Here is a 60,948-nt window from a genome sequence, read left to right as displayed (position 1 = left end):
AATTGGTGGCTGACTAAATGCTTTTTTCCCCCACTGTATATGGCGTCGTGCGGGCGAGCGGTTTGCTGATGTCAACGTTGTGAACAGAGCGCCCCATGGTGGCGGTGGGGTTATGGTATGGGCAGGCATAAGCTACAGACAACAAACACAATTGCATTTTATCGATAGCAATTTGAATGCACAGAGATACCGTGACGAGATCCTGAGGCCCATTGTCATGCCATTCATCTGCCGCCATCACCCCATGTTTCAGTATGATAATGCACGGCCCCATGTCGCAAGCATCTGTACACAATTCCTGGGAGCTGAAAATGTCCCAGTCCTTCCATGGCCTGCATACTCACCAGACATGTCACCCATTGAGCATGTTTAGGATGCTCTGGATAGACATGTATGACAGCGTGTTGCAGTTCCCGCCAATATCCAGCAACTTCACACAGCCATTGAAGAGGAGTGGGACAACATTCCACACGCTGCATGAGGCAAATGGTCACACCAGATACTGACTGGTTTTCATGCCCCTACCAGTTTTTTTTTTTTTTTTTAAGTATCTGTGACCAATAGATGCATATCTGTATTCTCAGTCATGTGAAATCCATAGATTAGGGCCTAATGAATTTATTGCAATTCACTGATTTTATTATATGAACTGTAACTCAATAAAATCTTTGAAATTGTTGCATGTTGCATTTATATTTTTGTTCAGTATACATAGGAATTGCTGTGTGATTAAGCTATGAGTTGAGCCATTTGAATTACACAAGTGAATAGGGACTGTGTTCATCAAGAACACAAAAAAATGCTAATCTCAACTATAATGCAATGTTGTACTATAGTGATTACAATTGCTACAGCTATAGAGAAAATTATGGTAAAGTTTTACCAACATATCAAACAGACATTGATAGATCATAAGTAGAATTAACTTGTACTTATGTCCTCTACAAATAATTGTGTCTGTTTGTGGGCCGCCTGTCAGCTTGCATGATTCTTGCCATTCTCCTTCGACCTCTTTCAGCAACAAGCATTCTCGGTAAACCCTAGACACTGTCGTGCGTGCCAAGCTCGCTGTAGGAGCGATCCATTTTCGTGAAGGGGGGGTGAGCGTATATGGTGTATTAGTCTTGGGAAAATAAATGATGGAACCAATACTCATACATCAACAACTACTATGTTAAGATAAGATGACAATATAACGTTTATTCTCTATTCTATGACATTAACCAGGTAGAAGGAGAGGGAATTACATAGCAATTGGAGTTTAGATAGTTTCATCCAGATGGACACAATCTGAAAACATTTTCACTCACTTCATTGGAGTGTTGTGTACAACAACCACAGTTTTTTAAAGACCATTTCAAATAAATACAATTGACACCAGGAGGGAAGACCACTCGCACACATTTGCAACTTGATGGAAATATTTTGCACCTCCTTGTGTAGTTGCTTATTTGGTATGTCTAGCATCTATAAATGCTGTTAGGGGAGTTTCAACTGAAGACATCAACATACTTCAATTCTCCAGAAGCAAAGCTTAATTTAATGATTTCTCTAGAATTCCCCTGGTCATTTTCTTTAAAAAAATTTTTTTACCCGAGAGTCAAGTCGTTGTACACTACTGCTAAAACAATAAAAGGAGAATCCATTACTAAATACAAATCCTAACAAAAACATGGTAGTAAAAAATAGGATTACAAAATATGAGAAGTGGATGCTAGTTGGACATGATTATGGCGCATGGTTCATTCCCTAAAAACGAAGCACTTTTAACCATATGGATATAGATGCAAAGTTCGGTAATAGTCGAATTCAGTTTCAAAACAGATTCTGCCGGGAGAGATTCTGGTCCAAAATGCAGGCCTTTCAGGAGCATTGATAACATTGGTTATTCAAGTCTCTAGTGTAGTCAGTGTCGTCCATTCAAGTTTTAAAGATATTTGCGTACTTCATGCACACTTGCACATACAGGAAAAGGGTTTAAAATTGCAGGTGTGTCTACTTTGCATTGATACTGAGAATGGTCAAATCCAGATTCAGGGAAACAGTCCTTTACAAACAGTTCTCTTCATAGGCCCACAATTTTAGAATGAGTGTGTTTGTATGCATGTGTGTCAGTGAGTGTGCAAGTTTCATATTTAAGCCTGAGGTTGTGATCACATCAACAATTTTAGACATGTAGTGTGAGACAGTGCACTCCGAGTCTACGTATGTGCGTTTATCATTACGTTTGTGTGGCGTAATAGCACTATACAAGCTTCTCTCCGTGTCATCATGTTATCAGTACTCTCTCAGTATGGGCCTGTTGAAGGAGTCCCTGCTCTCTTGTGGTGGAGGTCCTGGTTCACTCCATGCCCTCTGGGTCAGCCTGGGCCATGTACGCGTCCAGCTCAGCGTCCAGGTTGCCCTTGGTCTTGGACATGTAGGCGTCAAGCTGGTTGTCCAGCTGCTCGCGGGTCATCCCTGGGCCACCCCCTCTACCCCGGCCTCCTCTTCCACCCCCACGACCGCGGCCAACACCCCTGCCGGCGAAGCCACCGCGCCCTAGCAGACCGCCTCGTCCTGCAGGGAGGGAGATGGTGGTCAACAACGCATTCACAAAAAGGTTGCTGCACAAGTGTTCATGTAAACAAGAAACTTGAGGTAGATTGTGACGTGTCAATATACAGATTAAATTAATCCCAACTCAAAATCCAGTTCCATACCCCTGGCTCCCACTCCTCTTCCAGCTCCTCTGCCGAAGGCACCTCCACGACCAGCAACCCCTCCTCTCTGACGCATCCCCCTACGGTGGGCCACCCGGCCTGGACCCCCTCTGCCACGCATCTGGCCCATGCCTGGGGCAAGGCGATTCCCTATCAGGACACAGGATGAAATAAAGGAGCAGTTAACTAGTGACTTAGTTGAAGGTTGATAGTTCAATTCCTAAATGTTAACTTATCACATTTCAGTTTAAGAACAAAGTTGTCAAGTGAATACAAAAACATTTTACAAGCCTATCACTCACCCACATCTCCGCCACCAACACACCTAACTATAGCAGCTAAAGTATTCAAATTCTATGAGGGGGGGGGAAAAATGTGGTTACACATCTGTACTCCATCTTGTTTTACGTTAGCCTTGACAGACAGGTTTGAGGTGTTTGCTGGGTGGCTTGCCCATGTATTCTCTCGAATCACATTCTAAACCTTGATAAATTAAAGCCAAGTGTAGACATCAGGATTATTTAAATTAATTTCATGTGAAGTATTACCGTAATAAATAAAAAAAACTGCAGTCTAAAATCCAATCCCCTCCACCAGGAGTGTGTAGAAATGGGTGTGCGGTGACAGTGCGTGGATAAGTAGGGACAGTGCAGCTGTTAGATCCGTCACCACATGTTCAGAAGCACAACAGTTGCCAAGATGCCGGGCCAATCAGGACAGCAGGGGGTTTATGGAGAGTGGAGTTACATGATGATTGACAGCCACATTCCCTCAGGTTGAGGGGATGGATACTAAACCAGGGGGTGAAGCCATACTCTGATTGACAGCTCCACCTGGACTGACAGCTGGGGTATTCAATTCAACTCAGCAGGGGTCATTTGCTCACCCCTTAAAATAACAAAGTTTGCCTTTCCCCATATGCAAAAAAGTATGAGGCCTACAAAAGCTGTGAAAAGTATATTCCAGCCACAGAGTAGAACATTTCAGACAAATCATAAAATCTTGCCGTATGTCTATTAACAATTTATGAAGCCAACATTGTCAGGACTAACATAGTAGCAAAATATCAATCCAAGTGGACTTTGCTGTGTGGTACCAAATGCTCACCTCTCAGAGCCATAGCTCCCCTCAGGGCTCCTCCTCTGCCGCGGCCTCGCAGACCTCCTCTGGTCATCCCCCGCATCCCTCCAACGGAAAATCCCCGGCCTCCAGTGGCCCCCCGCATTAAAGCCCCGATGGGCCGGCCCAGCCTGGCCTGGATGTTGCTCTTCCCCAGGCGCTGCTTCAGGCTCTGGCAGGGTTAGGTGGAAGGTTGATACCAAGTGGCATGAATAGGGAGGTGGTGAGGCACTTATGTGATCTGTATATTAACCTTTGCTCCATGGTCCCATCTCTTACTACGTCTCCGTCAAGCATTTCAAGTTCCTAATATCTAGTGATTTCAAGTGTATAGACTTTTTTCCCATTCCCCATCTTACACTTTTGTAGAACATGTCCTGTTTCCGGTGTCCCATTCCTCTCTCCTTCTCACCCATTTACAGGGCTTCTCCCCATTTGTCTCTTTCTCAATTAATCTTTCCTCGATTCCTCCTCAAAATGCATTGGAGAATAAGGTCAGAGGGAACGGACTTGGACCGTCTCCGCCAATACTGTTGATAAGTAAATTGAGGAATTGAAGAAAGACCAAATGACATGGAGCACCTTGTCTCACCTGCTTGTGGTGCAGAGCGGCCTGCACAGAGGGCCTGTTCTCCATCTGCTGGGCGAGGCGGCGGTTGCGGGCACTGGCCATGTGTTGCTGCTGCATGGTGGCTCGCACACTCACCGCTGTCGGCGCCTTGTTCTTCAGCATGGTAGTGAAGCTTTGGAGGGGAGGGGGAGCGGGACATAAGGGGGAAGAGGAGGGAAAGAGGATACGGAGGGGGAGGGAGGGTTCCAAATCAAGTCATTTCTCATACCAAGGACACAGCCACAGGAGCTGTGGTGTGTGTTATGAATGCCCCACTTGTTGGCACCTCACTCTCTTTGTTTCTCTCTCTCATTGTTAAGTATTTGACAACCCAAAATGTCTTTTGGAAGCAATTCAGCACATTTTATGTTAAGGTAAAACAAAGTAGAAAGATGGATAGAAAAGCAGTAGAAGAAACACTGGAACAGATGGAGAAAATGAGAGAAAGGAAAGTGGATGACAAGAGAGGAGAGTGACTGCCACTTACAGGCCTCCCGCCACCTTGTTTTGACGTCATCCGCCTGCGAAAAAGGCCTGCCGGAGGTTGGAGGCCCAGGACTGGAGGGGTATCTGGCAACCCAGCCACTTACAGCCCGGACCGTGCCTTGTGCTCACACCACACATGTGAGAATAGCAAGGGAAGGGGGGGGGGGGTCACGTCCGGGCTAGGACTGGGCACCTAGTCTTACAGAAAGACATCAGAGCACAGAGAACCGAAAATTAAAGTGATAGCAAAGAAGAGAGGAAGAGGAGACAAATGGCTAAACAAACAGTAATTTAGTTGAGAGAGAGTTATGTGTGTAGAGAGAGGGTGGGAGAGGAGCGGTTTGGTCTCTCCTCTCCCATTCGTACACTATATTTTGGGCTGTGTGACACACAGAGAGGAGGAGTGCCGGGGCATATCAGGAGTGCGGCCTGTGCCCATTCTAGGACAGTCGCCTTACCAAGCATCACCGTTACCCTCTCTCCTTGGGTCTAAGTGTGCGCTGCTCACACAAAAGGTTGGCCAGGAGCACAACGTTTGCACTCTGTTCGTCAAACTTTTTGTCAGCAAATGCTGAATACGGCATGCATTTTGAGTGAGCGGCGCACACGTCGGCCCCGAGCAGTCTAGCGTCCATGTCTGGGCAGGTCCCCAACAGTGGCCTTCCGTAGTAGAGCACACTAGGGCCGTCTGTACCACTGTTTCGCCCTTCGCCTCGCTTAGTGCTGTCAGGGTGCGTAGTGCGTCTCACCGCTCATTCAGGGACTGCTTGGTGGTGCTTTTCAACACAACTTTTTGGGAGGAGGGAGCACTCATTTTGACTTCACTGGAACTCCTTGGAACAAGCAACAGACAAGAGAGGGAGAGATAGGTCAAATTGGGAGGTGTAAGGGAAGGTTAGAAAAACTATTTCACGAGCAAGGAGATGGAAATACACCCGTGTTGGCCATTTCATCTGTGCGTAACTAACTACTTTTATAATAATACATTATATTTAGCTGGCAAAATGGCCAGCTTAGTTAGTAGATAGCTAGCGTTTGGCTAGTTGTGGTATACAACTAGTTAGTTAGCATTAGCAAACTATTGGATGCATAATTTGAAGAAAATACACAAATGGGCCACGCCACGGGCTCGAAATAAACCTATCGTGGACACTGCAGGCACAACATACACGTCAAGTTATTAAGAAAGCAAATTACACCCGATGAGTCGACTTCAATGCTTTTGAATGATAAACGAGAGACGGAACAACTACGAAAACTAACTAGTCACGGTAGTTAATTCACGTTATCTAGCTAAGTAGTCTGTGAGCAACAACAACAAAAAAGTAACCTGCAGTGTGAGCTAACGTTGGGCTGGCGTCCCTATCGAGCCTGAACATTATTAGTCAACGTAGATAACGTTAGCTAGCTAACTAGCTATAAACTATTTTAAAAGTAAACATTGTCTGAAACAAGTTCAGTAGACGATTATTGGTAGAAACTTACTTTGATCGTTGCTTGTTATGCCAATGCTCGTGTATCACTTGGCTGGCTAGCAAGCTAACTACTAGCTGCGCTAGTTATCTTCGTTAACTTGAGCGATGAACCAGTTACGAGTTAGCTAGCAGCTTAACTATTTGCAACCAACAGATCTGGATCCACTTCTTACTTTATATTTTCTTTCGGATACTATTAAAATACGAACTATACTAGCTAGCTATAATGATTAAAACAGTATTTGCTAAAAAAAAAAAATATATAAAAACTGAAGACAGTCTGTTATCCCTCTCTCTCCCTTCCTTACAAAATGGTTCTAACTGACGCAAAATGAGGGAAATGGAGAGGTTTTATTGCTACGTCACAGAGTTACTTCCTGGAGTGGTTTACGTTTGTTGTTGTTGTCACTTCTGTTTCAGGAAGAGAAATGGCTGCCCTAGCTGTGGTGGAGACACCGTCCGGGAAAGATGCAATTGCAGAAGGACTGCTTGACCTCTTGAAACCAGCTGTCCAGCAGCTTGATCTTCATGTACACTCAGTGAGGTGGGTAGCAAGATATGTGCTTCGACTTCAAATGTGCTTGCTAGATACTGCTCCCATTCACAGCTAGCTAGCTTGCTATCACATATGATGTGTTCAAGACAACTGAGAACTCCGAAAAAAAAAACATGACGTCAGTGATCTTTAGGGTTTAAAGTCCGTGTTCTAGAAAGAGGCCCGAGTTCCCAGTTGTTTTGAAAGCTAACCACATCGTCATGACAGTCCCTCCTCCCTCTTCGTCCTAGTAATGCCGCGTTCACATGCTAGTCGGAACAAGAAAGCTGGGAAATGTCCGACTTGCTAACTGGTTGAACGCAGCACGTGTAGAGAAATAGTAATGGCGTCTTTTTGTAGGCACTAACTCCGGCATGTTTTGTTGGACAAAGCCTATGGAGAAAATGAATGGCGTTTTTGGATAAACGCCGAAAATAAGGTCTGTGGTAAAACGGCTTACAAGATCTTATACGTTTGGTTCTATTAGTCTATTATAATCTTCAACAGCTAACGTCACTTTTTGTGAATTTAAAAATGTATGTTATAAAAAAAAAACACATTCAGCACATAAAGGCTTCATAATTCATAAAGGTCATGCTAACTGACTGCTATCTCATAGAACAAAATGCATTTATTCCAAAACCCTATTCTTTCCCCATTAATTGTTCCCATAGGGATGGCTGAATGAACCAGAGGTAACTCTTTCCAGGTTTTAGGACTACAAGCTAGCGAGCTCCATAACTACAACCAGTTAGCAAGTCTGAAATTTCAGAGTTTCCTAGTTCCGACTAGCACGTGAATGCAGCGTTGGTTATTAGGGACAGAGATTCCCTAAAAACATGCCACCTCGATACAGTTTCAAGTTTTATTAGTTGTATGTACATGGTATACACCGGCCAACAAAATGCTTATGTGACCCCTCTTTCTTCAGGCAGCATTGTTATGACTTTAACTAGGCAAGTACTGATAGAGAGAGAAGACCTGGGTTCTATCAGGGTGGGCATGTGTGTGTATGTGTGTATATATATATATATATATTAGTACCAGTCAAAAGTTTGGACACACCTACTCATTCAAGGGTTTTTCTTTATTTTTTACTATTTTCTACATTGTAGAATAATAGTGAAGACATCAAAACTATGAAATAACACATGGAATCATGTAGTAAACAAAAAAGTGTTAAACAAATCAAAATATATTTTATATTTGAGGTTCTTCAAAGTAGCCACCCTTTGCCTTGATGACAGCTTTGCACACTCTTGGCATTCTCTCAACCATCTTCATGAGGTAGTCACCTGGAATATGTTTCAATTAACAGGTGTGCCTTGTTAAAAGTTAATTTGTGGAATTTCTTTCCTTTTTAATGCGTTTGAGCCATTCAGTTGTGTTGTGACAAGGTAGGGGGGGTATACTCAGAACAGCGCCGGAAGAAGATGGCTGCCGTTTTACAGCCCTCTAACCAATTGTACTATTATGTGTGTTTTTCCGCGTTATTTGTAATTTATTTTGTACATAATGTTTCTGCCATCGTCTCTTATAACCAAAGAGAGCTTCTGGATATCAGGACAGCGATTACTCACCTCGCGTTGGACGAACACTTTTTCTTCAACGAGGCGTTCGCGAAGGATATTCTACAGACTCCCGACAAGGCCCAGATCCCCGTCATTCGCGTGAGGAAGAGACGGAGATATCGTGGACGTAGGTCGGGGTGCCTTGTAAGGATCCGACGGCGAACGAGTAAACTGCCTCTCCCATCAATCCTATTAGCCAACGTTCAAGCTTTGGAGAATAAAATGGACGATTTAAGATTACGGTTATCCTACCAACGGGACATTAAAAACTGTAATATCTTATGTTTCACGGAGTCGTGGCTGAACGAGCGACAATGATAACATTCAGCTAGCAGGCTATACGCTACATCGGCAGGACAGAACGGCAGACTCGGGTAAGACGAGGGGTGGCGGTCTCTGTATATTTGTAAACAACAGCTGGTGCACCAAATCAAATACTAAGGAAGTCTCAAGGTTTTGCTCGCCTGAGGTAGAGTATCTTATGATAAGCTGCAGACCACACTATTTACCAAGAGAGTTTTCATCTATATTTTTCATAGCTGTCTATTTACCACCACAAACCAATGCTGGCATTAAGATTGCACTGAATGAGTTGTACAAGGCCATTAATCAACAGGAAAACGCTCATCCAGATGCAGCGCTCCTAGTAGCAGGGGACTTTAATGCAGGGAAACTTAAATCCGTTCTACCTAATTTCTACCAGCATGTTAAATGTGCAACCAGAGGGGAAAAAACTCTAGACCACCTTTACTCCACACACAGAGACGCATACAAAGCTCTCCCTCGCCCTCCATTTGGCAAATCTGACCATAACTCTATCCTCCTGATTCCTGCTTATAAGCAAAAACTGAAGCAGGAAGCACCAGTGATTCGGCTAATAAAAAAGTGGTCAGATGACGCAGATGCTAAGCTACAGGACTGTTTTGCTAGCACAGACTGGAACATGTTCCGGGATTCTTCAGACAGCATTGAGGAGTACACCACATCAGTCACTGGCTTCATCAATAAGTGCATCGATGATGTCGTCCCCCACAGTGACCGTACGTACATACCCCAACCAGAAGCCATGGATTACAGGAAACATCCGCACTGAGCTAAAGGGTAGAGCTGCCGCTTTCAAGGAACGGGACTCTAACCCGGACGCTTATAAGAAATCCCGCTATGACCTCCGACGAACCATCAAACAGGCAAAGAGTCAATACAGGTCTAAGATTGAATCATACTACACTGGCTCTGACGCTCGTCGGATGTGGCAGGGCTTGAAAACTATTACAGACTACAAAGGGAAGCACAGCCGCGAGCTGCCCAGTGACACAAGCCTACCAGACGAGCTAAACCACTTCTATGCTCGCTCGAGGCAAGCAACACTGAAGCATGCATGAGAGCACCAGCTGTTCCGGACGACTATGTGATCACGCTCTCCGTAGCCGATGTGAGTAAGACTTTTAAGCAGGTCAACATTCACAAGGCCGCAGGGCCAGACGGATTACCAGGACGTGTACTCCGAGCATGTGCTGACCAACTGGCAAGTGTCTTCACTGACATTTTCAACATGTCCCTGACTGAGTCTGTAATACCAACATGTTTCAAGCAGACCACCATAGTCCCCGTGCCCAAGAACTCTAAGATAACCTGCCTAAATGACTACCGACCCGTGGCACTGACGTCTGTAGCCATGAAGTGCTTTGAAAGACTGGTCATGGCTCACATCAACAGCATAATCCCAGAAACCCTAGACCCACTCCAATTTGCATACCGCCCCAACAGATCCACAGATGATGCAATCTCTATCGCACTCCACACTGCCCTTTCCCACCTGGACAAGAGGAACACCTACGTGAGAATGCTATTCATTGACTACAGCTCAGCATTCAACACCATAGTGCCCTCAAAGCTCATCACTAAGCTAAGGATCCTGGGACTAAACACCTCCCTCTGCAACTGGATCCTGGACTTCCTGACGGGCCGCCCCCAGGTGGTAAGGGTAGGTAACAACACATCTGCCACACTGATCCTCAACACGGGGGCCCCTCAGGGGTGCGTGCTCAGTCCCCTCCTGTACTCTCTGTTCACCCATGACTGCATGGCCAGGCACGACTCCAACACCATCATTAAGTTTGCCGACGACACAACAGTGGTAGGCCTGATCACCGACAACGATGAGACAGCCTATAGGGAGGAGGTCAGAGATCTGGCCGTGTGGTGCCAGGACAACAACCTCTCCCTCAACGTGACCAAGACAAAGGAGATGATTGTGGACTACAGGAAAAAAAAGAGGACTGAGCACGCCCCCATTCTCATCGACGGGGCTGTAGTGGAACAGGTTGAGAGCTTCAAGTTCCTTGGTGTCCACATCACCAACTAACTATCATGGTCCAAACACACCAAGACAGTCGTGAAGAGGGCACGACAAAGCCTATTCCCCCTCAGGAGACTAAAAAGATTTGGCATGGGTCCTCAGATCCTCAAAAAATTCTACAGCTGCACCATCGAGAGCATCCTGACTGGTTGCATCACCGCCTGGTATGGCAACTGCTTGGCCTCTGACCGCAAGGCACTACAGAGGGTAGTGCGTACGGCCCAGTACATCACAGGGGCAAAGCTCCCTGCCATCCAGGACCTCTATACCAGGCGGTGTCAGAGGAAGGCCCTCAAAATTGTCAAAGACTCCAGTCACCCTAGTCATAGACTGTTCTCTCTGCTACCGCACGGCAAGCGGTACCGGAGTGCCAAGTCTAGGTCCAAAAGACTTCTCAACAGCTTCTACCCCCAAGCCATAAGACTCCTGAACAGCTAATCATGGCTACCCGGACTATTTGCACTGCCCCCCCACCCCATACTTTTTACGCTGCTGCTACTCTAAGTATTTATGCATAGTCACTTTAACTCTACCCACATGTACATATTACCTCAACTACCTCAACTAGCCGGTGCCCCCGCACATTGACTATGCAACGGTACCCCCCTGTATATATAGCCTCCCTACTGTCACTTTATTCTATTGTATATATAGCCTCCCTACTGTCACTTTATTTTTACTTCTGCTCTTTTTTTCTCAACACTTTTTTGTTGTTGTTTTATTCTTACTTTTTTTGTTTAAAATAAATGCACTGTTGGTTAAGGGCTGTAAGTAAGCATTTCACTGTAATGTCTGCACCTGTTGTATTCGGCGCATGTGACCAATAAAATTTGATTTGATTTGATTTTGATACAGAATATAGCCCTATTTGGTAAAAGACCAAGTCCATATTATGGCAAGAACAGCTCAAATAAGCAAAGAGAAACAACAGTCCATCATTACTTTAAGACATGAAGGTCAGTCAATACGGAAATTTCAAGGACTTTGAAAGTTTCTTCAAGTGCAGTCGCAAAAACCATCAAGCGCTATGATGAAACTGGCTCTCATGAGGACCACCACAGGTAAGGAAGACCCTGAGTTACCTCTGCTGCAGAGGATAAGTTCATTAGAGTTAACTGCACCTCAGATTGCAGCCCAAATAAATGTTCCACAGAGTTCAAGTAACAGACACATCTCAACATCAACTGTTCAGAGGAGACTGCGTGAATCAGGCCTTCATGGTCGAATTGCTGCAAAGAAACCACTACTAAAGGACACCAATAAGAAGAAGAGATTTTCTTGGGCCAAGAAACACGAGCAATGGACATTACACCGGTGGAAATCTGTCTTTTGGTCTGATGAGTCCAAATGTTAGATTTTTGGTTCCAACCGCCGTGTCTTTGTGAGACGCAGAGTAGGTGAACGGATGATCTCTGCATGTGTGGTTCCCACCGTGAAGTGTGGAGGAGGAGGTGTGATGGTGTGGGGGTGCTTTGCTGGTGACACTGTCTGTGATTTATTTAGAATTCAATGCACACTTAACCAGCATGGCAACCACAGCATTCTGCAGCGATATGCCATCCCATCTGGTTACAGGGATACGATATACCATAAGACTGTATATGTACCATGTATAGAATAATGCTGTGCCTCCACCTAATAAGCATAAAGATGTGAAAGGTTATAACTAGCTAATTAGGAAACTATATGATACACCCACACAGTGGCAAACACAATTACCTTTTTCCTCCACGTTAGTGGAAATTATTAAAACTAAAGATAATGGTCAAAAATAGATTAGAATGTAAAAGTAAACAAAATTAAGACACAGCAATTATCACAAAGAACAATGAGCCACGGAGTACCACAGAATAATACTGGACCTAATAAAAGCTAGTTCGAAACTAGTACCAGAATATATACCTAAAAGCCGGTAGATAGTAAAGTAAAAACAATACTAACGTTTTACAAACAATAAAAACCTTGGGGTGCCCCAAAAATAATATTAAGAAGTTCGGCCCTTGTCCTTGGACACGGAGAGGTTAAACATTTAAAATTACCACCCATCCAGTGAAGAGAGGGGAACCGGACAGAGGGAGCGTAGGTAGCCAGCATCCGTCAACGAGAGGGCCAAGCCCAGCACAGGATTTAACAGGTGAAAGAAACAACCAGGGAGCTCCATCGGTGCCGAGAGATAACTTGCACAACAACTGCAGGTAGCCGGTGATGATGTAGTGGTAGGATCTCTAGCTAGCTGCTTAGGTAGCTGTACCGGCTAGCTTGGCTAGCCAGCAGGTCGTTCGACTGTCCCTCGAGGATGATGACCAATCCGGTGAACCACAAAATTAAACAAGAATAGTGAGTGAAAAGGAGCTGGCTACACTCATACTGCCCCTGACTATTAAACAAAAATCTAATTGAACAATAAACTTGAGTGTCTCAACACTCTAGCGAAATCCGTCGTTGTTCCCCAAGATCACCTCAGTCCAACTCCCGCGTACCCACCCAATTGACTTCACGCCACACCATACGTGGACACGGACAGTTCTGTACGGAGACGCAGGCAGTTCCAGAACACGGACATGAGCATTGCCACACACATAATAAACTAAACCCAGTCTTTACAGGGGCTTACAGTTACTTGCAGGTTCCTTCTCGAAAATGCAACAACAATAAGAAATGATCAAAGATAAGAATACGAACACAAAGGAAATGGCTCAGTAGAATAGAAAAACATTTGAGCATATGTATAATACAGGAAGGCACAATTTATATTCCAAAATTTGGGGAAGTGGGGATTGGGGGACAAGTGTTTAAATTGTGCAGTATTTAGCAATTATAATTACATTTACATTTACGTCATTTAGCAGACGCTCTTATCCAGAGCGACTTACAGTTAGTGAATACATATATATATATATATATATATATATAAATTTCATACTGGCCCCCCGTGGGAATCAAACCCACAACCCTGGCGTTGCAAACGCCATGCTCTATCAACTGAGCTACATCCCTGCCGGCCATTCCCTCCCCTACCCTGGACGACGCTGGGCCAATTGTGCGCCGCCCATGAGTCTCCCGGTCGCGGCCGGCTGCGACAGAGCCTGGATTCGAACCAGGATCTCTAGTGGCACAGCTAGCACTGCGATGCAGTGCCTTAGACCACTGCGCCATAATAATAGTCTGTGTGTGTGTGTGTGTGTGTGTGTGTGTGTGTGCATGATAGAGTGCATGTGTGCTAACGTGCGGAGAATCAGAGCAGGTGGTCAGTCCAGTTCAAGTGTTCAGCAGTCTGATGGCTTGTAGATAGAAACTGTCTCTGAGCCTGTTGGTATCAGACCTCATGTTCCGATACCGTCCGCCCGACAGTAAGGGATTGAACAGCTCGTGGCTGGGGTGTGTGGGGTCCTTGATGATGCTGCAGGCCTTCCTCAGGCCCAGGAGGATGTCCTGGATGGGTGGGAGCACGGTCCCAGTGATGTACTGGGCCGTCTTCACCACCCACTGGAGGGCCTTGCGGTCGTGGAAGGAGCAATTCCTGTACCAGGCCGTGATACAACCGGTCAGGACGCTCTCGATGGTGCACTGGTAGTATTTGGAGAGGACCCGGGGTGGCATGCCGAAAATCTTCAGCCGCCTTAGGAAGTAGAGACGCCGTTGTGCCCTCTTGACAAGAGTGGTGATGTTGTTGGTCCATGTCAAGTCCTCGGTGATGTGGACGCAGAGGAACTGAAAACTACTGACTCTCTACTGCTGTCCCGTTGATGTGGATTGGGGCATGTTCCCTCCTCTTCTTCCTGAAGTCAACAATCAACTCCTTTGTTTTGCTGACGTTGAGGGAGAGGTTGTTGTCCTAGCACCAGAATGCCAGTTCACTTACCTCCTCCCAAAGGCTGACTCGTCCTACAACCGGCCTACAACCGTGGTGTCGTCAGCAGTCGTGGGTGAACATGGAGTACAGCAGAGGGCTGAGGAGACACCCCTGGGTGGCACCTGTGTTAAGAGTCAGTGTGGAGGAGGTGTTGTTGCCAATCCTCACAGCCTGTGGTCTGCCCATCAGGAAGTCCAGGATCCAGTTGCAGAGGGTGGTGTCCAGACCCAGGGCTCTGAGCTTGGTGTCGAGCTTGGAGGGAACAATAGTGTTGAATGCTGAACTGTAGTCACTGAACGGCATTCTCACATAGGTGTTCCTCTTGTCCAGATGTGATACGGCCGTGTGAATAGCGATGGAAATGGCATCTTCCGTGGATCTGTTGAAGCGGTAGGAAAATTGGAGTGGGTCCAGTGTGCCTGGCATGCTGGCCTTGATGTGGGCCATGACCAGCCTCTCGAAGCACTTCATGATGACCGTGGTGAGTGCGACAGGGCGATTTTCATGTAACCTTGTTTTTCTTGGGCACTGGGATGATGGTCTCCTTGAAGCAGGTGGGGACTACAGACAGGGACAGGTTGAAGATGTCTGAGAAGACTCTCGCCAGCTTTTCAGCACACACTCTGAGGAAGCGGCTGGGGATGCCATCTGGGCCGGCGATGCCATCTGGGCCAGCGGCTTTGTGAGTTTTCACTCTTTTGTGAGTTTTCTAGGAGAGCGAAAGCACCTGGTCCTCCGAAGCAGTGAGAGTCTTCCTGAATGGCTCGGTATTGTCTGCCTCAAAGCGAGTATAGAACGTGTTAAGCTCGTCTGGGAGGGAGGCTCCAGTGGGCACTACACAGCTGGATTTGCCTTTGTAGTCCGTGATAGTCTGTAATCCTTGCCACATGTGTTGCGAGTCTGAGTTGTCGAACATATATTGAAGTTTGAGTCTGTGTTGTCTTTTTGCGTCCCTAATGGATTTGCGGAGCTCGTACCTGCTTGCCTTGTACATGTTGTACACCATCGAGTCATCGGGGTTCGTTCTACTAACATTGAATGCTGCAGTACGGGCTCTCAGCATGGTACGGATATCTCCGTTCATCCAGGGTTTTTGGTTGGGGTATGTCCAGATTGTTATTGTGGGTACAACACCATCAACACATTTCCTAATGAAGCCTGTGACTGACGATGTATATTCCTCAACGTTGATGGATGAGTCCTGGGTGGATTATAATATAATAATAATATATTATTGATTAATCTTTGAACATATTCCAACCAGTATACTCAAAACAGTCCTGCAGCATTAAGTCTGCCTCCTGTGTCCAGTGCCTCACTATTCTCTGTGTTGATGGCTCAGCTAAGACTTAGCAGGTTAAGAGAACTTACGCAGCAGGTTAGGATAATTAACGTAGCAGGTTAGGAGAATTAGGCTAAGGTTAGGAAAAGGGTTAGGGTTAGAGAAAATGCTCTCCTAACCTGCCATGAAAAGTCACTTTTTTTAGGGAGGGACATTCTGAATGTCTCCTTTCCTCATTACTTTGTTACTTGCTGTAGCCCAAGTAGGCCTACGCTACAGATGTCAATATAGTCTGCTGTAACCACTCTCTGTCTGTCGTAGTAGTAATGATTGTTACTTTACGATTTTTCTCTATAAATAATGCTATTGTGTTTTCTTGTTATAGGGAAAGCCAGGTGGAACTACGAGAACACATAGACAATCTAGCCACAGGTAAAATTATTTACTTTTACATGCTTATTATGCCCTCCTGGGGGAACAGGGAAGTGGAGGCGTGCCAGGTTAAAGCACTTGACCCTGTGAAAGAAAGCCCATAGCCAAGCCCATGAAAACCACTGTATGAGACAGGCAGACGCTGCTGTGATGTGATCTGTACAACCACAGATTTAGAAGCTCACGTGTAAGGCTTCTACAAGGTCATGTGCTGCCTGGGGGTAATTCAATCGAAAGAGGTATATCCTTTCTTCAGAACCTGTGCTTTTCATGAGATCATAGTTTTGTTTTGCTTTTAATTATATACAGAATCAAACCTACAATTGAAGGCATGAGCGAGAGCTGAATACCTTACCAAAATGGCTGCTGTCTTTTATCCATTTTCTTTATGATTAGCCAAACCATCCTGTCGGTCATCCTCAGCTTATCCATTCATTTTTAGAGTTGTGCAGGATAAATGAACACCAGAAGGTGGTGCTAGACCTGGACCCCTATGTGAAAAAGCTGCTGAATGCGAGACGCAGGGTGGTGCTGGTCAACAACATACTACAGAATGCACAGGTCAGTGACTCAAAGCAAGAGCTTGGATGCTTTCTTTCTTCTTTGCCTGACCTATTTTGTGGGCCTTCTTTTACTCCTGTCCTTTTACCTAACAAATTCATTGTCTTAGTGTACAGTCGTGGTCAAAAGTTTTGAGAATGACACGGATACTAATTTTCAAGTCTGCAGCCTCAGTTTTGATGATGGCAATTTGCATATCCTCCAGAATGTCATGAAGAGTGATCAGATGAATTGCAATTAATTGTCCCTCTTTGCCATGAAAATGAACTTAATCCCCAAAAAACATTTCCACTGCATTTCAGCCCTGCCACAAAAGGACCAGCTGCCATCATGTCAGTGATTCTCTCGTTAACACAGGTGAGAGTTGATGAGGACAAGGCTGGAGATCACTCTGTCATGCTGATTGAGTTAGAATAACAGACTGGAAACTTTAAAAGGAGGGTGGTGCTTAAAATCATTGTTCTTCCTCTGTTAACCATGGTTACCTTCAAGGAAACACGTGCCGTCATCATTGCTTTGCACAAAAAGGGCTTCACAGGCAAGGATATTGTTGCTAGTAAGATTGCACCTAAATCAACCATTTATCGGATCATCAAGAACTTCAAGGAGAGAGGTTCAATTGTTGTGAAGAAGGCGTCAGGGCGCCCAAGAAAGTCCAGCAAGCGCCAGGACCGTCTCCTAAAGTTGATTCAGCTGCGGGATCGGGGCACCACCAGTGCAGAGCTTGCTCGGGAATGGCAGCAGGCAGGTGTGAGTGCATCTGCATGCACAGTGAGGCGAAGACTTTTGGAGGATGGCCTGGTGTCAAGAAGGGCAGCAAAGAAGCCACTTCTCTCCAGGAAAAACATCAGGGACAGACTGATATTCTGCAAAAGGTACAGGGATTGGACTGCTGAGGACTGGGGTAAAGTCATTTTCTCTGATGAATCCCCTTTCCGATTGTTTGGGGCATCCGGAAAACACCTTGTCCGGAGAAGACAAGGTGAGCGCTACCATCAGTCCTGTGTCATGCCAACAGTAAAGCATCCTGAGACCATTCATGTGTGGGGTTGCTTCTCAGCCAAGGGAGTGGGCTCACTCACAATTTTGCCTAAGAACACAGCCATGATTAAAGAATGGTACCAACACATCCTCCGAGAGCAACTTCTCCCAACCATCGAAGAACAGTTTGGTGACGGGACCAATGCCTTCTCTAGCATGATGGAGCACCTTGCCATAAGGCAAAAGTGATAACTAAGTGGCTCAGGGAACAAAACATCTACATTTTGGGTCCATGGCCAGGAAACTCCCCAGACCTTAATCCCATTGAGAACTTGTGGTCAATCCTCAAGAGGCGGGTGGACAAACAAAAACCCACAAATTCTGACAAACTCCAATCATTGATTATGCAAGAATGGGCTGCCATCAGTCAGGATGTGGCCCAGAAGTTAATTGACAGCATGCCAGGGCGGATTGCAGAGGTCTTGAAAAAGAAGGGTCAACACTGCAGATATTGACTCTTTGCATAAACTTAATGTAATTGTCAATAAAAGTCTTTGACACTTATGGAATGCTTGTAATTATACTTCAGTATACCATAGTAACATCTGACAAAAATATCTCATAACACTGAAGCAGCGAACTTTGTGAAGACCAATACTTATGTCATTCTCAACTTTTGACCACGACTGTATATCCCATGTATCTATCTATACATTAAATATGTGGATGAAATTTGTGTTTGTTCAATTCCAATGGGCATGGCAATTCTGCTTTGTCTGGGCATTTTTGAATTCATGCAGCTCTGCTAGCCACTCAGGTGGTATATTATTTCAAGCTACTGACTTTCAACATTCAATGCTCACTTGAATTTCACTCTTTCTCCCTCTCTCTAGGAACGGCTGCGACGGCTCAATCACAACGTCGCCAAGGAGACGGCGCGTCGAAAGACCATGCTGGAGACCTCTGGAGCGTTCACTCCTCGGTCGCCTAGTAAACCATGACCACTGCCCCACTCCTCAGCCTGGAACAAACTGCTTAAAAACAACACAGCTTGTCTGCCTGTGTCCACTGGGGTTGGGTGGTATCCAGATGTTCATACCTTCATACCGGGGTATACGGTATTACCGTCAGTGTGCACAAGGGGCGCTATTTCTTTTCAAAATGTAAAACATGTATATATATATATATTTTGGGGAGGTTGGGGTTCCAACAAATGCTAACAAATTACTAGTGAATTGCTAACAAGCGCAAGCGAACATAAACTAATTGCAAGGACAGACAACCATCTCAAAAGGCTACTCACAGTTTGCTGCACGTACAAAACTAATATTAGACAGCAGAGATCTTGATCCAGTAGGGATTGATTCTCTGCTGTTACCAAGAAGCTTGATCTAGCCATCTTATATTTATAAGCAGTGGCGTAGCAGATGGCATTGAAAATCATACCATCTGTATTTCAAATACAGTATATCGCCCAAGCCTACTCTCCACCCAGGTGGGATGTACCACTGCATCAGTGAGAGTGGGGGGAATTTTCCTTTCCATTCTCACAGTCTAAGGCTATACTCAGTTTACCTGCTGAAACCCCAACCTCACCTCTGCTTTGTGCTATTGTATCAACGTGTACATATCTTGTATAGTCATAAACTACTCATTTACAATAAGCCAAAGGCAATTAGAATCAGGGGTGCTTTGATTCAAAAACGGACACAACTTGATACAATTTTAAGATTGTGCAAGCTAAAATCAGAATTGCAAATATATGTATATATATTTTTGAATGCCATCTGAAGTCATGCTTTTCACCATTGCATATATGTACTGCTTTGCTATGGCCACAAGAGGGCATGGTTCATCCTTAACACATGACACTGTTTGACTAAGGCTTGCCAATCAAAACCTTGTCACACTATTTTCACATAGTTCATGAAAATTAATTAAACAATTCATATAATATGTAAAGACATTGCAACTCAAATAGGATTATGTGTAGAACCATGGGAGGCTGGTTATTTTACATTTTAGTCATTTAGCAGACGCTCTTATCCAGAGCGATTTACAGAGTTCATACATTAAAAAAAAAATCATACTGGTCCCCCGTGGGAAACAAACCCACAACCCTGGCGTTGCAAACGCCATGCTCTACCAACTGAGCTACACGGTTGTCTTCAATTTATGTAAGGAAATATGAGTTTACACGCTGGAGTGCTTTGGGCGTACAGATTTTTACAAACACCTCTCTTTCCAGAATATGTGTATGGATGCCTCTGCATTCCATTCACAGCTATGCCCACAGATATGTAGTTGAGGGAACCGGTTACTCTCTAGGGTGAGGTATTTTTGTCACTGTGGACTCAGTAACTAGACCCGGCAATACAATATAGTGCAGTAAAAAAGATGCAAGGAATTATCGGAAACAGAGCCGTCACTGTTTCACGCTTCTAGCAGCAGCTGATATGCACGGCTGCCTGATATGGTTTGTCAAACCTTTTTTCTAGATATCTAATCAAATAATATTGGTTGCGTACACATATTTTGCAGATGTTGTCGCAGCTGCAGCACAATGCTTATGTTTCTAGCTCCGACAGTGCAGTAATATTTAACAATACAAAACAACATGTTAATGACAACGTCTGTACTTAGTAGGTGCAATTGAATAAAACAGAAGCATCACCATTTTCCGGTCCTCTATATTATGAATTGTGCAAATACTCTGTTAGTGTATATATTTTAGTATAAGGAAACGGTCATAGTACTACTGTCATTATATGGTCGTATGATGTGTGTATAGACAATCAGAGCAAGTCCATAACATGATTTGAGTTCCAGCGGAGTGGTCTGACTACAATGAAATGTGTTATAGTAGCCAAATATTTACTTTGAAGTTTTACGAAAGCAGTTTTCATTGGTTCAAGATGACAGATCAGTAGCACAGTTTAAGATGAATGGTGGCAAGTCAGTATCCTTACTAGCAACTGTTTTCAAGCATTTTAACAGTAAACTTCAAGGACACCTTTAAAAAATGTGATTTTGAGGGATTGCTCTGTAATTCAAATTCTGCTCTGTAATTCTAATCACAATTCTCAACAAACAGCATCTTTCTCACAAACAAAGCCTGTGTGGTATATAAACCTTATGTTTATGTGGATATACTGAACTTAAATAATTGTAATGTGTTTTTATGCCAAGAGAGACAGCGTTGTAGGATACTCAGATCTGACCTACACTCACCAGCCAGTTTATTAGGTACACCACCCCATTCAGGTGAGTCATGTGGCCGTGGCTTGCTATATAAAGCAGGCAGACAGGCATCGAGGCATTCAGTTACTGTTAAATGTAATGTTAGAATGGGCAGAACGAGTGACCTAAGCGACTTGGACCGTGGTATGATCATCGTTGCCTTGCGTGCCGGATCCAGTATCTCAGAAATGGCTGCCCTCCTGGATTTTTCACGCATGACAGTGTCTACGGTTTACTGAGAATGAAGTGACACAAACAAATCTAAGACCGGGCTAGAATTGCTCCTCCTCTCTTTTTAAAAAGTCCTTCACCGGAATACCTTCTTCAGTATTGCCCTCCTGCATAATTGGATTAGAGGTAAAATGCAAGGTATGTCTGCCTCCTATGTCAATACTGAATGTTTTGTAACGAGAGAAGGTAGGTTGAAGGTGACCCCGTTGGGTTTGAGCTGGAGTAGGAGGGAATGCGAGAGAGGGATTTGAGAGCGGGGCAAAGGTCAATAGGGGAAGTCTTGAGGAAGAGGTATTTATAAAAATGGATTGGGTGAGGCTGAGTTTGAGTTTTATGGTGGCATCGTCTTAAGTTGGGGTAGTTAGAGAGAAAGAGATGGAGGTAAAGGCTGAGACAAAGTGAAGATCTTACACTGACTGTACGGCCCTTGGTGTGTGTTGCAGATCAGACCTGACTTTCTAGAATATCCCTGAAATTCCCTGAACATTGAGAGAATTTGTGCAGACAGGTATGTATGGCACTTTCAATGGAGAGTTAGTTTCACTGTCGTGTAGTTTTTTATGCTTATACCTCTTTTGTCTATTGTAACTTAGAGAAAAGCTGAAGGAGTGCTCGAATCTATGATCCTGCGGTGCAGGAGCAATCATTTAACAACCTGTACCACAAAGCCATGGGGCTCAGGTAGAGGTAGTAGCACTCACATATGCCACGCTAGTGCATTTGTTTATCACAAATGTCATACAAATGGTAAATTAAAATGGAATTGTACTGGCTCTTTGAGGGGACACGGTTGATTTAGAAAGTTAGGCAGAAAAAAGTTATCACACCCCTTCATATAGAGTTGTGTGACTGAGATTGTATCACAGTAGATCAAATGTATTACCGAAGACAGGTGTTTAAATTGAGTACTAATTGCCCTATTCATCACCATGGTAACTTGTCCTTGACCCTAGAGTTAACAAATTAGGGTCAATGTGGCGCAAAATAATAGCGACATAAGAAACAATACAATAGTCATCAAACTTGGGGCGTTGTGTAGACCTAGTTGTAGTAGCCTACAACACACACCACTAGTCATTAGTAGGACGGACAAAGTGGAGCCGGGGAGGGGTGAGTGGGTTGAGCAGAGGGGCGTGGTAATCTCGGCGGCGCCACTTTAAAAAAACAGTCGCGCTGATATGTCAATCTAGACGCGACCCAGACAGACCTCGGCCGGGGCCAAATCGTGAGAGCCGCATCACTATTGGCTGAGAGCCGCCATCCCTTTGAGACTGGAGACCCCATTGGCTGGGGCTCGGCGAGACACTCACGCGCACGATATCTACCCTCTTTTGTTATTGTACGGAACGCGAGGAGAGGCTTGGAGGGAGCTAGCAGGATGCACGAGCAGAGACAGAGAGGCTGATAGTCTGAAATCGACAGGGATAGAAATTGATAGCCCAGGAGGGGAGGAAAGGAATTCGGAATACTAGCTACCTCAGTGCAACACATTCACCACTACTTCTCTTCTAATCCCGCAATACTCTGGTTGATGTGTAAGTATAGTGAATTTATCAAATTATGCGGCTTCTTCTCGTCACGCGAGCTTGCCAATCACCAAACAGACCAAATAAGAGACGGAGGAGATTTCTGGACCCGGTCCAGACTGGCAAAATAGCTTGATTACTCGGTAGTTGTATCAACCATGCATATGTCTGGGGAGTGTCTGTCTGTCTTGGGTTTTATGATATGCTTGTCTTAGTTGCTTTTATTTCGAATGATTTGGTCCAGCAGTGATTTCACTGGCTGCATGATTGTCTAGTCTGCGCTGTCGATGTTTTTTCGGAAAGGTAGTTGATATGACATTTTGCCCTCTATCTTATCAACTTCTAATGTTCTACTGGATGTAGAACTGTAATGAGTTAAATTGTATTGCCTGCTTTCGAATGATTAGATTGATACAACGTTGCAAGCGTTTTATCATCTTAACCGGGATTTCTTAAAACGTTTAGAGGGTAGCCTAGACTTAGTGACGCGATATGACCAAATATGGTGTGGCAGTGTTTGAGTCTCCGCGGAAGACCCTCGTAAAGGGAATGTATGGCTTGAAAATGGGTCAGATTGAGTTATAATAATGCATTGTAAGGGTCGGCCAAGAAGGTTACAACAAAAATGTTGTGTTTTGGTTGTAGCCTATTTTTTTCTAATGTAAAGGTCCTTTCCGTTCCCTGAGATGAGCCTATAGTCAAGTGCAGGTGCACGAGACACTGACGTATACATTCACCTGCCAGTTTATTAGGTACACCCATCTAGTACCGGGTCGGACCCCCCTTTTCCTCCAGAACAACCTGAATTCTTTGGGGCCTGAATTCCACAAGGTGTTGCTAACATTCCACAGGGATGTTGGTCCATGCTGACGTGATGGCATCACACAGTTGCTGCAGATTGGACAGCGGTACATTCATGCTGCCAACAGCCCATTCCATCTCATTCCAAAGATGCACTATTGGGTTTGGTCAGCAACAATGTTCAGATGCGCTGTGGTGTTCAATCGTTGCTCAATAGGTATCAAGTGACCTAACGTGTCCCAGGAAAGATTCCACACACCAGTACACCACTGCCACCAGCCTGTACTGTTGTCCCCAGGCAGGATGGGTCCATGGACTCATGCTGCTTACGCCAAATCCTGATTCTGCCATCAGCATGACGCAACAGCAACTGGGATTCGTCAGACAAGGCAATGTTTTTCCACTTCTCAATTGTCCAGTGTTGGTGATCGCGTGCCCACTGGAGCCGCTTCTTCTTGTTTTTAGAGAATAGGAGTAGAACCTGGTGTGGTCGCTTACTGCAATAGCCCATCCGTGAATAGGATCGACGAGTTGTGAGTTCTGAGATGCCGTTCTGCACACCACTGTTGTACTGTGCCGTTATTGATCTGTTTGCGGCCCGCTTGTTAGCTTGCACGATTCTTGCCATTCTCCTTTGACCTCTCTCATCAACAAGCTGTTTTCACCCACAGGACTGCCGCTGCCTGGATGTTTTTAGTTTTTTTTCACCATTCTCTGTAAACCGTAGACACTGTCGTGCGTGAAAAGCCCAGGACGGCGGCCGTTTCTGAGATACTGGATCCGGTGCGCCTGGCACCGACAATCATACCACTTTCAAAGTTGCTTGTTTTGCCCATTCTAATGGTCAATCAAACAGTAACTGGATGCCTATCTGCCTGTGTTAGATAGCAAGCCACAGCCACGTGACTCACTGTCTGTAGGAGCAATCTATTAGGTGTACCTAATAGACTGACCAGTGAGTCTACATCTTCAATTGGCAAATATTATTTGCGCGGTACGGGCCTATATATTGTGAGCATTGTTGGATCGGTAATGTTATTGGCAGCATCAGCTGTTTTTATGAGGGAAATGGCAGAATGCTCACTACTTGCTACATAACAGCAGACTCTGTAGTGTAGCCATACTGTTATGTTATAATAGGTTCACTGCTAGGGTCTAAAGATACAATAGATCATGTGCACATTAAATGTAACCGCAGTGTGTTATACATTTATGCCTATAAGTGGACCTTAACCTTGTGCTCATGTTGTTATTACATTTTTAATAAAATATTACCTTCAAAATGGGGAAGCCCTGAGAGGGTACTGTAGGCCTACAGAAATAGTGGGCAGAACAGATTTGTAATCATTCATTCATTCATTGTTGAAGTTATATATCTGTTACTTGTGAGGTAAGCCCTAGTTTAGTACAAATCTATCATATACCCACAGAATGACATCTCTACTCCAGGCTATCATTATTTTCTCAGACTCCCCTTATTGTTGGTCACCTGTTGCATGGATTCACTTCTGAATAAAGCTTGGTTTATAGTGGTCTGTTGACAGGTTGATCAAGTCGTTAGAACTACTGTAAACCATCCTAGCTTTCTCATCAACTGAGACTTCTCCCCGTTGCACAGAGCCCCCAAATCCTCTCTTTCCATAATATCACTCCCCATCTCTATTGGAGCAATGACCTTACAGTAACACTGGCCTAGTCCAATATAACCCCCTAACCCCTGCCCCTAGATATTTATCAGATTGGTTCAGCATAAGAGGACAGACACACCAGGCTTTTTGATGGTGTCATGCACCATTCCCTATGACTGCTTTGAAAAAACGACTATCAAAGCAATGCTATCCTGCTCTAGATAAGCTTTAGACTACAACACCAACTCAGTAAGCCTGGCCTATTCAGTATATCCTGAATAACGAAGACACACATTGCTTGATATAAGTAGGACTGGCTGTTTTGTGATGTGACTCATGTTATGGTGACTGAGTTTGTCTTTTTATGGCTGTTATATGTTGAAGAAGCTGTGTCAATGAATTTCCTGAGAGTACACATACACACACACACACACTGGTAGCCTGAGACTTTCTCCCACAGCTTGAAGCCATGTTGTTGTGCGAGGATGTTTCCAAACGGACAGATATTAAGATAATGAGAGGAGGGAGAACATGGAGTCACTTCCAGTCAGCTTAGCCACGTAGATGCTAACAGGTTATGATAGCTCTGTCATGGCAGAATTATTTTAGCTCTTGCGCTTATTAACAGACAGACAAACAGAGCAAGGCTGCAGTTTTGCTATGGATTTCCTAACAGTGACATTTTGGGGTTATTGGCCTAACAGTTAAAAAATTAGCTTACATAAGATCAAATATTTATTTTTAGTGCAGATAGTACCACCCTGTTTCACTCAGTTTTGAAGCGTTCTTTTTTTCTCTTTCATTTTGTGCCTCCTGAACTCGACCCTGGTAGTGGAGGTATGTTGATTAGTGAGTATGGGGGGCTCAATTTAATCAAATTGACATTGCACTAGTAGCACACAAATATGGTTTCCCCTTTGTCAAATTAAACTGTAGGATGGTTAAGGGCAGGCTATTTTAAAGTACCAGGTAGATTCCCCTCACAGGCAGGTGCCGCTAGGCTAGGGTTGCCAAGTTGGATCAAGCTCATTCTAGGAGATTATAGTTGTTAGCACGTATGCTGTGCATAAGAGTGCATTATCCATGGCTCATAAGATAGTATAATTGTATAATGCATTATGAACAGTGTATTCTATAGGGAAATTTTTCACGTCTCAGTCAACGACATTACTATAATCTCCCAAAATAGCTTTATACCCCAAGATAAAGGCCAATTCCTGGAGACTCCGGTCGAGACCAGCCGGGAGGGTTGGCAATGGCAACCCGTGCAGGGGCAGCAGCTTGTAAGCAAAGATACTGCATCAGAATCAACATTGAAGAAGCTAATTTTATTGAATGCAGCCCTGGGACTCTTTCTAGAGAGATGGAGGGAAGCCAGTTGGAACGCTTAAATTAATTTGTTGATACTGAGTGTTATCAGCTGAGTAACAATGCCAGTAAAGAACGATGACACACACACACACACACACACACACACACACAAGTAAGTCGTAACAACTAAAAGCACAAGCCTTGATACACAACTTCACTCCCTTTTGTGTGTCTGTGTGCGCCAATGGTGTGCACTCATGTCTGTGCTCATGAATGCAGTATGTATGGGTTATGAAGTCCTTATGTAGGACACTATTTTGAATTGTATGCTATAACAGTATCACAATGTTGTCATAAACATAACATAACAACTGAATGTCAAATGACAACACAGTGTCATTTTGCATGCACCTGAACCTTTATGACAAGTGTTATGACATATGTCGAGGGTTATCATTATGCTAACCACTGACCTCTCCATTCCTCCCTCCCTCGGCAGCATCATGTCGGTGAACGCCCCCAGCAGCAATGACGCCTGCCTGAGCATCGTGCACAGCCTCATGTGCCACCGGCAGGGCGGCGAGAATGAGGGCTTCGCCAAGCGCGCCATCGAGAGCCTGGTGAAGAAGCTGAAGGAGAAGAAGGACGAGCTGGACTCACTCATCACCGCCATCACCACCAATGGAGTGCACCCCAGCAAGTGTGTCACCATCCAGAGGACCCTAGACGGACGCCTGCAAGTAGGTCATACAGTAGTAAAAAGAGATGGACATTATGAAAATATTGCCCCAAGTCTTTCTCTGTGATATAGGCCTGTACTGTGTACACATGCACTACTTACATGTCTCTCTGTGTGCTATAGATGACCCATCTGCAGGTGTCCATATACATGAATGAATACTCAATATATTGTGCAAAGTCTATAGTATAAATTATATATTGTGTATTCATTCATGTATATGGACACCTGCAGATGGGTCACCTATAGCACATAGAGAGACATGTAAGTAGGGCATGTACACAGTACAGGTCTATAGCCTAGCTAAAGCGGGTGTCAGGTAGCCTAGCGGTTAAGAGCATTGGGCCAGTAACCAGAAGGTTTCTGGTTCGAATCCCTGAGCCGTCTAGGAAAAATCTGCCAATGTGCCCTTGAGCAATGCACTTAACCCTTATTGATCCTGTAAGTTGTCTGTTAAATGACTAAAATGCAAACGTAATATCACAGAGAAAGACTTAGGGCAACATTTTCATAGAGCAAAAGCATTGTGCAAAAAATTGCATAAACCTCATTATAGTCTGGCAGTGTGATTTAATTTGAAACTTGTCTTCAACAATGTGCGATATGAGGAGGCGATTATTTAACTACAGTTTAGTAAACTGAGAAATACATAAATAGACCATTTATGTATGTCATGCCACTGTGAAACCTACTGTGAAACCTCTCAAGGAGTTTCTCCTTGCCGCTGTTGCCCTGGTTTTTTGTGGGAGGTATTGTACTGAAAGACATGAACAATCTTTAATGACGATAGGCAACATGGAAACGTACAGTGCTATGAAAAAGTATTTGCCCCCTTTCTAATTTTCTCTACTTTTGCATATTTGTGATACTGAATGTTATCAGATCTTCAACCAAAACCTAATATTAGATAAAGGGAACATAAGTGAATAAATAACACAACAATTACATATTTATTTCATAAACAAAGTTATGCAACAACCAATTCCCCTGTGTGAAAAAGTAATTGCCCCCTTACACTCAATAACTGGTTGTGCCATCTTTAGCTGCAATGACTCCAACCAAATGCTTCCTGTAGTTGTTGATCAGTCTCTCACGTCACTGTGGAGGAATTTTGGCCCACTCTTCCATGCAGAACTGCTTTAACTCAGTGACGTGTGGGTTTTCAAGCATGAACTGCTCATTTCAAGTCCTGCCACAACATCTCAATTGGGATTAGGTCTGGACTTTGACTAGGCCATTCCAAAACTTCCAATTTGTTGCTTTTTAGCAATTTTCATGTAGACTTGATTGTGTGTTTTGGATCATTGTCTTGCTGCATGACCCAGCTGCGCTTCAGCTTCAGCTCACAGACGGATGGTTTGACATTCTCCTGTAGAATTCTCTGATACAGAGCAGAATTCATGGTTCCTGCTATTAAGGCAAGTCGTCAAGGTCCCGAGGCAGCAAAGCATCCCCAAACCATCACACCACCACCACCATGCTTGACCTTTGGTATGATGTTCTTACATTTACATTGACATTTTAGTCATTTAGCAGACACTCTTATCCAGAGCGACTTACAGTTAGTTCTTACTGTGGAATGCAGTGTTTGGTTTATGTAATTGTTGTGTTATTTGTTCACTTATGTTCCCTTTATCTAATATTAGGTTTTGGTTGAAGATCTGATAACATTCAGTATCACAAATATGCAGAAGTAGAGAAAATTAGAAAGGGGGCAAATACTTTTTCATAGCACTGTATATATCTTTGCCTCGATACAGCTAAATGCTAAACTCTTTCATAGACTTTACCTGGAAACAGTGTTGGATAATGCTACAGGGCAATAGTCAAATGAGGAGTTGCTAATTTATGTGGATGCTATGAGGTTTCAGTTACTTAAGCCTTGCTAATGGTGGCTAATGCTGCAAAGTTACTAGGCAGCAGACTGTACTCACTGAGGCTAACACTATAGAGTTACTGACAGCTGGAAGTCTCACGACTTACAGTAAAGGCTAAACGTGTTAGCTAACAGCCAGGTTTTGCTAATGTGGCTAGTGCTATAGTAGTGAGACAAAGGGATACTTGATAATAGTAGCTAACACCTCAGTATTGCTAAGGAGAATCCTATTTCCAATGGTGGTTGAGGCTGTTTGGTTATTGGTGATGCTAATGTTGCAAAAATCATAAACTTGTGTTTAACAGTTGAAGCCTGAATTATGGTGGCCAGTACCACATGTACTGTCAACAGAACAGCACACAGTCAAGTTTTGCATGTCAAGAGAGATAACGTTGTAGGGAGTTCCCATTGAACCCCCACTCGTCCCCCTGGAGAGGGAGGGGGAGAAAGAGGAGGAGGGCTGGAGGGGCTGTTAAAGTTGTTTTGTCTGAGACACAGGAAAGGGGCCGGGCTAATTTGAGGCCGTCTGTTTTGAGTGTGTCTGTGTGTATATACTGTATGTGTGTGTGCCTGCGCGCAGTGGAACTAGAGAGAGGCAGTTAATTCAATACGCCCTGGCAGAATAAATCCTAACTGCTGAGTGAAGACATCATGTCTCACCTTCGGTGACCTTCTCCCCAACATAAGGGGAAGGGAGAGAGAGGGGGAGCTGTATAGACATAGCTGTAGACTAGATCAGGCTTCAAATGTCTAAGGACTTTGCTCACAGTCACATGTAGATCCATATCCTCTCTTTCTGTCACCCACTCCCGTTCTCTGTCTCTCTCCGTCTCTCTCTTTCTCTGTCACACACACACATGCATGGAGGCACACACACACATGAAATACTGTACAAACTCACTCCCCACCCCTATTTTCACACACAATTCATCTCCCTGCCACACACACACCCTTTACCCTGCTGTTTCCAGAATGTTCCAGGTACAGTCAGAACAGTATTGACACCAGCAGCTGTAGTAGCAGAGTAAAAGGGACATCATAACGCACTACATGAGACTTAGTGTAGGGTGCGAATGATATATTGACTCTTGGAGGTGCCCTGAAATGTTCTCTATAAAAACAATTAGACTATCATGGGAGTGCTCGCGGTAATATGTTAATATTTTCAAGGCTTATGAGAGTGCCCTGATTTTGGAATGGGAGAAGCCAGTGTCACGGGCGCGATCTGAACCTGGGTATCTCAAGGTAGAAACCAATGTCTTGGCTGTTAGGCCAAGGGTGATGGTGACAATGAGGGGCATCACGAGACCATGTGTCCGACTCATGTCTGCTACATTCATCCCCCTTAGACCACCTCCTCCACAAGAGACTGACCCACAGTTTGGTGCCATTATCACGAACAGGATCCGAACCCAGGTCTCCCACAGGAGAAACCAACATCTTGACTGTTAGATGGGCCGAGGGTGACACTTATTTTGAAGTCCCAGGCAGGGCTACCTCATCATGAGACTCATGTCCGCTACACCAGCATCCCCGGTAACTCCTATTATTTGATCTCTGACCTTTAGCCCAAGCGTATATGAACAGAGGTTACAGTCTCTTGTGTCTCTGTTCCTCTTCCAAAGACACCTCATGAAAGTTTATCATGAGGTTCCATCTTTGCTTCACCTGTGCGTCAATCTAAGTAACATAATAAAAAACATTCCCATCAAAATCTGTCAATTTAAGCTAGAGAGATCCGTTTTTTGCTTGGGCTGCGTCTCAATCCACCGCATCCGCCTTTGTCGGCCTTCAGCATCTGCGTTGGAAGATGGCCGAGCTGTGTTTGTCAGACCATGAGACGTATCGAAAATCGGTCGTCTCACAAAAACGATGGTGTTCTCCGTTTTGCTCTACAACCCCCACAAGGAACTCCTCTGAAGGTAACCCATACAAACAAATAAAGTATGGAGGTAGTTTTGTGCCAACAAAAATAAGGGCTTAAATATGTGTAAAAAAAAACAAGCTTTCCATATCTCCTAGATACAGGACAGACAATTCAAAACCTTATTTCTTATGATTTCTTTTTTGTCTTTTATGCATGTGTTATTAAGTGTGTTTCTATGGGCTATAGTAGTAAAGGCCAAATTCAATATTTTATAAATTCAAAATCAAATTGCAAAATGACCATCTTAAAACAATTCCATATGTTAGCTTAGTACTCCAGCCCACCCCCCCTCCTCCAACGGCTTTGTCACGACTTCCGCCGAGGCTGCCTCCCCTCCTTGTTCGGGCAGGTTTCCGCGTTCGGCGTCACCGGCTTACTAGCTACTGCTGATCCATTTATCATCACTCCATTTGTCTTGTCTTCAATCACACACCCCTGGTCCTTATTCCCTCATTAGTCATGGTATAAGTGTTCCCTCTGTTTCCTTGTCTGTGTGGGTGATTGTTTATTGTGGAGGTTTGTGTAGCTCGGTGGAGCTCGTGTATTGTGTATCGATGGGAGTATTCTCCCGTGTGCCTTGTATTTTCCAGTGCGCCTGTTTTGTGCCCTGGAGTGTGTTTGACGCATTTCTGCGTAATCCTGTATTTTGCGGATTAAAGCCTGTTATTCTGTGATTTACCCTTCTGCGCCTGACTTCTTCAACACCACCTCATCACAGGCTTAGACTTTTAGAGGTTAATCACATTTATTTTCAGTGTTTACCAATATGATATATAACTGCCTATTGATTAAAACATGCTGTCATTTTGTACAGGAATACATGTATTTTTGACAGTTGGGTCAATAGTGCCTTTTGGGTAGTGTACTTTTGTAAAATAATAAACGTTTTAATTTCATCTAATTTTAACATTATGTCATAAAGAGCACGTGTTCAACTTCATAAAAACATGTTTGGTCCTCTGTAGCTCAGCTGGTAGAGCACGGCGCTTGTAACGCCAAGGTAGTGGGTTCGATCCCCGGGACCACCCATACACAAAAATGTATGCACGCATGACTGTAAGTCGCTTTGGATAAAAGCGTCTGCTAAATGGCATATTATATTATATTATAAAAGGTTAAATAAAAAAATGACTATAGTAAGTGCCTATTAACTGCCAAATAAAGTAACAGGGTTGAAGTTTTCATCTTAAATCAGCCAAATCAGCTTGTTGTTTGCATCAGGGAGGGACAATTAAATGCAAGCTTCATAAAGAAATGTTGTTTGTTAAAGCCCCAAGGCAGTCTTTTTACTTTCCTTTTTAAATCATCACTGTACTATATGTCTAATAAATCACTGTGTGTGTTTATTTCGTGAAAATAACTCTAAATATATTTTTTACCATTTATTTTCCAGAGCCTCCTTTTGCCATTGAAATGCTCAGTTTGATCCTGTGGGTGTGTTGATACACATTTTTATATATTTACATACACAGCCCAGATAGGATTGTCTACACTCTATCTAGAACCTAAAAGGGTTCTTCGGCTGTCCCTATAGAAGAACCCTTTGAAGAACCCTTTTTGGGTCCAGGTAGAACCCTTTTGGTTCCAGGTAGAACTCCTGGGTTCCATGTGGAGCCCTTTCCACAGAGGGTTCTACATAGAACCCATAAGTGTTATACCTTGAACCAAAAAGGGTTCTCCTATGGGGAGTGTAGACTCTAGAGCAGGGCACTCCAACCCTGTATCTGGAGAGCTACCGTCCTGTAGGTTTTCACTCCAACCCTAATCTAGTACACCTGATTCTAATAATTAGCTGGTTGAAAAGCTGAACCAGGTTAGTTACAACTGGGGTTGGATCGAAAACCTACTGGAGGGTAGCTCTCCAGGAACAGGGTTGGGGACCCCTGTTCTAGAGCCTACCCCACTTACCCCTTCAAAGTAGGAGGATACATATGCAAATAAAAGATGACTGGTCATTGGTCAGAATAATCAGATCAGATTGTGATGTCATAATGTGGGCAAAAAACTCCATCCCTCCTTGAATTACCTTCTCTCTCTCTCGCCCCCCCCCCTCTCTCTCATTCTCTCTGTCTCTCTCTCTTTCGCTCTGTCTCTATCTCCAGGTTGCAGGGAGGAAAGGCTTCCCCCATGTGATCTACGCTCGACTATGGCGCTGGCCAGACCTGCACAAGAATGAGCTAAAGCACGTCAAGTTCTGTCAATACGCTTTCGACCTCAAATATGACAATGTGTGTGTCAACCCCTACCACTACGAGAGAGTGGTTTCTCCCGGCATTGGTAGGTCTGTTCAACAGCTTAAAGGGATAGTTTGCCCTATATCGCGTAATGTCAAATGGTGCAGGTGTTTCTGATACGTAAATACTATGTTTTCTGTTATAACATGACAAAAATTACAGTAGCTAGGTTTCCATCCAGGTGGCGACAGATTTTCATGCAAATATTCTGAAGTCCGCAGAAAAACAATATGCGTTTTCCCAGCAGAGATGTTTCAATCAAATTTACTTTCTGTGGATAAAAAGCTATGCGTGATGACATAAAAATAAAAAAAAAGTTTCCATCGCATTTTCAATACTACTGATGGTTTTGTCCCCAAATGTTTTTCTAATAATAAGCGTATGTGCCCGTTCTGTTCTTGGCACGTGCGCTCTAGCCATCAGCTCCCAGATACAGTACAAGTAGGCTACCTACATGATGAGATTATTATGGATAAGAGCAAGATTTTATATTTGTCAAACGCCAGCCAAGCATCAATCATCATCTAACCAGAATTAGACCCTCAATATTTATTGGAAAAGAGCATCAAGCTCATCAGCGTGCACTTTCACCACCCTGTGAAGTTCAACATAACTTATTTCATGTGTTGCCTAATAAACTGCAAGCTTTCCCGAGTCGTGGTGGAAAGACCACACAACATATCATCGCGTGACTCCAAGTTTACTTCGATATGATGGTTATTATATCAATATTTGTGCACATAATACATTTTACAGACACAAAAAGATCCCACCTTGTATTTTGTTTTGTCGACATATGGAAAGTTTACCGACAAATTTGCTGTTTCCATCAGGCCTGTTGTGACATTTTCTATCCGACATAAAAAGGTTTATGTGAATGATATTTTGACAATTTAACTGAACTACAAATGATAAGCATTTTCTCTCTCTTATTCCCTCTTTTGTTTTCTTTCTTTTGTTCTCTTTCAAAGTTGGTCTCAGTCTTCAAAATACAGGTGAGTGCACTATCTCAGTACTAACGAACTTACTGCAGGCTTGTTTGGTATAACAGTATTATACTTTGCTGATGGTATTAGATGACCAAACATTCCTCTTTCCTTTCAGTTCTATACCCTTTTCACACTACTGAGCCTAGCTGCACTGTGCTGGTCTGGCTAAGCATCCACCATAGTTGCTGGAACTGTGCTGGAAAGGACAATGTGAAAAGAAAAAAATTCAAGTCAATAGTGTGAAAATAGTACTATTGAGGTTCGCTCGTGCCTCACTGGCCTGGATGCCAGACTGTTTCTGCATTAATTTTACATTTTTTTACATTTTAGTCATTTAGCAGACGCTCTTATCCAGAGCCGACTTACAGTTAGTGAGTGCATACATTTTCATACTGGCCCCCCCGTGGGAATCGAACCCATAACCCTGGCGTTGCAAACGCCATGCTCTACCAACCAATGAATTTATAGTTGCCTAGCCAAAAATGACTTGCATTCATTACAAAGCATTGAACGTTTTAATGTTCATAATTGCATAAATGCATTCACAATGCATTACACACAGGTGGTTCATAATATAATACAGGTTTTATACCTGTTAATACAGGTGGTTAATGCATTACACACAGATGGTTATATATTTTACTTAAGCTAAAATGTTTATTCTACTGAGCCATTTACTTCATGTTCGTATTATTATTTCTTATTGTTGCATTGTCGAGAAGGAACCTGCAAGTTAGTGTTTCGTTGGACGGTGTAAACCATGTGTATCCCCTACATACGACTAATAAAAATTGAAACTAATGTTATACCATGTTGTTGGCAGCCCTCTCCCTCTCTCCTCTAGGCCCCCCTGGGAGGTTGATCAAAGAGGAGTACATTCATGACTGTATCCAGATGGAAATGCCACCAGGCATGTCCCCGTCGGACCACCCCCACTCTCACCCCCACCCAGGGGCGCTCAAGCTACCGCCTCCGGACCACTACGGCCAGCCCCTCCCGCCTCTGCAGCTCCCACCGGAACCGCAGCGCGCCCCTCCGCCCATCACCCTCTACCCCAACATGCCCCTCTCGCCCACAGGTAAGACCGATAGTTTTTAAATGATGGGAGGGAGTTTTACGCACATCCAACATAATAACGGGAACTAGACCAAAATAAGTTCCAATACATAGAGAAAAATTGAATGTCCGCTCCTGTTTTGCTGCTCCCTAAGGTGATCTTTTAATAAAGCTTAGGTGATTGTTTGGCAGATAGATGTTACCAAAGATGTCCATAAGTATTCTATTTCTGTTTCTAAGGGTGTTACTGCGTAATCCCATTATATAAAGTTTTGTTTATTGATTGCTGCCTACCTATTGATATTGACAACAACCTGGTAGCTCTTCGTGTGGGTCTCTCTCTCCTCTCTAGTGTCCGGCTCTATGCTGCCTCTCCAGGGAGGTCACAGTGAGGGGCTCCTACAGATCGCCTCTCCTCAGGGTCAGGTCATGACCCCCATGACCCCCACGCCGCCCCCCTCCACCCCAACACACGGCCCGCCACATGGGCCACCACAGACCCCCCAGCCACCCCAGCCGCCGCCTGGTCAGAATGGATACAACAGCTCCAAACACACACAGACACAGGCTGCGTTCCACAGTTAGTACTGCCATACGGTTCACACACACAAACACAAACACACACACACACACACACACACACACACACACACACACACACACACACACACACACACACACACACACACACACACACACAAACAAACACTCAGGGAGCAATACACAAGTCATTTCAATGGCATGATGAATCGTCATATTTAAAAAGTGTAAAAATAAATCGAAATATTTGTAAAAATGCAAAATGGTAGTTTGCCTGATTGATGACTTGTGCCTGTTGTTAATTTGTATTTCTTGTTTTGGAATTCAGCAACTTGGACAGGCAGCAGCACAGCCTCATACACTCCTGTAGGACCCCAACAACAGAATGGGTGTGGCCACCAACAGCCTCCTCTCCACCATCCAACCCACTTCTGTAAGTTAGGCAGTTACAGTAAGTTATAGTATGCAAGCCCAAAGTGTGTCTTTATCTCTTCTGAGGTGCTTGGATATTGTTAGGAATAGTTAGGGCTGGGCGATATGGCCAAAATATCATATCATGGTTCTTTTAAAATTTTGGACGGTATTTTATGTTTTTGAATAATACAAGTTCTAAATTTGCTTTATGAGTAGAGCTTGACCCTAGTGTGGCAACACATACATTCTAAGTGATTTCAATGGGTCTTCCTCCATTCTGATTGTTTTATACTGTTCAGTTCAACTTCAACCAAAAACAATTGAAAGATTTCTGCATTTCCTGCACTCATTTGGGATCATTTCCACACTGTCACGTAGGGCTGCATGATATGTGCAAACAATCTAGGCCTTATTTTTAACCAAATGTTGAAATAGCGATTTGACTTGCGATTTAGAGCAAAACACTTTGGCGAACTGTTGGAATCAGGGAAATATAATTATTATTCTAATTCTATTGTTAGAATATAAAAGTGGGCACTTTGAATACAGTGTTTGACATGACAACGAATGAAAATGCCAGGGAGAAGTTATTGTGACAGGGTAGGAACCAAAGTGTTATGTGTTTCCTAGGGGACACTATAATCTTTGTCTACATTTAATGTTTTCTCATAGCTACTTCATGTAGCTAACATATTCATGCTTCGCATATTCTTCTTTGATTTAGAAGATATTGTTGACTCTGTAAATGTATTAGTTAGCTAACTAGTGATTTATTTATTTTATTAACCCTTATTTTACCGGGTAAGTTGACTGAGAACATATTCTAATTTACAACAACAACCTGGGCAATATTTACAGGGGAGAGAAGGGGGGATGAATGAGCCAATTGGAAGCTGGGGATGATTAGGTGGCCATGATGGTATAAGGGCCAGATTGGGAATTCAGCCAGGACACCAGGGTTAACAGCCCTACTCTTACGATAAGTGCCATGGGATCTTTAGTGACCACAGAGAGTCAGGACACCCGTTTAATGTCCCATCTGAAAGACGGCACCCTACACAGGGCAATGTCCCCAATCACTGCCCTGGGACATTGGGATATTTATTTAGACCAGAGGAAAGAGTGCCTCCTACTGGCCCTTCAGCACCACTTCCAGCAGCATTTGGTCTCCCATCCAGGGACCGACCAGGATCAACCCTACTTAACTTCAGAGGCAAGCCAGCAGTGGGATGCAGGGTGGTATGCTGATTAGCATTAGCGGCTAACACAATTTAGGCCCAACTTGCTAAGAAAAGAAGAAACACAAACTAATAGTGTAATTATAGAACGCTAGTGGATTTCTATTAAGAAGCAAAGTGAAAACAGCATCGTTGTCATCAATGTTGCTGCTTGTGCTGCATTGACCATGCAGACCGAATACATGTGACAGGGGGCGGGGCTAGGTCTGTGTGGAAAGTGGCATGGAGAGAGAGTGGCGAGAGATGATTCAAGTATCGGAGTAAACTGCAAACATGTACGTTACACATGGCATATCACATTTAACAAACCAAACATTCAAATACCGTTATAGAAGGTCAAGTAAAACCCCAAATCGGTCCGTGCATCAATACCGGTATATCGTAAAATGCGGTATACCGCCCAGCCCTAGGAATAGTGTATGTTTGGTAACCTGTGTCGTAATCTAAGTATTTTACTTGTTCACCTTCTAGGGTCTCAGCATCATGGCTCGGCCTCATTTCCTCCCCCTGTGTCCAATCATCCAGGTAAGACAACACATACAGTGCATTTGGAAAGTATTCAGACCCCTTGACTTTTCCACATTTTGTTACGTTACAGCCTTATTCTGAAATTGATTAAATAAATGTATTCCCTCATCAATCTACAGAAAATACCCCATAATGACAAAGCGAAAACAGGTTTTTAGAATTACCTTATTTACGTAAGTATTCAGACCCTTTGCTATGTGACTCGAAATTGAGCTCAGGTGCATCCTGTTTCCATTGATCATCCTTGAGATGTTTCTACAACTTGATTGGAGTCCACCTGTGGTAAATTCAATTGATTGGACATGATTTGGAAAGGCACACACCTGTCTATATAAAGGTCCCACAGTTGACAGTGCATGTCAGAGCAAAAACCAAGCCATGAGGTCGAAGGAATTGTCCGTAGAGCTCTGAGACAGGATTGTGTCGAGGCACAGATCTGGGGAAGGGTACCAAAAAATGTCTGCAACATTGAAGGTCCCCAAGAACACAGTGGCCTCCATCATTCTTAAATGGAAGAGGTTTGGAACCACCAAGACTCTTCCTAGAGTTGGCTGCCCGGCCAAACGGAGCAATCGGGGGAGAAGGGCGGTGAGGTGACCAAAAACCTGATAGTCACTCTGACAGAGCTCTAGAGTTCCTCTGTGGAGATGGAAGAACCGTCCAGAAGGACAACCATCTCTGCAGCAATCCACTAATCAGGCCTTTATGGTAGAGTGGCCAGACGGAAGCCATAAGCACCTAAAGGACTCTCAGACCATGAGAAAAAATATTCTCTGGTCTGATGAAACCAAGATTGAACTCTTTGGCTTGAATGCCAAGCGTCACGTCTGGAAGAAACCTGGCACCATACCTACGGTGAAGCATGGTGGTGGCAGCATCATGCTGTGGGGATGTTTTTCAGGTGCAGGGACTGGAAGACTAGTCAGGATCGAGGGAAAGATGAACGGAGCAAAGTACAGAGAGATCCTTGATGAGGATCTGCTCCAGAGCGCTCAGGACCTCAGACTGGGGCAAAGGTTCACATTCCAACAGGACAATTACCCTAAGCACACAGCCAAGACAACGCAGGAGTGGCTTCGGGACAAGTCTCTGAATGTCCTTCAGTGGCCCGGCCAGAGCCCGGACCTGAACCTGATCGAACATCTCTGGAGAGACCTGAAAATAGCTGTGCAGCGGCGCTCCCCATCCAACCTGACAGAGCGTGAGAGGATCTACAGAGAAGAATGGGAGAAACTCTCCAAATACAGGTGTGCCAAGCTTGTAGTGTCATACCCAAGAAGCCTTGAGGCTGTAATCGCTGCCAAAGGTGCTTTAGCAAAGTACTGATTAAAGGGTCTGAATACTTATATAAATGTGATATTTCATTTTTTCATTTTTTATACATTTGCAAACATAAAAAAAACAACAGTTTTTGCTTTGTCATTATGGGTATTGTTTGTAGACTGATGAGGGGAAAAAACTATTTCATCCATTTTAGAATAAGGCTATAACGCAACAAAATGTTGAAAAAGTCAAGAGGTCTGAATACTTTCCGAATGCACTGTATGTAGATGTATAGATGCAAAAGCATGCACGCACACACAAACACTCTGCTAACCACATTATTGTCTGTGTGCAGGACCAGAGTTCTGGTGCTCCATCTCCTACTTTGAGATGGATGTCCAGGTGGGGGAGATGTTCAAAGTGCCGGCCAGCTGCCCAGTGGTGACTGTGGATGGCTACGTGGACCCCTCAGGGGGCGACCGCTTCTGTCTGGGCCAGCTCAGCAACGTCCACCGCACCGACTCCAGCGAGAGAGCCAGGTCTGTGCTCCTCTAGTGCTATCTCTGTCAGCTTCCTGCCTCCTGTTTGTCTCCGGGCCTCTAGAGGTCATCTGTGTTCCCCTCTGCCTTAGTTCTTCCTTGTGTGTCCTAATTAGCTTGATCCAGGTCACCTGTGCCTTGTTTCCCCTTGTGTATTTTAGCTGTGTGTTTTCCCCTTGTTTCTCACTTGGTTATTGAGTCCTGGCTATGTGTCTCCTGCTTTGTTCCACCGTGTCTTTCCAAGTAAGGTTTTCTAAGTTATCTTTAGTTTGTTTTTCTCCCCTCGTGGAGTTATTTTGTTTTGCCTCCTGTTTTGTTAACATACCTCTTTCTGAGAAGAACTTTTGTTGGACTATTTGTGAATGGCGAAGAACCTTTGTTTTTACATTAAATCTACTGGCCTGGAGTATTGCCTTGGGTGTTTCATTTGGGTCCTACTACACCTCCTCTGTGGCTAAGGGGTATTACCCCCAGCTCTCCACATCTGAGACCGGAGTTCTAGCACGGCATTGTGACAGAATAACCAAGTCAATCATGGACCCAGAAACACTCAGTTCCCAGGACCTGTTGGCGGTGATCACTCGACATGAGGCTTCTTTCCAGCGCCATGAAGCCGTTCTCAGCCGACAAGAGGAGCTGATGGCTAGACATTCTCAACTCCTGGCCGAAATGATGAGTTCCCTTCACCAGCTCTTTGAACGCCTCCTTGGTCCTCTCCCTTCCCCCAGGTCACCTCCCAGTGACGACAGGCCTTCTCGGTTGGCGGAGCCCCGACTACCACCTCCCAAGCCCTTTTCTGGGGATCCAAGCTCTTGCCAGGGTTTCCTCACCCAATGCTCCCTCACCTTCGAGCTCCAATCCTCAAGTTTTCCCACAGACCGTTCCAAGATTGCCTACATCATTACCCTTCTTTCAGACAAGGCGCTCGCCTGGGCCTCTGCGGTGTGGCAGTCCCAGGAGGCCTGTTGTGATTCCCACGCTGCATTTGTAGAAGAGTTCAAGCGGGTGTTCGATCATCCTGTCAGTGGGCGGGAGGCTTCCAAGCGCCTACTGTCTCTCCGTCAGGGCTCCCGAAGCACGGCAGATTTCGCCATTGATTTTCGGACCATAGCAGCAAGGAGCGGATGGAATGATGAAGCGCTGAGGGTCTGCTTTCAGGGAGGGTTATCTGAGCCCCTTCAAGATGAGTTAGCCACCCGAGAACCAGCTGGAGATCTCGAGTCCCTCATAGCCTTGGCCATCCGCCTGGACAATCGTCTAAGAAAGCGGAGAACGGCTCGCCGCCAGGTGTCTCAGTCCCAAGTTCCTCGGAGCAGCTCTGTTTCTCCTGTTTGGACTCCGTCATTCAGAGCTTCCCGGCTCCTGAACTGCTCCAGGATTCCCCGGAGAGCATGCAGTTAGGCCGTTCCAGGCTTTCTCCTAATGAAAGGGAACGTCGCATGAGGGAGCGTCGGTGCCTCTACTGCGGGGTTGCCGGCCACTTCCGATCCACTTGCCCCCGAGCTTCGGGAAACGCCAGTCCCCGCCCAGCTACAGGAGGGCTGTGATGGGGAGAATTAGAGCTCCTCCTACTAACGCTGTCCTGGTTATTCCAGCCACTCTGTCCTGGGAGGGCCACCAGCATCGGGTCCAGGCTATGATCGATTCCGGTGCCGCAGGTGATTTCCTGGATGTAACCTTGGCTAAGGAACTTAAGATCCCTACCCAACTACTTCCTCATCCCCAGGCAGTTACAGCCTTAGATGGCAGACCTCTGGAACCAGGAAAGGTTACAGAGGCGACTCAGTCCCTGCGACTTACCATCTCTCAACACCAGCAGGAGGAAACCTTCTATCTCATTGACTCTCCCGAGTATCCTATTATCCTGGGTCACCCTTGGCTATGCAGACATAATCCCCAGATCGACTGGCCTACTGGCACCATTCTAAGCTGGGGTCCCACTTGCCAACTCACCTGCATGCTTCAGAGTCCCTCAGCCCCTAGTACCCAGTTTCCAAGAGTCTGTTGACGTCTCCCTAGTCCCCAGTGTTTACCATCGGTTCAAGGCTGTGTTCAGCAAGGCCCGGGCTACTTCCTTACCGCCTCATCGCACGTATGACTGTGCCATTGATCTACTCCCTGGGTGCTGCCCTCCTAGAGGTCAGATCTTTTCCTTGTCCTCCCCCGAGCACGCAGCTATGGACACCTACATTAAGGAGTCCTTGGCAGCCGGCCTCATCCATGCCTCTACTTCCCGGCTGGGGCGGGCTTCTTTTTTGTTGAAAAGAAGGACGGGGGTCTTAGGCCTTGTATTGATTACGGGGGACTCAACAAGATCACGGTTCGGAATCGATATCCTCTTCCCTCTCATGGCCACTGCTTTTGAGCTGCTTCAAGGGGGCTTCCATTTTTTCTAAACTGGATCTCCGCAATGCTTACCATCTCGTGCGGATCCGGCAAGGTGACGAATGGAAGACGGGCGTTCAACACGCCCACGGGGCACTATGAATATCGGGTGATGCCGTTCGGGCTCACCAATGCCCCCGCAGTATTCCAAGCCCTGATTAATGATGTTCTCCGGGATATGCTTAATCTGTTCGTCTTCGTACCTGGACGATATCCTCATCTTCTCGAGGTCACTGAAGGAGCATGAGGGGCATGTTAGCCGGGTTCTCCAGAGGCTCCTTGACAATCACCTCTATGTTAAACCTGAGAAGTGTGAATTTCATGTTTCTCAGACTCAGTTTCTCGGGTTTATTGTCACTCCCGGGCACCTAGAGATGGATCCCAAGAAGGTCGAAGCGGTCCGCAGCTGGCCCACACCTGCCACGGTCAAGGAAGTTCAACGGTTCATTGGCTTTTCTAACTTCTATCGGAAGTTCATCAAGAATTTCAGCTCAGTGGTAGCCCCCTTGACGACGCTTACCAAGGGAGGAGGGACCAAGGTTCACTGGGGTCCGGAAGCAGCAGGGGCCTTCGAGGATCTCAAGCGCCGCTTCACGTCTGCTCCGATTCTGGTGACTCCTGACCCAGAAAGACCTTTCATGGTGGAGGTGGACGCCTCAGAGGTGGGGGTGGGAGCCGTCCTGTCACAGAGGGGTGAGGATGGGAGATTACACCCTTGTGCCTTCATGTCTCGCCTCGCCTGTCTGAGGCCGAGCGCAACTACCACGTGGGGGATCTAGAGTTGCTTGCAGTAAAACTGGCCTTGGAAGAGTGGCGCCATTGGCTTGAGGGGGCTCAGCACCCGTTCCAGGTTCTCACAGACCACAAGAACCTGGAATATCTCCAACAGGCTAAGCGGATGAACCCTCGGCAAGCACGATGGTCCCTTTTCTTTAATCGATTCCAGTTCCTCCTGTCTTACCGACCTGGCACCAAGAACGTCAAGCCGGATGCCCTGTCTCGAGCCTATTCTCCCGAGGTACAAGAGAAGCCCTTGGCATCGATTATTCCGAGGTCTAGGATCGTCGCACCTCTTCAGTGGGAACTAGAAAGAGGGGTACGAGAAGCCCTTGTCCATGAGCCCGATCCAGGCGGTGGTCCTGCCGGTCGCCTGTAACGTTCCTCTCTCTGTTCGGGCCCGTGTCTTGCAGTGGGGTCATGAGTCGCCCTTGACATGCCATCCAGGCAGTGCTCGCACACTGGAATTCCTCCGACGGCGGTTTTGGTGGCCGTCCATCAAGAAGGACGTGCAGGTCTATGTTGAGGCCTGCCCGGTGTGCAACCAGGGAAAGTCGACGCGCCAGCGACCCCAGGGACTGCTCCATCCCTTACCTATTCCTCGAAGGCCATGGTCACACCTTTCTCTGGACTTTGTTACGGGACTTCCTCCATCCCAGGGCAACACCGTCATCCTTGTGATCGTTGACCGGTTCTCTAAGGCTGCCCGGTTTATTCCCCTGCCCAAGCTGCCCTCGGCTAAGGAGACTGCTGAGCTCCTCATGAACCATGTCTTCCGGATATTTGGCATTCCCCTGGACGTGGTCTCTGACCGAGGTCCCCAATTCTCGTCCCGGTTTTGGGGGGCCTTCTGCAGGTTTATTGGGGCCACAGCCAGCCTATCGTCAGGGTTCCATCCAGAGTCTAATGGCCAAACGGAACGGATTAATCAGGATCTGGAGACCACCCTGCGTGTGTATGGCGGCCAGTAATCCCACGTCTTGGGCCACCTATATCATTTGGGCTGAATATGCCCACAACACCCTCCAGTCTTCAGCCACCGGATTGTCCCCCTTCGAATGCCAGTTCGGTTACAACCCTCCATTATTTCCAGAGGAAGAGGCGCAAGTTGGTGTTCCCTCGGCCCAGCGCTTTGTCCAACGCTGTAGGCGGACCTGGAAGAAGGCCAGGTGTATCCTCCTTCGGACCTCCCAGAGATACCAAAGTCAGGCTAATCGACACCGCCGGACGGCCCTAGTTTCCGAGCTGGTCAGAGAGTTTGGTTGGCCACTAAGAACCTGCCCCTCCGGGTCGAATCCAAGAAGCTTTCCCAGAGATACATCGGCCCTTTCCGCATTGCTAGAAAGGTTAACCCTGTTTCGTATCGTTTGGTTCTGCCTCGCTCCCTTAGAGTTAACCCCACTTTCCATGTTTCACTCCTTAAACCTGTCTTGTCTTCTCCTTTTGCCCCCCACGCAGACCCCCGCCACCTCCCAGGATCATTGACGGCCAGCCAGCCTACACAGTCCGCCGGATACTGGACTCCCGGAGGGTCCAGAACTCTCTGCAGTATCTGGTGGACTGGGAGGGCTACGGGCCAGAGGAGCGCTCCTGGGTTCCAGCCAGGGACATCCTGGACCCAGGTTTGATCCGAGATTTTCGCACCCTGGGGCCGGGGTGTTCTGGAAGGAACGTCAGGAGTCGTTCCTAGAGGAGGGGGTCCTGTCAGCTTCCTGCCTCCTGTTTGTCTCCGGGCCTCTAGAGGTCATCTGTGTTCCCCTCTGCCTTAGTTCTTCCTCGTGTGTCCTAATTAGCTTGATCCAGGTCACCTGTGCCTTGTTTCCCCTTGTGTATTTTAGCTGTGTGTTTTCCCCTTGTTTCTCACTTGGTTATTGAGTCCTGGCTATGTGTCTCCTGCTTTGTTCCACCGTGTCTTTCCAAGTAAGGTTTTCTAAGTTATCTTTAGTTTGTTTTTCTCCCCTCGTGGAGTTATTTTGTTTTGCCTCCTGTTTTGTTAACATACCTCTTTCTGAGAAGAACTTTTGTTGGACTATTTGTGAATGGCGAAGAACCTTTGTTTTTACATTAAATCTACTGGCCTGGAGTATTGCCTTGGGTGTTTCATTTGGGTCCTACTACACCTCCTCTGTGGCTAAGGGGTATTACCCCCAGCTCTCCACATCTGAGACCGGAGTTCTAGCACAGCATTGTGACAATCTCTATATCAATAAGCATGCTAGTACTTACCTTGCCACAAATTTGTATTTGTATGCTTTTATATGTGTCTGTGTTGTTTTGGCTCAGAAATGTTGATTGGTATATCTATGCCTTTTTGCAAACTATGTGTATATCTCTCATTCATAATCATGCCATGCCTTGTCTCTATCTGTTTTTACCTGTGGCAGAAGACCTACTAGCTAAATGCAACTTATTTTATTGACTGAAATATAACACTATATATATAACACTAACTTATATTCACTTGTACTCAGCATCTTCATCTCTCCCTCTCTCTCACAGGTTGCACATAGGTAAAGGAGTGCAGCTGGAGTGTCGTGGCGAGGGAGACGTGTGGATGCGCTGTATGAGCGACCACGCCGTGTTCGTGCAGAGCTACTACCTAGACCGAGAGGCAGGCAGAGCGCCAGGCGACGCAGTACACAAGATCTACCCCGGCGCCTACATCAAGGTAAGGAACACAATGACCTCTGTCTGTTCTCTTTGCAGTTGTTTGACCTCTGACCTCTCCCTATAGGAATTTGACTGGACACTGATGTCTCTCTGTAGGTGTTCTGACATTAGACTGTTCTCTCCCCTGTAGGTGTTTGACCTGAGACAGTGTCACAGGCAGATGCAGCAGCAGGCAGCTACAGCGCAGGCAGCAGCAGCAGCTCAGGCTGCCGCCGTGGCAGGCAACATCCCCGGGCCAGGCAGTGTTGGAGGCATTGCCCCTGCAGTCAGTAAGTACATTGTACAGTATATGAGATATGCACAGCCTTAGTGTCTTTTATTAAACATTTTCCATTAGGCTATTGTGAATTTATTGCCTCTGTTGAAGTGTTATTCTTTTGAAGAGAATGGGTCTAAGTATTGACCCCTGTGGGACACCCCATTTCTCTTTTAATCTACACTGAATATACCAAACATTAGGAACACCTTCCTAATATGAAGTTGCTCCCCCGTTCCTTTTGTCCTCATAACAGCCTCAATTTGTCGGGCATGGAGTCTACAAGGTGTCGAAAGCGTTCCACAAGGGTGCTGGCCCATGTTGACCCCAATGCTTCCAACAGTTTGGTTAAATTGGCTGAATGTCCTTTGGGTGGTGGACCATTATCTATACACAAGGGAAACTGTTGAGCGTGAAAACCCAGCAGCGTTGCAGTTCTTGACAAACTGGTACGCTACCATACCCCGTTCAAAGGCACTTCAATATTTTGTCTTGCCCGTTCACCCTCTGAAAGGCACACATACACAATCCAAGTCTCAATTGTCTCAAGGCTTAAAAATCCTTCTTTAACCTGTCTCTTCCCCTTCATCTACTCTGATTTAAGTGGATTTAATAAGTGACATCAATAAGGGATCATAGCTTTCACCTGGATTCACCTAGTCAATCTATCTCGTAGAAAGAGCAGGTGTTCTTAATGTTTTGTATACTCAGTGTATACCTCATAGGGATTGGCACGATTATTCAAATATTTGAATATCCAAACAGACGTTAGTGTTCGATTACTTGAGAGAGTGCCTTTTTTTTTTACAAAATATATAGGCTTATTTTAACAATTTTAAGGCTTTCTCAATTAAATAAAATGATATATTTGACATTGCTACACAGAAGGATATACCATGACATTTTCAATTCTTAATTTTATAAAACCACAAACTTTTGAATGTAGTTTTTATGACGTGCGCCCCATAAAAAGGAATACCTCATAGCCTACACAGGTTATACGTGTGTAGCTTGTTGTTGGCACTACAGTCAGAGGCTCCATGTATATCAAGTGAAGTGGGAGATTTCTAATCAATGCAAAATGGAAATACAATTAAGTTGACTAAATGAAAAGGCTACAATGATCAACCAACAGGTAGGCTGTTGTTTAATATGAGTGGAGTTGTTGTAGACAAGGACTGGGAGCGCAGCAAAATAGCCTCAATTAGCCAGCTAGCTAGCTGGCTAACTTAGCTGGCTAACTTAGCTGGCTAAGTTAGCCAGGCTTCTTTACATCGATTTGATGCAGTCAAGACAGGCACTACCAGATGGTATGATAGGAACCTATGGAAGCAACAAGTTTGTCTAACTAGCGTGAGTCGGTTTGGCTACTTTTCTCTCTCCCTCTCTCTCCATGCCACACAGACTGTCACACACACCAGCCCCTGCTCCTCTTCCGCTGCTCCCCCATCCTTCTGCTGAAACAAGCATACACTCTTAGAACAAAAGATGCTATCTAGAACCTAAAAGGGTTCTTCGGCTGTCCCCATAGGAGAACCCTTTGCAGAACCCTTTTTGGTTCCAGGTAGAACACTTTTGTTTCCAGGTAGAACCCTATTGGGTTCTATGTTGAACCCTTTCCCCAGAGGATTTTACATGGAACCCAAAAGAGTTCTACCTGGAACCAAAAAGGGTTCTCCTATGGGGACAGCTGAAGAACCCTTTTGGAACCCTTTTTTCTAAGAGTGTAGCGCACCGGCTCCCTCCCGAGTCACGCGAGCAACTCCCCATGTGAAGTTTTCTTTTAAAAACATGTATTTCGACTATCCGGAAAAAAATCATGATATTATTCTAATAGTGAAATCCTTTCAAATGCCCATCCCTAATACCTCACTTCCTCTCTCTTCCAGGTCTTTCTGCAGCAGCAGGGATAGGTGTGGATGACCTCCGGAGGCTGTGTATCCTGCGGCTGAGCTTTGTGAAGGGCTGGGGGCCCGACTACCCCCGGCAGAGCATCAAACATACCCCGTGTTGGGTGGAGGTCCACCTGCACCGGGCCCTGCAGCTGCTGGACGAGGTACTACACACCATGCCCTTGGCCGACCCAGGACCCGCTAACTGAGTGAAAGGAAAGAGGACCAGTTGAAAATCCATACTGGGTTAAAAACGTACAATCATACACACACTGATTCCCCCTCTTGATGATACATATAGACTGATACATGCTGATAGAACCACATACAGGCACATGCATGTTTTCTTTCTATTTAACGCTCACAATCTAGAGCCACTCAAAGCCTCACAAAGGCTAACCTCAATCTCTCCGTCACACACAGACACACACTCAAGCAGCCAACAATCACTGCACACTTCTTAACCACTTGTACTGTCTCCCACACGGCAATGCAACCACTAACCAAACCACATGTCTGTGGGCATGCAGACATAAAACTACTGATGTCCTTAGCATACTTTCCATGTTTTGTGAACATTAATTGTTTTTGCGCAGCTCCCACATGCTAAACAAACGCTACAAAGCAGCCTGGACCCCTGAATTACCGTTCATGGAGGTTATTATAGTATAATCAGGTAACTTTAGTAAATATGTCTACTGAGTAATTAATGTTTATTGGTCTTCTGTTCTCTACAGAAATAGATATGCACTGTAGAAATCTAGGGATGTGTTTCAGAGATTCAGTGTCCTAACATGATACAAGCACTTTGGTACTCATCAAATGCACACACAATCCACACTTGCTTATTCCCTGCTTACACACACACACACACACACACACACAGGTCAGAAATCCAGAGATGACCCAAACCCAGGAGGACTAAAGAACTTGACCCAAATAACTCATGAATAATATGACGTGGTCACACACACATCTCACACAAAAAAATCAGATGTGGATTCTGAGGTTAACCTAGAAGATTTACAGAGTCTTTGGCAAATCCAGACCAAAACCTGGGTCACAGAACCAAAATGGCTCAGAACCTTGGAAGAACACCAGAGTGATGGAACCAGCGTCCTAAAGAACCTAGCCAGCCCATTTGTCATATCTGTGCTTGTGTTGTGTTCTGCTGTGTGTGGAGCTCAAATCACATAGTTAGTCATTGTTAACATTGTTAGCTCGTTAGCCCTGTAATAGCACAGGGCACCTTTCTCAAGCTAATTTATTTTCTTACCAAAAGATGAAAAAAAGCCCAGAAATGTCAGCTTTAAAAGTGGTGTTTGTATTTGTGATGAAGCAGTACAGTGTATGTAACCAAACAGTTTGCCATATGGTGGAACTCACCAAAGCCAGAATACCTCATGATAACAGTGTAAACCCAGTTTGTCTTTCAGCCAAAACCTCAGACTCTCAGCATTTTATCCTCTTGTAAGTTCCCCCTTACAGCCTCATATCACACTATGCCTGTATCAGCAAATCAATATAAGATAGAATATGGAGTGGACCCACAATGGAGCCTTGGGGAACCCCAAGACATGATCCAGGCTGTAATACAGTAGTTGCTAAGCTTTAAAAGTTTAAATCCAGTGACTCGTGGGAATAATCATTTGAGTAGAGACTCAACACAACTTTTTAAAATATCATTGTAGAATGATTCATTCTCAGTCAGTTTAAATTAGGCCAGAATAATATCACTTATACTGTGACTTAGGTCTCATTGGATAAACATCAAATGTGTTTTCACTTTTTTGCATTAATTTAAATCAGGTACCCTAGTGTTGGTAACAATCAACATCAAGCCTACTGAAGTGAAGTTATGACTGATGTTCTCTAACATTGATGCATGATACGATATGAAAGCGAATCATTTAAGACGTTTTAACACATTTTCGACAGTAGTTGAAAGTAGGCTTGGCTTCATGATTTTGGGTTGAAGTGCCTGGACTGAATGCAAACCTTCACCCAATCCAGAGGCAGGAACATGAGTGCTTTTATTAGCTCCTTCCTGTGCTCTGGTGCATTTGATACCTGTGCCTTTCCGTTCTCCTAGTCAAGCTGTTTAGGGATGTACTTCACAGGGTTTATGTCATTCTTAAGTGGGACCTCTCCAAGGCATGACTATTTCCTCCAGTCAGAGTGGGATATCTACTAAGCCTACATGTTGGCAACATACCCTATGCTCAAGGTAAAAAAAGGTGTTCTCACTGTTTTGGGAGAATCTCAGTAGCTCTTTTAAAATCTGTAGTTGAAAAGAGTCTATTCAACAATTTTAGTGATAGTTTATTCAGAAATACAAGAGATTTTGTTGAAAGAGAAGCCTCACTGCAGGGTTGAAAAAGTTGGCTCCGGTTATGTTGAAGATAGAAGTAAGCCTTCATATAATTGTTGTAATTTAAAACAACTGCTTTAAAGTGAACAGCCATTTATATTCACTGTTTGTGATTTGTGCGTTTAGTTTTAGTCAAAGTAGATGGTACACCTCACACTGGGTTGTAACACACAAATTACACTTTGTCTTCCTTTGTAGATATACAGTACCATGATATACGGGTTGTCATCTCAATAGTTTTATCCCTTCTGTTGAGTGTGTTGGTTGGGCGGGAAATGGAAAAGAACACAGCTCAAGTGTTTGTACCTGCCACTTTTGAGTTTTGCTGATCAATTTGGGCAGTGAAGCAATAAGAAGTGAAATGTGTTGAGCTCAACTTGAGTTAGATTGAGACCGACATCTAGTGGTTCCCTCAGGTACTGGGTCACAGCCCCATTTTGAGGTATTATTACATAACACTTTATTATTGTATCAGGCTGGTATTGGATTAATACTGTTTGACAGTTATACCCCAAATATCCATATAGCCCTTGTGGTGTTATTTAGCCTTACTGAACAATTATGTTACTAAGGTGTCTAATATGAATTGGGAAAACTTGCTGCCCCTTGAAACTGCGCATGCACTCCACACACCTTTGTCACAGTTTATTTCATTATTTGTCACTTGGGCTCTACGTGTGTCTGGGAGTGTTACGTATTCAGGGATGAAGAGAGGTTTAAAACTATGGCTCTGCATATCATAGTGCTATATCTACCCCACTACATCTCCCCTCAACCAATGCTTTAACCATTTTAGACTAGGGTTGCAAAGCTACCGCTAGTTTTCCAAAGTTACCAGAATCGTCAGTCATTTTGATAATTAACAGAAAATCTATGGCAATCTATCATAACTTTGGTAATTTATACTTGAATGACTTTAAAAAGAAAAATGTATTCATATATATAGTATTCCTTTTTTATGTCTGTGTCCAAATTTGTCCATGAGTTTCTAGTAGATTAATTTAACTCTGCAACTCTTCCAACTATTGACATTTTCACAACTGCCACCAATTTGATGCCAAAACATTGACAACAAATACTAATTGACATAGTAAAATAAATACAAGTGTATTTCATGCTGAAACCCTCATATTAAACGTCAAAGGTATTCACTAAGTTGATGGTTTATATTTAGGATCATGTTTTACAGCTTTGTCATTCTATTTTGTCTGTGATAAGGCCACACAGAGGACCAGAGGTAATTATAGACACCTGTGATAATCTGAAGTACCCAAAAGGGCCACTAGATGTATTTTGATAGATTACAGGAAATTCTTGAATGATACCAAAATTCTGGTAGTGTAGTTTGAAAGTTTCCAGTAATATACCCTCCCTTTGCAACCCTAATTGAGACCCATATCATGTTCCTTTGCATTTGACCACATTCAACCTGATACCTGTCACCAAAGAGAACGTGAGTGAGATGACGGTCACTCAACAGGAATCATACATCATTCCATACATAAATTATCTATTTAATTTCAAAACAGAAAATATAATAGACAATATGTTATCAAGTGTGAAATTACTCAATTTGGCTATTTTATGGGTATTGTTATTTCTATTGTTGTAATTGTAGTTATTTTATTGTAAAAAGACATGCTACTCTTGTAATGTTGACTGTACACCAAAGTGAAATAAAAATACAGCATTGTCATTTTAATACAAACTTTTTTGTTGTGTTTTGACACTGTTTGAATGACTTTTCATGTTAATTTAGTTAACAGTATTCAAGTCCTTCAAGTCTTGAGGGTACAAATGCTGCAATTTAATCTACAATGGGAAACATTTGGTAGAGGAAACTGCCCCAAGGCAAAGTGAAAGTTTCTGCTAATATTGCACAGTATGTATGCAAGGCTTCTACATGTCACGTTCGTCGTGTAAAGGATTGGACCAAGGTGCAGCGTGGTATGCGTACATGTTTAATGTTAATAATAAACACTCGACAAAACAACAAAATCCAACAGAACGTGACGTTCTAAAGGCTATACATCAAAACAAGCCAAACAAACAGAAACAAGATCCCACAACATAGGTAGGCAAAATGGCTACCTAAGTATGATCCCCAATCAGAGACAACGATAGACAGCTGCCTCTGATTGGGAACCACACCCGGCCAACATAGAACTAGAATGTACACATAGATATTCACACCCTGACCAAACCAACTAGAGATCTCTATGTCAGGGCGTGACAGTACCCCCCCCCCCACTCAAAGGTGCGTACTCCGGCCGCACCAACCTGACTCATTAGGGGAGGGTCCGGGTGGGCATTTAGCCTCGGTGGCGGCTCTGGCTCTGGGCGTGACGTCCTCTCCCTTTCTGCCTCCCCGTTGCACCCCTGGTCCGGTCTGGACCTCGGTGCGATGCTTCCCCTCTCAATCCTCCCACGATGCACCAAGCCCTGTCTGGACCCTGGTGTGGGAGGCCCCGACCCTGGAGAGGGGTTGACGTCTAGTTCTGGAGTGGAGCCGCTGACCGGAGCTGAACTGGACCCCGGTGGAGCGGACTGCTCTGGCTCTGGACTGGAGCAGCTGACCAGAGCTGGACTGGGCACTGGTGGAGCGGACTGCTCTGGCACTGGAGTGGAGCGGACTGCTCTGGCACCAGCCGTACCGGGCTGGGGACACGCACCACTGGTCTGGTGCGAGGAACAGGCATGGGCCGCACCGGGCTGGGAACACGCACCACTGGTCTGGTGCGAGGAGCAGGTACGGGCCGTGCCGGACTGGGTACACGCACCACTGGTTTGGTGCGAGGAGCAGGCACGGGCCGTGCCGGACTGGAGACACGCACCACTGGCTTGGTGCGAGGAGCAGGCACGGGCCGTGCCGGACTGGGAACACGCACCACTGGTTTGGTGCGGGGAGCAGGCACGGGCCGTGCCGTACTGGAGACACGCACCACTGATCTGTGAAGGCGCCCTGGCGGCATAGTGCGCAACGCCGGCGCATAGCCTGGTGCCTGCACGGTCACACGCTCCTCAAAGCGAGTGCGGGGAGTTGGCTCTGCTCTGCAACCTGGCTTCGCCAGCCTCTGCTCTAAGTACTGAGCTCTCTGCTGCTGAAGGGTTAACTCCTCTCTCAGCTCCTCCTGTTGCCTGGCCAACTCCTCTCTCAGAGCATCCACTGACTCCTCCTCCCTGTGAGCCTCTTGTAGCGCCTCCCTCTGAAGGGAGAACTCCTGCTCCCTCTGAGCTAACAGCCCCCGCAATGTGGTGGTCTCCTCTCTCAGACTGCTGAGCTGCAGGTCTTGGAGGGCCTCTATCATAGCGGCCTCCTCCTCCTCCACAGTCAGCCTTTTCACGGCCTCTTGCTGCTTCGTCGACCACCCAGTGTGCCCCCCAACATTTTTTCTTGGGGTTGCCTCTCGGGCCTCCTTCGTCGTTGTGCACTTCGGCGTCGCCGTTGATCCTCTCCTGCCTGGGCTTCTTCCTTTGCCCAGGGTCCTTTACCGGCTAATATCTCCTCCCATGTCCAAAATGTCTTCTCCTCCTGGCCACGCTGCTTGGTCCTTTGGTGGTGGGATCTTCTGTCACGTTCGTCGTGTAAAGGATTGGACCAAGGTGCAGCGTGGTATGCGTACATGTTTAATGTTAATAATAAACACTCGACAAAACAACAAAATCCAACAGAACGTGACGTTCTAAAGGCTATACATCAAAACAAGCCAAACAAACAGAAACAAGATCCCACAACATAGGTAGGCAAAATGGCTACCTAAGTATGATCCCCAATCAGAGACAACGATAGACAGCTGCCTCTGATTGGGAACCACACCCGGCCAACATAGAACTAGATAAACTAGAATCTACACATAGATGTTCACAACCTGACCAAACCAACTAGAGATCTCTATGTCAGGGCGTGACACTACAAGACATTTAAAGTATGAGGTTTGAAGTGAATTTATACAACAGTCATAAGAGTGTCTGTCATATGATCTTCATACCCTTATAATAGCTGTTTAAGATTGTGAATGGTGTTATCCCATGGTTAGTGTAACACTGTTAACCATGTCATTTCATTGTTATATTGGCTTTGCAGCCACTCCAAGAATGTATCTTATCTTACAGAGCCAGACAAGCGTCTCTGAATTTAGCATAAAAGTAATGTAAAATCTGGCGTGTGAGATTAGATTAGATTAGATTGTATCTCCGCCACACAGCAGCTTTGAGGAGAGACGATTATTCTAGTGGCCATAGGCTTGCTACTGCTCAGGTTGCAACACTGGAGGGCATTCTTTCTCTATCTAGCATACAGTGCCTTCAGAAAGTATTCACACCCCTTGACTTTTTCCACATTTTGTTGTGTTACAGCCTCATCTCTGTACCCCACACATACATTACATTTGATCTGTAAGATCCCTCTGTTGAGCAGTGAATTTCAAACACAGATTCAATCACAAAGACCAGGGATGTTTTCCAATGCCTTCCAAAAAAAAAAAGCAGACATTGAATATCCCTTTGAGCATGGTGAAGTTATTAGTTACACTTTGGAAGGTGTATCAATACACCCAGTCACTACAAAGATACAGATGTCCTTCCTAACTCAGTTGCCGGAGAGGAAAGGACCCGCTCAGGGATTTCACCATGAGGCCAATGGTGACTTTAAAACAGTTACAGAGTTTAATGGCTGTGATCAGAGAAATTGAGGATGGATTAATCACATTGTAGTTACTCCACAAAACTAACCTAATTGACAGAGTGAAAGGGAAGCCTGTACAGAATACAAATATTCCAAAACATGCATCCTGTTTGCAACAAGGCACTAAAGTAATAATGCAAAAAAATTGGCTTTTTGTCCTGAATACAAAGTGTTATGTTTGGGGCAAATCCAATACAACACATTACTGAGTACCACTCTCCATATCTTCAAGGATAGTGGTGACTGCATCATGTTATGGGTATGCTTGTAATGGTTAAAGACTTGGGAGTTTTTCAGGATAAAAAATAAATGGAATGGAGCTAAGCACAGGCAAAATCCTAGAGGAAAACCTGGTTCAGTCTGCTTTCCACCAGACACGGGGAGATGTATTCACCTTTCAGCAGGACAATAACCTAAAACACAAGGCCAAATCTACACTGGAGTTGCTTACGAAGAAGACAGTGAATGTTCCTGAGTGGCCGAGTTACAGTTTTGACTTAAATCTGCTTGAAAATTGTTGTCTAGCAATGATCAACAACCAATTTGACAGAACTTGAATAATTTTAAAAGGAATAATGTGCAAATATTGTACAATCCAGGTGTGCAAAGCTCTTAGACTTACCCAGAAAGACTCAAAGCTGTAATCGCTGCCAAAGGGGATTCTAACATGGATTGACTCGGGTGTGAATGCTTATGTAAATGAGATATTTCTGTATTTCATTTTCAATACATTTGCTCAAATTTCTAAAAACATGTTTTCGCTTTGTCATTATGGGGTATTGTGTGTAGATGGGTGGAACAAATGTTTTTTAATCCATTTTGAATTCAGGCTGTAACACAACAAAATGTGGAAGAAGTCAAGGGGTATGAATACTTTTTAGGGTGTAGGCTAACTTAGTCCTCAGTCCTAGGGGAAATGCTGACATGGGACAAACATTAACAGTGCATGTAGCCCTGTCACGCCCTGACTCAGGGGACGCTTATATGTTGAGTCAGGGTGTGTATATTCCTTGTTGTGCTTGTTCTATGTTATAGGATCTAGTAGGTCTAGATCTATGTTGGCCGGTGTAGTTCCCAATCAGAGGCAGCTGTCGCTCGTTGTCTCTGATTGGGGGCAATACTTAGGCAGCCTATTGGCACTAGTGGGTTGTGGGATCTTGTTCCGTGTGAGGTTTGTTGTGTGTTACCTTTGGACGTCACGTTTCGTTGGTTTATTGTTTTGTCGTTGTTTATTAAGTTTAAAATAAACATGTATGCATATCACGCTGCGCCTTGGTCTGACCCGTCTATGAAGGAACGTGACAGAAGATCCCACCAAACAAGGACCAAGCAGCGTGCCCAGAAGGAGCAAACGCCGGGGATTCAACAGGAGGTAACTTTAGTAGATGTCCTCCTCGGTTGGGGGAGAATTACTGAGGAGGAGGCCGTCCGTTATCGGGAGGCGATGAAGGTTGATGCCCAGGTAGGAGAGGAGAAACGGCGCCAACCGTGCCGACGTCGGAGACCGGAGAGGCAACCCCAATAAAAAAAATGGGGGGGGGGGGGCACGCGGGGTGGATGACGAGGCAGCAGGAGGCCGTGGAAGGGCGAATCTGCAGGTTAGGAGAGGAGGCCACCATGTTACGGGGGCTATTGGTTCAGAGGGAGCAGGAGTTATTCGGTCAGAGGGAGGCGCTACAGGAGGCTAAAAGGGAGAAGGAAAGTGTAGAGGCACGGCGAGAGGAGCTGGTTAGGCAGCAGAAGGAGCGGGGGTTAATAAAGGAACCCAGTCCCGCTCCTCGCACCAAGCAAGTGGTGCGTGTCGCCAGTCCGGTCCGGCCCGTTCCTGCTCCCCGCACTAAGACAGTGGTGCGTGTTCCCAGTACGGCCCGACCCGTTCCTGCTCCTCGCACCAAGCCAGTGGTGCGCGTCGCCAGACGGCCCGGCCTGTTCCTGCTCCTCGCACCAAGCCAGTGGTGCGCGTCGCCAGCCCGGCCCGGCCTGTTCCTGCTCCTCGCACCAAGCCAGTGGTGCGTGTCGCCAGTCCGGTCCGGCCCGTTCCTGCTCCCCGCACTAAGACAGTGGTGCGTGTTCCCAGTACGGCCCGACCCGTTCCTGCTCCTCGCACCAAGCCAGTGGTGCGCGTCGCCAGCCCGGCCCGGCCTGTTCCTGCTCCTCGCACCAAGCAAGTGGTGCGTGTCGCCAGTCCGGTCCGGCCCGTTCCTGCTCCCCGCACTAAGACAGTGGTGCGTGTTCCCAGTACGGCCCGACCCGTTCCTGCTCCTCGCACCAAGCCAGTGGTGCGCGTCGCCAGCCCGGCCCGGCCTGTTCCTGCTCCTCGCACCAAGCCAGTGGTGCGCGTCGCCAGCCCGGCCCGGCCTGTTCCTGCTACTCGCACCAAGCCAGTGGTGCGCGTCGCCAGCCCGGCCCGGCCTGTTCCTGCTCCTCGCACCAAGCCAGTGGTGCGCGTCGCCAGCCCGGCCCGGCCTGTTCCTGCTCCTCGCACCAAGACAGTGGTGCGCGTTGCCAGTCCGGCCCGGCCTGTTCCTGCTCGGCCTGTTCCTGCTCCTCGCACCAAGCCAGTGGTGCGCGTCGCCAGCCCGGCCCGGCCTGTTCCTGCTCCTCGCACCAAGCCAGTGGTGCGCGTCGCCAGCCCGGCCCGGCCTGTTCCTGCTCCTCGCACCAAGCCAGTGGTGCGCGTCGCCAGCCCGGCCCGGCCTGTTCCTGCTCCTCGCACCAAGCCAGTGGTGCGCGTCGCCAGTCCGGCCCGGCCTGTTCCTGCTCCTCGCACCAAACCAGTGGTGCGCATCGCCAGTCCGGCCCGGCCTGTTCCTGCTCCTCGCACCAAACCAGTGGTGCGCGTCGCCAGTCCGGTCCGGCCCGTGCCTGCTCCTCGCACCAGACCAGTGGTGCGTTTGTCCAGTCCGGCACGGCCCGTGCCCGTTCCACCGGTACCTGGTCCAGCACCGGTCAGCTGCTCCACTCCGGAGCCAGAGCAGTCCGCTCCACCGGTGCCTGATCCAGTTCCGGTCAGCTGTTCCACTCCGGAGCCAGAGCAGTCCGCTCCACCGGGGTCTAGTCCAGCTCCGGTCAACGGCTCCACTTCGGAGCCAGAGCAGTCCGCTCCACCGGTGCCTGATCCAGCTCCGGTCAGCGGCTCCACTTCGGAGCCAGAGCAGTCCGCTCCACCGGTGCCTGATCCAGCTCCGGTCAGCGGCTCCACTTCGGAGCCAAAGCAGTCCGCTCCACCGGTGCCTAGTCCAGCTCCGGTCAGCGGCTCCAGTCCAGACCATGACGTCAGCCCCTCTCCAGGTTTGGGGTCTCCCACACCAGGGTCCAGACTGGGCCTGGCGTATCGTGGGAGGAAGGAGAGAGGAAGCAACGTGCCGAGGTCTAGACCAGACCAGGGGCGCAACAGGGAGGCGGAGAGTGAGAGGTCGTCACGCCCTGAGCCGGATCCGCCTCCGAGGCGGAATGCCCACCCGGCCCCTACCCTGTTATGTTTATGTTGTGCGGTCGGAGTCCGCACCTTTGGGGGGGGGGGTACTGTCACGCCTTGACTCAGGGGACGCTTATATGTTGAGTCAGGGTGTGTATATTCCTTGTTGTGCTTGTTCTATGTTATAGGATCTAGTAGGTCTAGATCTATGTTGGCCGGTGTGGTTCCCAATCAGAGGCAGCTGTCGCTCGTTGTCTCTGATTGGGGACCATACTTAGGCAGCCTTTTGGCACTAGTGGGTTGTGGGATCTTGTTCCGTGTGAGGTTTGTTGTGTGTTACCTTTGGACGTCACGTTTCGTTGGTTTATTGTTTTGTCGTTGTTTATTAAGTTTAAAATAAACATGTATGCATATCACGCTGCGCCTTGGTCTGACCCGTCTATGAACGAACGTGACAAGCCCTTAGGCACGGTGCAGTACAATCTCCAGACACAGTATGGAATGCATGGACACAGCTACCACAGCACAATTTTACTCCAATCAAATTAGATCTCCACATAGTTGTACAGCGCTCTGATTAGTTTAGAGAGTTACAGTATCTGTTTCTTTAAGAGGTTAGCGTTGGGCAAACAGTAGGTAACTATCAATGATTCTAGTTCTTGTAACTTCTGTTCTCTTTCCTTGGTTGGCGTTTACTGAATATGTGAGCATGATTTGTCCATCTCTTTTTATATAAAACAATGATCCCTTATTATCACTACTGTTGATTGGAATTAATCAGATTGGTTTACAGAAAACCGCTTTAGGATGAGCTAACCAATGACCGTCCTCTCACCAAACGTTGTCATCATTAGGTCTATTCTTGTCTGTGATTGGCTCCAACCTCAAGTGAAGATGTGCAGGGTATTGTTGTTGAACACTGAATGGTTGATTATTTAAATGTTGGGTTTTACTTTTATCATGGGAGATGGGAGGGAGGAACTGGAAGGAGGGGGTTGACAGTGCACTGTGTTGTATTGGCTCTTTAATTGTTTTATTTGTAAGACTGATACCAAGAGACTTGGCCACAGAATGTATATTACTGTATGTGTTTGAGAAGGAGAGTGGTCTTAACGATTTGCAGCTTCTGGTTGTGTTGCTAGTGCTTTGTGATGTGGGGAATGGGGAATGGGGAATGGGGATGGGACGGAATGTTGATTTCTACTGGGAGGAGAGAAATTATGGAACAAAACCTAAAGTGTGTGACAAATGCAGACTAGCAGGGCTGAGGAAGAGAAGACTGAAGAATGATACGAGGAAAGAGATGTGAAGTGCTGTTAGGTGACAAGTGAGAATCAGTGACTGAAAAGAAATGGTACATTGGAGAGAAATATTGGGAAAGTGCTTTGTTTCATTGCAGCAAATAATGTACAGAATTGCCAATGTATGGCGGCAGGTAGCTTAGTGGTTAAGAGCGTAGTGCCAGTAACCGAAAGGTCGCTGGTTCTAATCCCCGAGCCGACTAGGTGAAAAATCTGTCGATGTGCCCTTGAGCAAGGCCCTTAACCCTAATTGATCCTGTAAGTCGCTCTGGATAAGAGCGTCTGCTAAATGACTAAAATGTAAAAATGTAAATGTAATGTATGACCTCTGTCTCTGTCACACACACTCAAGCTTACTCTCAACATGTACAAACACATTATTTCAAACACACACGCCTACATCCATCCCCACGCAGTCTAGATATGTAAAAGTCAGTGGACTGTACTTTATAGATCTCTAAAGATGCTGTATTTATACACAAACACATGTTTAAAAGAAAAACACACACATACCTAAACGCAGTGCTTCTCTTCCAAATATATACCACATGTAGAAGTAAAAACACCCCTCACCATCTGTGAGTCAGTGTGTTACTATGGGAACTGTAGAATGTAGCCATGCGGTGGAGGGATAGGGGTATGTGATGCACTCTACTTCAGTATATCGTGTCTCATTGTTAAGGGGCCAACAACCTTGTATATTTTATTAAAGGTTCAATAAAGAAAAACTCCACTTTTCAAACTGATCCTGAAAAAAAAAAAGGGGTATGAATACTTTCTGAAGGCACTGTAAGCCATTCCCTTTTAGTAGTAGCAGGAATAAATGAGATTGGGAAGAAAACACTATATGTTGCATAATCTTCCAGTTACTTAGGCTATCTATCATTAACTGTGTTTATGCATTGGGAATAGAGTGTACATCAGAGGAGGCTGTTGGGGGGAGCTATAGGAGGACGGACTCATTGTAATGGCTGGAATGGAATAAATGGAACTGAGTCAAACGTGGTTTCCATGTGTTTGATTTCGTTCCATTCCAGCCATTACAATGAGCCCATCCTCCTATAGCTCCTCCCACCAGCATCCTCTTTTCTACATCCTATTCATCATATTGACTTTTTAATATAGCCCTTTCTATATTATTTTCAGAA

General features: G+C 45.6%; 3 protein-coding genes across 9 annotated transcripts; 2 read left to right on the top strand and 1 right to left on the bottom strand.

Moving 5' to 3' along the window:
• Nucleotides 1–1,180: 1,180 nt before the first annotated feature.
• Nucleotides 1,181–6,788, bottom strand: LOC121571775 (chromatin target of PRMT1 protein). 3 transcript variants are annotated; one of them, XM_041883450.2, is made up of 6 exons: nucleotides 6,403–6,788; nucleotides 5,667–5,750; nucleotides 4,414–4,564; nucleotides 3,810–3,993; nucleotides 2,703–2,852; nucleotides 1,181–2,559 (listed from the first exon to the last, which is right to left on the bottom strand). In XM_041883450.2, exons 2-6 carry the CDS (start codon nucleotides 5,729–5,731, stop codon nucleotides 2,342–2,344), a joined length of 768 nt encoding a protein of 255 aa, XP_041739384.2. In that variant the 5' UTR covers nucleotides 5,732–5,750; nucleotides 6,403–6,788; the 3' UTR covers nucleotides 1,181–2,341. The 3 variants fall into 3 exon arrangements, with proteins under 3 accessions (XP_041739384.2, XP_041739385.2, XP_041739386.2); XM_041883451.2 differs by lacking the exon at nucleotides 6,403–6,788 and having other exon boundaries at nucleotides 4,919–5,750; XM_041883452.2 differs by lacking the exon at nucleotides 6,403–6,788 and having other exon boundaries at nucleotides 5,376–5,750.
• On the top strand, nucleotides 5,797–20,049 carry LOC121571776 (SNARE-associated protein Snapin). 2 transcript variants are annotated; one of them, XM_041883454.2, is made up of 5 exons: nucleotides 5,797–5,872; nucleotides 6,813–6,936; nucleotides 16,378–16,424; nucleotides 16,867–16,985; nucleotides 18,860–20,049. In XM_041883454.2, the coding sequence occupies exons 2-5, from the start codon at nucleotides 6,821–6,823 to the stop codon at nucleotides 18,965–18,967; spliced, it is 390 nt and encodes a 129-aa protein (XP_041739388.1). In that variant the 5' UTR covers nucleotides 5,797–5,872; nucleotides 6,813–6,820; the 3' UTR covers nucleotides 18,968–20,049. The 2 variants fall into 2 exon arrangements, with proteins under 2 accessions (XP_041739388.1, XP_041739387.1); XM_041883453.2 differs by lacking the exon at nucleotides 5,797–5,872 and adding an exon at nucleotides 6,044–6,188.
• A 1,685-nt stretch (nucleotides 20,050–21,734) lies between these two features.
• Nucleotides 21,735–48,942, top strand: LOC121571774 (mothers against decapentaplegic homolog 4-like). 4 transcript variants are annotated; one of them, XM_045221964.1, is made up of 12 exons: nucleotides 21,735–21,945; nucleotides 27,203–27,443; nucleotides 33,348–33,522; nucleotides 34,451–34,474; nucleotides 35,292–35,546; nucleotides 35,877–36,104; nucleotides 36,393–36,515; nucleotides 38,188–38,241; nucleotides 39,863–40,046; nucleotides 45,708–45,876; nucleotides 46,009–46,147; nucleotides 48,024–48,942. In XM_045221964.1, exons 2-12 carry the CDS (start codon nucleotides 27,207–27,209, stop codon nucleotides 48,233–48,235), a joined length of 1,800 nt encoding a protein of 599 aa, XP_045077899.1. In that variant the 5' UTR covers nucleotides 21,735–21,945; nucleotides 27,203–27,206; the 3' UTR covers nucleotides 48,236–48,942. The 4 variants fall into 4 exon arrangements, with proteins under 4 accessions (XP_045077899.1, XP_045077901.1, XP_045077900.1 ...); XM_045221966.1 differs by lacking the exon at nucleotides 21,735–21,945 and adding an exon at nucleotides 22,643–22,972 and having other exon boundaries at nucleotides 35,877–36,050; XM_045221965.1 differs by lacking the exon at nucleotides 21,735–21,945 and adding an exon at nucleotides 22,643–22,972 and having other exon boundaries at nucleotides 36,393–36,497.
• Nucleotides 48,943–60,948: the final 12,006 nt, after the last annotated feature.

This window comes from Coregonus clupeaformis, chromosome 8, assembly GCF_020615455.1.
Source record: "Coregonus clupeaformis isolate EN_2021a chromosome 8, ASM2061545v1, whole genome shotgun sequence".
Taxonomy (NCBI): domain Eukaryota; kingdom Metazoa; phylum Chordata; class Actinopteri; order Salmoniformes; family Salmonidae; genus Coregonus; species Coregonus clupeaformis.
Note: the sequence above shows the minus strand (reverse complement) of the source record. Positions and strands in the feature narration are given on the sequence as shown.

Bases quoted from the DNA above. Each gene is read 5' to 3' on its own strand.
- LOC121571775 (XM_041883450.2), bottom strand. From the start codon at position 5,731: ATGAGTGCTCCCTCCTCCCAAAAAGTTGTGTTGAAAAGCACCACCAAG. The intron at 3,994-4,413 runs GTGAGACAAGGT...TAACCCTGCCAG, and splicing joins CCGCTCTGCACCACAAGCAG to AGCCTGAAGCAGCGCCTGGG. The intron at 2,853-3,809 runs GTGAGCATTTGG...GTGTCCTGATAG, and splicing joins GGGAGCTATGGCTCTGAGAG to GGAATCGCCTTGCCCCAGGC.
- LOC121571774 (XM_045221964.1), top strand. From the start codon at position 27,207: ATGTCGGTGAACGCCCCCAGCAGCAATGACGCCTGCCTGAGCATCGTG. The intron at 34,475-35,291 runs GTGAGTGCACTA...TGTTGTTGGCAG, and splicing joins TCTCAGTCTTCAAAATACAG to CCCTCTCCCTCTCTCCTCTA. The intron at 46,148-48,023 runs GTAAGTACATTG...TCTCTCTTCCAG, and splicing joins AGGCATTGCCCCTGCAGTCA to GTCTTTCTGCAGCAGCAGGG.
- LOC121571776 (XM_041883453.2), top strand. From the start codon at position 6,134: ATGCTTTTGAATGATAAACGAGAGACGGAACAACTACGAAAACTAACT. The intron at 6,937-16,377 runs GTGGGTAGCAAG...TTCTTGTTATAG, and splicing joins CTTCATGTACACTCAGTGAG to GGAAAGCCAGGTGGAACTAC. The intron at 16,986-18,859 runs GTCAGTGACTCA...CCCTCTCTCTAG, and splicing joins ACATACTACAGAATGCACAG to GAACGGCTGCGACGGCTCAA.